Below are 72089 nucleotides of genomic sequence, written 5' to 3'. Positions count from 1 at the left end.
TGGAGGGAGAACGATCAAGAAAGTATAAGACCAGAAAAGCCATGGCAGGAGGAACGTTTCAAGGAGAGAGAGGTCAGTCAGTTACTGCTCAGAGGTATGAAAAGGATTGAAGGGCAATCACAGGATTTAGCAACGAGAAAGTTGTGGTGACCAAGACCAAAGCATATTCAGTGAAGAGGCAGCGGTTAAAGCTACACTGCAGTGTACTGAGGAGTGAATAGACAACGTAAATTCAATGGGACTGACTGATGTAGGGGGAGCTAGCAGTACCCCATCAGAAGGCAGGGTGGGAAGACTTTAGTACGGGAGAAACTCACATATGTTTGACATGCTGATGGGGCCAAATCAGCAGAGACTTGAAGACTGAGGAGAAAATGTGGAACATTGGGTGTATTGGTGTAAGTGACATACTTGAGAAAACAAGAGAGGAGTTCCCGCTGTGTTGCAACAGGACCAGTGGCATCTCTGGAGTGCTGGGATGCAGGTTCCATCCCCGGCCTGGCATGGTGGATTAAGGATCTGGCATGCTGCAGCCACAGCACAGGTTGCAACTGCAGCTTGGATCTGACCCCTGGCCTGCAAATTCCACAGGCCCTGCAACAGGGAGGGAAGGAAGGAGGGACAGAGGGAAGGAGGGAGGAAACAAGAGAGAGAGAATAGGGTACAGAGTCCAGCTGGAAGAATTAGCTTTAGACAAGTGTAGAAGCAGGGAAGGGTTGGTTTATCTTTCCAACATAGAGAAATAAGTAAAGTTAGGTAAGACTGTAGAGATGGTAGATGATGAGAAGTTAAAGAAATTGTTAAGGAAAAAATGTTCAATGACACTTGTTAAGGCCTGGTAAGAAAGAGTTTATTCAAGGGGGAAAACTATCTTGATAAATATAGAGATCACTGTGATGGAATTTTATAGTGAGGGAGAGAGATTGGGCTAAGCTCTGAATACAACATGGTGACTGGGAATTTTTTTTTTTTTTTTTTTGCTTTTTCTAGGGCTGCACCCACAGCATATAGAGGTTCCCAGGCCAGGGGTGTAATCAGAGCTGTATCCACCGGCCTACGCCACAGCCACAGCAACGCAGGATCTGAGCCACGTCTGCAACCTACACCACAGCTCATGGCAACACCGGATCCTTAACCCATTGAGCGAGGCCAGGGATCGAACCCAAAACCTCATGGTTCCTAGTCAGATTCGTTAACCACTGAGCCACGACGGGAACTCTACAACATGGCAAATGGGAATTTATAACCAAGGATCAGGGTAGGGGTCAGTGGATGGAAAATTACTGAGAAGAAACAATCCCAAACTCCTAGGGGTAGGGGTAAGGGGATACTGGCAAAACCAACCTAAAGTGATTTTTGTTGCAGACAGGTCAGGGTGATCGGACATCACCTGGGAGGTGGGAGAGGCTGAGGAACCCGATTAGGTATGGAGGGTGATCAGGTGGGCGTTCTTGCCCAAAGATTTTACAAGGAAGTATACAGATGGGCCCAGGAGAAGTTCAGGAGCCTGACCAAAGTTTGGTCAAGCAAAGAATCTTTGTTAGACCTCCCATCTATTCCTTTTTTTTTTTTTCACAGCTCCACCAGCGGCATATGGAAATCCCCAGGCTAGGGGTCAAATCAGAGCCACAGTCGCCGGCCTATGCCACAGCCACAGCAACGCTGGATCCAAGCCACATCTGTGACCTACACTGCAGCTTGTGGCAATGCCTGATCCTTAACCCACTGAGCAAGGCCAGGGATCCAACCCACATCCTCACAGACACTATGTCTGGTTCTTAACCTGCTGAGCCACAATGGGAACTCCTACAGTCTCTTTTTTGAGTGAAATAAGAAGTTATTTGCTGGGAGCGTGCAGGGAGTGAGAAAAGACTTGAATTGGTAGGGCACTCCTCTCCAAGGATGTACAATATCCTCAAGGAGTGCTTAGCACCTGGGTGCAAGAGCCATGAATGTTGTCAAATAAAAACAAATTCAGACTTGACTAAGGAGAGACTATTCAAAGACTATTGCAATATAGAGAAGGCTGCAACCTCATTCTCAAGTGTCTCAAAGTCAAAGTGTCTCATCTTTTACAGGGAGGGCTAGTAGGAAATTTTAAGGGGAAAGTGGGGAAGTGAGGAGGTGAACAGGCAGCACCATCAAATTCATGGGACAGGAAACCTTTTTCCCTGTGGTTCAGCCCAAAGCTGATTCTCAGGAAGAACTGTTAGGGGATGATGTTCTGTATTTTAGTGCTTGTTCAGACCTGAGGTCTAGCTAAACTTCAGGGGCTTTCAGGGAGGGGCAAAGCCTGACCAAGACAAGGCAGAGGGGTGAAAATATGGGCAACTTTGAACACTTGGTCAATGTGGACAGCTGGACTGGTCTACAGTGGGAAGGTTTAAAAAAATTTTTTTTATTGAAGTACAGTTTATTTACATGTCGTGTCAGTTTCTGGTGTATAGCAAAGTGATTCAGTTATATATTTATATATTCTCTTTCAGATTTTTTTTTAAAATCTTTTTGTCTTTTTAGGGCCGAACCCGCAGCAGATGGAGGTTCCCAGGCCAGGGGTTGAATCAGAGCTGTAGCTGCCAGCCTATACCACAGCCACAGCAACACGGGATCCAAGCCGAGTCTGCAACCCACACCACAGCTCACAGCAATGCCAGATCCTCAACCCACTGAGCAAGGCCAGGGATTGAACCTACAACCTCATGATTCCTAGTGGGATTCGTTAACCACTGAGCCATGACAGCAACTCCTCAGATTGTTTTCCATTAGTTTATCACAAGATATTAAATATAGTTCCCTGTGCTATACAGTAGGAACTTGTTGCTTATCTATTTTATACATAATAGTTTGTATCTGCTAATCCCAAACTCCTAATTTATTTTTCCCCTTCCTTTACCCTTTGGTAAGTCTGTTTTCTATGTTTGTTTTCTATGTCTGTGTAAGTCTGTCTTATACATAAGTTCGATTGTACATTTATTTATTTATTTATTTTTGTCTTTTTGCCATTTCTTGGTCCGCTCCCGCTGCATATGGAGGTTCCCAGGCCAGGGGTCAAATCAGAGCTGTAGCCACCGGCCTACACCACAGCCACAGCAACCTGGGATCCGAGCTGCGTCTGCGACCTACACCACAGCTCACGACAACACCAGATCCTTAACCCACTGAGCAAGGCCAGGGATTGAACCCACAACCTCATGGTTCCTAGTTGGATTTGTTAACCACTGAGCCACGACAGGAACTCCAGATTGTATAATTTTTTAGATTCCACATATAAGTGATATCATGTTTGTCTTTCTCTGTTTGATTTACTTCATTTAGTATGATCATCTCTAGGTCCATTCGCGTTGCTGCAAATGGCACTATTTCATCTTTTTATGGCTGAGTAATATTCCATTGTATACATGTACTATACCTTCTTCATCCATTCATCTGTTGATGGACATTTAGGCTGCTTCCATGTCTTGGCTGTTGTAAACAGTGTTGCCATGAACATTGAGATGCACATATCTCTTCTCCAGATATATGCCCAGGAGTAAGATTGCTAGATCATATGGTAACTCTATTTTTAGTTTTTTAAGGAAACTCCAGAAGGTTTTCCATACTGGGTACACCAATTTACGTTGCCACCAACAGTGCAGGTGGGTTCCCTTTTCTCCACACACTCTTCAGCATTTATTATTTGTAGACTTTTTTGTTTTGTTTTGTCACAGCTGTGGCATGTGGAAGTTCCCAGGCCAGGAACTGAAACCACACTACGGGAATTCCCACTGTGGCTCAGCAGTAACAAACCCAACTAGTATCCATGAGGATGCAGGTTCAAACCCTGGCATCGCACAATGGGTTAAGGATCCAGCATTGCCATAAGTTGAGGTATAGGCCACAGACATGGCACAGATCTGTCATTACATAGCTGTGGCACAGGAAGGCAGCTACAGCTCTGATTTACTCCCTGGCCTGGGAACTTCCATATGTCACAGGTGTGGGCCCCCCCAAAAAAAAAGAAAGAAAGAAAGAAAAGAAACTATGCCACAGCATTGACCTGAGCCACTGCAGTGACAATGCCAGATCCTTAACCCACTGCGCCACAAGGGAATTCCTATTATTTATAGACTTTCTGACAATGATTGCTCTGAGTGTGAGGTGGTACTTCATTGCAGTTTTGACCTGTATTTCTCCAATAATCAGCAATGTTGAATATCTTTTCATTTGCCTGGTGTCCTTCTGTATGTCTTCTTTGGAGGAATGTCTGCGTTTTCTGCCCATTTTTCTGATCAGGTCATTTTGTTGTTGTTGTTATTGAGCTGTATAAGCTGTGTGCATATTTTAGAAATTAAACCCCTGTTGGTGATATCATTTGCAAATATTGTCTCCTAGTCCACAGGCTTTTTGTCTCAATTATGTTTTCCTTTGCTGTGCAAAAGCTTTTAAGTCCCATTTGTTTATTTTGGGTTTTATTTCCATTGCCTCAGGAGACACAGTGGGAGTTTTGCTAAGCATGAGGAAAGAAGAGGCAATGGGGATTTACGTGTACTGGAGTGTATATATCAAATGCACATGGTATGTAGGCTAGCTCGAGAAGGATATAGAGTCAGCAGGGAAGTTGATCAATAGGGAGGAAAAGTCAGTCATGGGAAACCCGGATGCAGCTGAATAGAGCAAACAAAAGGAGGCACTATTCCTCTGGCTTACTTAGCCCAGGGCCAGCTGCCAGGCAAGTAGGGAGCACCCTTGCTGAAATTATTCAAACTAATCCTAAAGTGTTCACCCTGCCCTGCCCTGCCTTTCCTGCAGAAGCCTGTGACCTAATGCTTCCCCTCACTCCTGTCTTCTGCCTCCTAACCACACTGGTATCTTTCTCATGCGGCCTGTATGGTGCACCATGCCTCCTGTCTCTAGGACCTGTGAGTCTAACAAGCTGATTTCCTGAACCTCTTCTCTATCTCCTCTTATGGCTGTACCTGACTAACCATCTCATAGATAATGCAAAACACAAAGTAACAAAAAAGTCACAATTCCTGTGAACTCTTGGAATTCAGACCACTTGCTCAAAGTTATTGGGGGATTTGGAGGCCAAATACAAAGATATCAACATGGGTCTGGCAGCATGTGCAGCCTCCAGTAAGATGTAGTTGAAAAGAAACATGTATTAATCTAGTAGTACTTTTAAAAACAGGATGGGGTCTGGAGTCAGATTACTTGGATTTAAGTCCCAGCTTTGCCACTTAGGGCAAGTTTCTGTATCTATCTGCAGGATGGGATATTAATAAAACCTACATGTATCAGTTAGGGAATGGAAGCAGAGAGGTGGATGAGGAGGAAAGATGATAGTTTAAACCAGGGAGAAGGCAGCAGCATAAGTCAAGAGTGGAGTTTCCCGTGGCTCAGTGGGTTAAGGATCCAGCATTGTCACTGCAGTGGCAGGATATATATTTTCTAAGAGTTTTATTAGAAACTAGTTTTATTATGGGGCAGTAGTGGATGAGAGAAGGGAAATAAAGAAAAGCTCTGTGTATGTCGTTTTTTTTCAAGGTGAGAGAATTGCTGGAGTTAAGAACTAGATAAACAAAAGAGGGTGAGAGCGAGTGGCCAAGTAGAGGGACTAGCTTTAGATAAGGACATGGTTGTTCTTATCCACATTCTTATCCAGTTGTGGGATGAACGCTAAAGCAGTGTACATACACTGGCACAGATGCACGTTGGTAGGTAGGTGGGTGAGTCTGGAGAGTCTCTCCTGACAGCTTCCCTCTTCTCCGTGAAGTGAGAAGCAGGGTTATTTGCTGAGGAAAAGGCAATAGGAGTATGTGTTGTAGGTTGAAAAGTTGTGTACGCAGTGAATGGACTTAGAAAAACAAAAGACATAGTGTTTGCTGGGAAGCATGAAGAACCTTTTGAGGTTTGGGGCCAGATCCATTTGGGCTACTTAAGGAGAAGTGACCACACATTGCCTGCTGGGAAAGCTTCCTCTCTCCTCAGGATTTCCTGAGAGCTGTAATCCACCTGCCTATGCTACCTTTTCTCCTGAGAGTTGCTGAGGAGGTGGGCGAGATGAAATATAAGGAGCTACCGAGGAAGTAAACACTGGGGAACTAGAACTCTCGCAACATCAGGTATGGGAAGGGCTATAGTTCCAGTCCACTCCCCAAGGCTATCCACTTGGCACAGGCAACACTGGGGAAGTGGATTGGAAGGGAAGGTAAACCCCCACGAGCATAATGGGAATTGAAGTCCCCAAGGAGTGGGTATGGGGAGCGTCAGTCCACTCCCATATCCCCACCCCGCCACCCCATCCTCTCCCTCCTCTACCATGGTCTGAGGACGCTGGGGAACAGGCTTGACTTAAGGGGAAGGCGGAACTTACGAATTTAGGAGGAATGGTATTGGAAACTGAAGTTTCCCCAACGCAGGATTGAGCTGCACACTGGAAAATCCAATCCTCTAGATGTCATGACCCAGGGTAGAAAGGCCTGGCCAAGGGAGCACTGCCTGGACGCTGGGAAATGTAGTCCCGCCACTGCGGCCCAAACTAGGAGTCGAGGGCCTCTTGCCGTCGTGGGCGTTGTTCTGAGCCCCCTGCCCGGAGGGACGAAGTCTCCCCCTCCCGTGGGAGCTCCCGCATTACTAGCCACCCTTTCAGGCCCTTCTCCTTGTTCCATCCTTTTGGTGTCTCCGAACTGGAGAGGGGGAAAGCGCCGAGACCCGTCGAGAAAGAAGGCAGAAGGGAACGTGAGAAATCAAGGCCAGGGAAGGCCGCTGTCAAGCGGGAGGGGGCGGACCGAGACCTGCGGGGCTTCCCGCGTGAGGAACGGGAGGTGTGGGGTGGGGAAAGGCCCTCGAGGGAGGCAGGGCGCTTGGACGGACGCCCCTGGTGGCCCGTGTGCACAGGCGGGTCTGTGCGACCCTCTCCCGGGGTCTCGGAGCTCATCCTAGACACGCCCCCGTGCCTGCACGCAGGCGTGCTCAGTACGTCTCGGGCGCTTTCCCGCCAAAATGTAGCGTTGGCGCTTCCGAGCCCAAGCAAGGCGGGAGAAGGGCTCTGGGCGCCGAATGGAGCGATGCTTTCGTCTCCGACGCACGTCCCTCTTCCCAGCCCGTACCCGACCTCGCTTTCCTCAGGTCCTCTATACCGAAGGCGGGAAGAAGAGGGAAGGGGCCGGGCGCACACTCTCAGGTTTGCCTTCTGGTGGCCGCCCTGCCCGCCAGTTTGCCTCTGTGAGGGGTGGTGCAGAAAGAAGCCGGAGAAATATTTGGGTACTGTCTACTGTTTCTATAAAAGATTTTTCTTTGTGGCTTCATGGCGCCTGGTGGGGCCCGGGCATTGGCCTTGTACCGGGTGCAAGGAGACCCTCTGTAACCACAAATTGGCAGCTTCGCACAGGCCGCTGATGCACGGCCTCTGTCATAAAGGCAGAGGCCTCACACGCATATGCGCGCAGATCTGGTGACAGTGGCATAATGACTAAGAACATGCCTGGACTCTGACTGGCCCTGGCACATTCTAGCTGTGTGGCTGAAGAAGGGCATCATAGTACCTTAAAGTTGGGCTGCCACGTTCAGTAAATGAAAATGAAGGCCCTCTCTTGAAGTTTGAATTTTAGTTAAAAGACAGATAATTTTTAGCATAGGATGTCTCAAATATTGCTTAACTGAAATTCAAATTTCACTGAGAATCAAATTCAGATTGTATTGTATTTTATCTGGCATTCCTAATTTAAGGCAGTATAGGACCAGTGCAGGAACAGTCCTTAGAATAGTGCCTGGCATGTGTAAACAGGCAATAAAATGTATATGAAAGGGCCAAACTCCTCCAGCCACACCTCATCCCAACACATAAATGTCAGTAGTCATCTGGCTGTAATCGAAATGACCAGCCCTCAGAAAGCCACTCTGTCACACAAGGTCAGTTTACATGCCCACACCATCCCACTCTGTTATGATAAAGAGCCAGATTCTCCCTGCCTTCCAGCAACCCATAGATTCAGGTGGGAATTTTGAGTTTCTTGATGATGTTGGTGCTGTGTCACTGGACACAAGTGGTAGGGAGGGGTGGAGTTGGGAGAGTCTGAACCATTATGATGTTGGAGCTAGTGACACTCTATAGAAAGCTAGGACTAGAGTCTGTCTCTTCTAGAATTAGGAGCGGGTTATCTTCTGTGGAGGATAAAGGTGTGTGAGCTGGGAGGGGCTAGGGAAGGAATGGGAAGCCTGCAATTTCTATGATGTTTGTAACAGGTTCCCAGCCTGGAGAATATGTATTGAGTGGCATTGGTCCCACTGTGCTCATTAAGACATCTGACATATATGAGATAAGAGTTTGTTCAGTCTGAGAAGTCTAAAGGAATAAAGAAAACATCAAAGTGGCAGAACCTAGGATTATAAATGTAAGTCTATTTGAGTCTCAGATTTCTTTTTTCATCTCTCCTCTTCTTCCTCAGTCTCTTCAGGCCCCGAGACTTGTCTCCAAATAATAGCACCCTGAATTTATGCTGTAGTGTTTCTTTGTAAAATCTTTTGAGTTTCATTATCTCTCTTTATTTTTAAAGCTTTCATAAGGAAAAAGAGAGGGGAGTCCTCTCTGAGGCTAAGGGGGGTTAAAATGAAATGCCTGACTCACTGCAAACCTGGTGAAATGGAGTGTTAGCAGGATTTAAACAGAAGTGTCAGGCATATTCCATTTTCCCAGCCAGAGCTCCAAGTTTTAAATTAAGAGGAGATTTTAGGGAGTCTGAGATTGTGGAATCATTTCTCTTCACATCAGCTTGGTGTAGCAGTCCATTCTCTCGTCCACTCTCCCTCCTTTATGGTGTCTTCCTCCTGATATTTAAACATGTTTAATTAACTCATTAAAAAAAATCCTTCTCTCCAGGGGCCAGTCATTTGGTCCTCCCATGCACGTCCTCGAGAATCATATGTAGTATCTGGAAGGTTTAAAGTTTACTTGTGGTACAAATTGAAATAAGGGAGTTCCCGTCGTGGCACAGCGGAAACAAATCCGACTAGGAACCATGAGGTTGTGGGTTCAATCCCTGGCCTTGCTCAGTGGGTTAAGGATCCGGCGTTGCTGTGAGCTGTGGTGTGGGTTGCAGACACGGCTCGGATCCCACGTTGCTGTGGCTCTGGCGTAGGCCGGCGGCTATAGCTCCCATTCGACCCCTAGCCTGGGAACCTCCATGTGCCACGGGAGCAGCCCTAGAAAAAGGCCAAAAGACCAAAAAAAAAAAAAAAAAAAAAAAATTTGAACTCCTTGGAGTTCCCGTAGTGGCTCTGTGATTAACGAACCCGACTGGTATTCATGAGGATGTGGTTTTGATCCCTGGCCTTGCTCAGTGGGTTAAGGATCCCATGTTGCTGTGAGCTGTGGTGTAGGTCACAGAGGCAGCTCAGATCCCGCATTGCTCTGGCTGTGGCCTACAGCTGTAGCTCTGTAGCTCTGATTAGACCCTTAGCCTGGAACCTCCATATGCTGCGGGTATGGCCCTAAAAAAAAAAAAAAAAAAAACAAAAAACCAAGAAACACCTTGGTATGGCACTTAATACTGATTCCCACATATCTAACCATTTATCTAACCATTTTTCTTTCTTTCTTTTTTTTCTTTCTTTTCTTTTCTTTTTTTTTTTTTTTTTTTTTTGTCTTTTGAGGACCGCACTTGAAGCATATGGAGGTTCCCAGGCTAGGGGTCCAATCAGAGCTGTAGCCTCCGGCCTACACCAGAGCCACAGCAACGCCAGATCAGAGCCACATCTGTGACCTATACCACATCTCACGGCAACACCGGATCCTTAACCCACTGAGCAAGGCCAGGGATCAAACCCACAACCTTGTGGTTCCTAGTTGGATTTATTTCCCCTGTGCCACAACGGGAACTCCTCTAGCCATTTTTCTCCTACTGCCCTCTAGAACTTTGTGAATTTGTGCTGTAAGAATATTTAACTCCTTTGTAGTTTTGGGCACAAATCATATTTTTAAGTGTGCCATTCCATCTAGAATGCCTTGGTAATCCTTTAATGCCTGCAGCCCCTCGTGCTTGGTGCCTTCTTAGTACCTGTGTTTCCTCCCTAGAGTCTTCCACAGGGTCCCTAGAGTCTTCCACAGGGTCCTGGGCAACTTCAGGTGCTCTGTTACAGCAATTACCTAGTTTTAACAATTGAAGTTTCTTGAGGACTTTTGCTTTTAGTATATCCAGTGAATAGCAAAATACATGTTATAAAGTAGAATGTCAACAAATATTTGTTGGCTATTATGGAGTTAACATTTTTGGGTTATTTTCAGCTTTTTTTAAAAAAATGTTATTGCAGTTGATTTACATTGTTCTATAAATTTCTGCTGTACAGCAAAGTGACCTAGTCATACATCTATACACATTCTCCTCATATTATCTTTCATCATGTTCCATTGCAAGTGATTGGAGGTAGTTCCCTGTGCCACACAGCAGGACCTCATTGTCTATCCATTCTAAGTGTAACAGTTTGTAGCTATTAACCTGGAACTCCCCCTCCCTCCTCTCCCCCTTGGCAACCACAAGTCTGCTGTCCAGGTCTGTGAGTCTGTTTCTGTTTTGTTTGGTTTTGTTTTTTTCTCTTTTGTCTTTTTAGGGCTGCACCTGCTGCATATGGAGGTTCCCAGGCTAGGGGTCTAATTAGAGCTATAACTGCTGGCCTACACCACAGCCACGGCAATGCCAGATCTGATATTCGTCTGCGACCTACACCACAGCTCACGGCAATGCCAGATCCTCAACCCATTGAGCAAGACAAGGGACTGAACCCTCAACTTCATGGTTCCTAGTCACATTCGTTTCCACTGTGCCATGATGGGAACTCCCTGTTTCTGTTCTTTTGATAGGTTCATTTGTGCTGCATTTTAGATTTAAGTCATGAGCATCTTTGTGGGGTCATTCTCATAAGTTAGGTATTAAATGAAGATGGATAGATGATTGATAGATAATGGATAGATAAGTGATAGATAGGGCAGATATAGATAAATGTGTAACATGTGGTAGGCCCTTAGTTATATGTAGGTTCCCCTTACTCCTAGAGAAACTTTTTTCACCCCAGCCCTTTTAATCACATGTATCTGTGATCTCACAGGTTCCTCCCTGTGAAAAAACAAAAACACGCCACCACCACCACCCCTGATCCAGGAAACCTGAATGCACTCCGAAGTTTCCCATCTTAATGTGTAAAGCATACATCTCTCTCTCCAGGGCCTCGGAGTCAGGTCTCATTGTTACATATCCTAATATATATTATCCTTAACATTTATTATAGCTGTAATTTGTTTTCAATTTAGAGAAATTGCAAAAAAGTAAAAATAATAGAGCAAATACTCATGTCCCCATAGCTCAGAATTTCACATCTGAAATTCGTTGTAATTAGTGTTTTGTATAGTTATCCAGTGTCTGAATGCTTTTCTACAGATAGAATATTTTAGCATAATACAATATTTTCAAGGTTCATCCATGTTGTAGCATGTACCAGTACTCTCTCTCTTTTATGGGTGAATGTTCATTTATCAGTTGATGGACATTTAGATTGTTTATACTTTCGGGCTTATAAATAAAGCTACTGCGAACATTCATATACAAGTTTTTGAGTGAAGGTATTTTAAAAAACACTTTAGGAGTTCCCGTTGTGGCGCAGTGGTTAACGAATCCGACTAGGAACCATGAGGTTTTGGGTTTGATCCCTGGCCTTGCTCAGTGGGTTAAGGATCTGGCGTTGCTGTGAGCTAGGGTGTAGGTTGCAGACGCAGCTAGGATCCTGCGTTGCTGTGGCTCTGGCACAGGCCAGTGGCTACTGCTCCAATTAGAGCCCTAGCCTGGGAAACTCCATATGCCGCGGGAGCGGCCCTAGAAAAGGCAAAAAACAAAAACAAAAACAAAACAACTTTATTTTTAAGAGCACTTTCAGTTTTATAAGAATTTTGGGAGGAAAGCACAGACATTTCACATATATTCCCTGTTCCCATATATGCATTGCCTCCCCTTCCGTACCATCACTTGCCAGAATGGTACATTTAAAAAAATTTATACTACAGTTGATTTACAGTGTTCTCTCATTTTCTGCTGTATGGCAAAGTAACTCAGTTATACATATATATACATTATTTTTCTCGTATTATCCATCGTGTTCCATCACAAGTGATTAAATATTGTTCCCTGTGCTATACAGCGGGACCTCATTGCTCATACACTCCAAATGCAAGAGTTTGCATCTACTAACCCCAAACTCCCAGTCCATCTCGCTCCCTTCTCCTCCCCCTCCCCCTTGGCAACCACAAGTCTGTTCTCCAGGACCATGAGTTTGTTTCTTTTCTGTAGTTAGGTTCATTTGTGCCATATATTAGATTCCAGATATAAGTGATATCCTATGGTATTTGTCTTTCTCCTTCTGACTTACTTTGCTTAGTAAGAGAATCTCTAGTTCCATCCATGTTGCTGCAGATGGCATCATTTTGTTCTTTATATGGCTGAGTAGTATTCCATTGTGTATATGTACCACATCTTAATCCATTCATCTATCAATGGACATTTATGTTGTTTCCATGTCTTGGCTATTGTGAATAGTGCTGCAGTGAACATATGGGTGCGTCTTTTTCAAGGAAAGTTTTGTCCGGATATATGCCTAGGAGTGGGATTGCTGGGTCATATGGTAGTTCTATATTTAGTTTTCTGAGGTACCTGCATACTGTTTTGCATAGTGGTTGTACCAATTTACATTCCCACCAACCGTCCCTTTTCTCCACACCCTCTCCAGCATTTGTTATTTGTGGACTTATTAATGATGGCCATTCTGACTGGTATGAAGTGGTACTTCATAATAGTTTTAATTTACATTTCTCTAAATGATGTTGAACATTTTTTCATGTGCCTGTTGGCCATCTATATGTCTTCTTTGGAAAAATATCTATTTAGGTCTTTTGCCCATTATTTAACTGGGTTGTTTTTTTTTTTTTTCCTGTTGAGTTGTATGAGTTGTTTGTATATTTTGGATATTAAATCCTTATAGGTTGCATTGTTTGCAACTATTTTCTCCCATTCTGTAGGTTGTCTTTTTTTTTTTTTTTTTTTTTTTTTAGATGGTTTCCTTTGCTGCGCAAAACCTTGCCAGTTTGATTAGGTCCCATTTGCCCATTTGTTTATTTTTGTTTTCATTTCTTTTTTTTTGTCTTTTTGCCATTTCTTGGGCTGCTCCTGTGGCATATGGAGGTTCCCAGGCTAGGGGTCCAATCGGAGCTGTAGCCACCAGCCTACGCCAGAGCCATAGCAACGTGGGATCCAAGCCATGTCTGCAACCTACACCACAGCTCACGGCAACGCTGGATCCTTAACCCACTGAGCAAGGCCAGGGATCGAACCCGCAACCTCATGGTTCCTAGTCAGATTCGTTAACCACTGAGCCATGACGGGAACTCCTATTTTTGTTTTCATTTCCATTTCTTGGGAGACCAACCTACGAAAACATTTGTACAGATGCTGTCAGAGAATGTTTTGCCTCTCTTCTCTTTGTTTAATGGTGTCTTGTCTTATGTTTAAGTCTTGCAGCCATTTTGAGTTTATTTTTGTGCATGGTGTGAGGGTGTGTTCCAATTTAATTGATTTATATGCGGCTGTCCAGTTTTCCCAGCACCACTTGCTGAAGAGAGTGTCTTTTTCCCATTTTATATTCTTGCCTCCTCTGTTGAAGATTAATTGACCGTAGGTGTCTGGTTTTATTTCTGGGTTCTCTCTTCTGCCCCATTGGTCTGTTTTGGTACCAGTACCATCCTGTCTTGATTACTGTGGCTTTGTAATATTGCCTGAAATCTGAGAGAGAGATGCCTCCTGCTTGGTTTTTGTTCCTCAGGATTGCTTCGGCAATTCTGGGTCTTTTGTGGTTCCATATAAATTTTTGGATTGTTTGTTCTAGTTCTGTGAAAAATGTCATGGGTAATTTGATAGGGATTGCATTAAATCTGTAGATTGCTTTGGGTAGTATGGCCATTTTGACAATATTAATTTGTCCAACCCAGGAGCATGGATTATCTTTCCATTTCTTTACGTCTTCTTTAATTTCCTTGATTAATGTTTTATAGTTCTTGGCATATAAGTCCTTTACCTCCTTGGTCAGGTGTATTCCCAGGTATTTGATTTTTTGAGGTGCAATTTTAAAAGGTATTGTACTTCTGTATTACTTTTCTAATATTTCATTATTTGTATACAAAAATGCAACTGATTTCTGAATGTTAATCTTATATCCTGTTACTTTGCGGAATTTGTTGATCAGTTTGAGTAGTTTTTGGGTTGAGTCCTTAGGGTTTTCTATATATAGTATCATGTCATCTGCATACAGTGACAGTTTTACCTCTTCTCTTCGTATTTGGATGCCTTTCATTACTTTTGTTTGTCTGATTGCTATGGCTAGGACTTCCAATACTATGTTGAATAAAAGTGGTGAGAGTGGGTATCCTTGTCTTGTTCCAGATTTTAGTGGGAAGGCTTTCAACTTTTCTCCATTGAGTATTATATTTGCTGTGGGTTTGTCATAAATGGCTTTTATTATGTTAAAGTATGTTCCCTCAATACACACTTTGGTAAGAGTTTTTATCATGAATGAATGTTGGATTTTGTCAAATGCTTTTTCTGCATCTTTTGAGATGATCATGTGGCTTTTGACTTTTCTTTTGTTAATGTGGTGTATGACGATTGATTTATGTATGTTGAACCATTGTGAACCTGGGATGAATCCCACCTGGTCGTGGTATACAGTCTTTTTGATGTATTGTTGGATTAGGTTGGCTAAAATTTTGTTGAGAATTTTTGTGTCTAAATTCATCAAAGATATTCGTCAATAGTTTTCTTTTTTGGTGGTATCTTTGTCTGGTTTTGGAATTAGGGTGATGGTGGCATCATAGAATGCCTGTATTATTTTAGCTATGCTACAACTGACTCACCTAAGCTCACTTAACAGTTTGCTTTTACTGCAGTTTTTCTTATTTTCTACTTCATAAAACAACTTCACTCTTTTCAAAATCATGTTTATTTTTATTCTATGATAACTTTTATGGGAAAAGAACCTGGAAAAAGAATGGATACATATATATGTATAACTGAATCACTTTGTTGTACAGCAGAAGCTATCACATTGTAAACCAACTGTACTTCAGTAAAACTTTGAATACTGAAAAAATACTTATTTAGGTATATTTACATGTACTAGATATACCCATTTTACGTGCATGTTTCAATGAGTTTTGACAAGTATATATACCCATGTAACAGCTACCAAAGTCAAGATATAGAATATTTCCAACTACAAGATGTTCCCTTTACCCCTTCCTAGGCAGTCCCCCAAACTCTAAGCCCCAGGTAACCTCTGATCTGCTCTCTGTATCTATAGGTTCAGTTATGTTTTCTAGAATTTCATATAGTAAATGGAATCAAATAGTATGTGCTCTTTGGTGTTTGGCTTCTGCTAACTCTAATGTTTTCAGATTCACCCATGTTCTTGCAAGTATCAGTAGTTTATGCCGAGCTCTAGCTTTTCAAAATAAGAGTTTCTCCTATTTCTAAAGGAATATTTTGCTTCTCCCTTTCTCTAACTTTCCCTGTTGCCCTTCCCTCTCTCAATTCTCTTAATTTCCAGTCAAACATCAGATGTTGTGATTAAGTTACTTTTGCCTTCCACAGGTTCTGTAATCCAAGCTGTCTTTTGAGTGCTGGACTATCACAAGGATGTCATCTTCACCCAGACTTATTCCTGAATGGAAGGACTTGACACTCCTCATAAATCATCTCTTGAAGGACATAAAGGTGATGTGTATGATATGCACATGGTGGACTTGGATTAATTATCTGTCCCTACCAAGGCAGCTTGTGGCACGAACAGTATGTGAGCCACTTTGAAGGGGCCCTCCCATACCATAGCTAAACAACTCCCACTTTGAGATTAAGATGGTAACATTAGTTATAATTAGAACATATTCTGGGGAAAAATAAACAAACAAACCAAAAAAACAAAAAAAAATAAACAAACAAACCAAAAACAAACCAGAAAATGGCTTTAAATAGATTAAATAAGCAGAAGGCATCTCTGTTTTATATAGTGTCAAGGAATCATGTTCTTTTTCTCTCCTTTCTACCTCCCTAATATTTAGCTTATTATCCTAAGATTACAAGACAGTTGCTACACGTGCAGGTGTCAGCTTTAAATTGCAGGCAAGTAGAAGAGCAAAGGTCAGAGAGCACAGAGGTGCGTCAGCTTTGGAGGACCATGGTATTGCCAGAATTTCTGGGTCCATGGTTACCCTAAACAAGATCCAAGTTTTACTGGGATGGAAGGAGGGGGAAGAGGAAGGAATGGGACACGATATAGAGTAAGTGACAGTAGCGCCAGGCACAGACACACTGCTTGGGTTGAAGATCGCCTTATTTATTTTGAGCGTGTGTGTGTGTATGTGTGTGTGTTGTCCTTTTAGGGCTGCACCCAAGTCATATGGAGGTTCCCAGGCTAGAGGTCTAATTGGAGCTGTAGCTGCTGGCCTACACCACAGCCACAGCAACGCCAGATCCTTAACCCACTGATTGAGGCCAGGGATCGAACCCACAACCTCATGGTTCCTAGTCGGATTCGTTTCTGCTGCGCCATGAACTCCATTGCCTTATTTTAACGAGTCCTCTGTACACAAGCATTGACAGTGCTGAATGAGTGAATTAATTATTTGTACATGAAGTCTGGAAAATCTGGTGCTTAGCTAATGGAATAAGGAATATGTACATGAGCTTTCTGGTTCAGTGAAGAGGGGTGGGTGATTAGGAGCTCAGACACCAGGATTCTCTAAACTCTGCTGCTGTCACTGAATGTGCAATGACAGCAGGTGCTAGAAGTTCTCCAGCTGTCTGAATTCTGTATTCTCTCAGAACACATAAATATCTGAAAATGAGAAATATAGGGAGAAGAGAGATGCTGAGTTGTGGCTAATGGTCTCAGTACAGTCTCAAATCTCCTATGAAAAAAAAGGAAGAAAGAAAAAAAAAAAGGGAGTTCCCATCATGGTGCAATGGAAACAAATCTGACTAGGAACCATGAGGTTGCCGGTTCAATCCCTGGCCTTGCTCAGTGGGTTAAGGATCCGGCATTGCTGTGAGCTGTGGTGTGGGTCGCAGATGTGTGGGTCGCAGATGTGGCGTGGATCTGATGTTGCTGGGGCTGTGCTGTAGGCTGGCAGCTGTAGCTCCAATTGGACCCCTAGCCTGGGAACCTCCATATGCCATGGGTTTGGCCCTAAAAATAAAAAAAAAAAATCCTCTATGGCTGCAAGAAGCAGGCATGATGGACATTTTGAGTAAAGAGGTATTAATACATCAGTTTAATTGAGCATTTCATTTTCCAGCTTCAGTGGTCATAGTGCACATTCTATTGCAGAGAACTTGGAGAGTTAGATTCATGGAGTGTTATTCAAGAGGCACAAGTATCTACTGAGAGGAGGGACTCAAAAGTAAACTTCACCAGCCTCAGTTTTGGCGGGTCAGAATGAGGAGTTTGTGTACTTATAGCCTAGGTACATGGTACAGTCACTAGAAGGTAGTATATATATGGTACACATTCTACTATGTAACAAGTTAAAAGGTAACATATCTGGAGTTCCCTGATGGCTCATCAGGTTAAGGATCGGTGTTGTCACTGCTGTGGCACTGGTTGGATCCCTGGTCTAGGTACTTCCACGTGCCGTGGTCATGATCAAAAAAAAAAAAAAAGGTGACATATCTCCCTTGATAGATGTGTGTGCACACACACGTGTGCACACACACACACACACACACACACACACACACACACAGGATTCAGACTGTTAGAACTGGAGCACAGCTAACTCCACATTGTGAATAGTCTAGCTCATGCTTCCCTTGGGTGCACATAAGAAAAGGGAAGGAGATGCATGCTGCACATGATGGGCGTTCCATGTCTGTGAAGTTTGAGAGTCCCACAGGCTGTATATCATGACTGTGATTGTGACAGGAGTGGCCCTTAGGGTGTAGAGAGGAACTTTTGAAGTGCTGTTCTGTGACATGTAGAGATATTTGCCAAGGTTGGGTTCCTTTGTCATACTCATATAGATACATATTTCTTGCTTTTGAAGATTTTTTTTGTTTTATATAGTCATTTGTTAGTTGTTTGTTTAATGTCTGTTCCTCTGGACTCATTTCTGGAGAGCTAAGGCCATATCTCTTCTGCTTGGCATTGTATCCCCAGTGTCTGTCATGGAACATACTAGCCCTTTTCAAATGTGGTCTCTCATCTGACACATAGAACACAGAAAATGATTTGGGGGGCTGTTTGTGTTTTCTCTTAAGGATGGTACATAACTAGCAGCATTCTAGATGCATAGGGAAGAATTAATTTTGTATGTAGAATGGATACTTTGGTATATTAGGGCTTACTTCTTTTATGGAACTTTGGCTAGAAGGTACTTCGATAAATTAGGATGCATTCTGGGGGTGAGGGAGGGATGACTCCCTCAATAGTGCTTTCTAATAGGAGGGTGAATAAATGTTAGTTAGCTAAAGAACAACACATTTCCACTAATCCCGCAATAAATATTCATTAAATGAATGAAGTGTGTGGGGACTCAGTCCTCTTAGCTCAGGCCACTCTTCTCTCTCAGGTTGATAAAAAAACAAAGAATGATGTGGTCGTACTGAGTGACTGGCCTGAGACTTTATACAAAGAGCCTTACTATCCAGAGAGCAAGCCTTTCATCTGCTTCTACTCCACTGATGACAACTATTTTGTCTCCTTAAACTGGGTGGAAGATCATTCAAAACAAATGCAGGTAAAGCTACCTCGTCTTTTTCCCCTTTGTTCTTAAACCACTTTACACATAGCATCATATCTAAACTGCCCTCATCACCGAACGATGAGGGAGATTCTAAGTTAGCTCATTGTAACACCCATGTCCATATCCCAGTTTGACCTGGACGCAGTGATCCTTCTTCCCCTCTAGTCATCGGGTTCACAGAATTCATATTCCCCGTAAAGTAGGCTAAAGGCCTTAAGCATGATGCTTCTATCATATACTTGACACCCAGCACCAAGAAACTGCTAAAATTGAGCTTCCAAGTCTTGTCTTAAACCCATAAGAGGGAACAGGGATCTAAAGCTTCAACCCTGGAGTTCCACTGTGGTGCAGTGGGTTAAGAATCTGTCTCAGGTCACTGCTGTGGCACAGGTTCAGTCCCTGGCCCAGGACCTTCCACATGCCATGGGCATGGCCAAAAAGACCCCCAGAAACATAAACATTCAACCCTTCCCTACCCTCCCTTTTGGGAAGTAACCTGCCTCCCTGGTCAGACTTTCATCTCTCATCCTCTTCTAGGCAGTACTTTGGATACAGAAAAAAGATACAGAAGTGGAAGGAATAATAGAGAAGATAAAGTTTCGTGTGATGGATCAAGTGCCACCCATCCAAGCGATGGTCCACACGGGTTCCTACCACTTGTTAATTGCTGATTGTGGTAACATGCACCTGTGGCTCTTCGGCGATCATCATCGAGCCTTCATATTTCTGGGTACTGTACCCTGTCGTTTCTCCATCACCAGCCTCTGCTATGACTCAGAAACTGAGATGCTGCTTTCTGGTACTTTGGGGGCCGTGGTTACCTGGTTTATCTTGCCAGGTGGCAAGGGCCTCCAGATGGCACAAACTGTGCTTCTCCCTGGTGGTGAGCTTGTACAGGGCTTTTCCCTGAATGGCCCCCAGGGCTCCCTTCTGGCTCTTTGTGAGAATAAGGTGAGAGTCTTCACCCACCAGGGTCAGGGCCAGCTGAAGGAGGTAAAGAAGTTCATGTCTATGACCAGTGGCTCCACCATCACCTGCTCTTTCACTTGTGTCTCTCAGGGCTATTTCTATGCTGGAAACACGGATGGAGAAATCCATGCTTGGGGTCTAGACCGAGGTAATTTCCTCCACAGCTTCCAGGCTCATTCCTCATCAGTGATATGTATCCAAAGCCGGCCAGAGACCCATACCTTACTAACAGCAGGCAGTGAAGGCATAGTGAAGGAATGGGACCTTGCCGTTGGGAACTTGCTACGGCAGCTGGACATTGATAAGGATCTGCAGAAATTGCAGTTTATTGATAACACCACTTTTTTCTACCAGACTAGCTGCACTTTCTCATTGCACCACCTCCCCTACTTTTATAGCCTCTTCAACGTCTGTGGTTCTGCTCCCCAGCAGGTGCGGCGGGTCTGGTGTGGCCCTAATTGGACTCGGATCCTATGTGCCACTAAAGATGGTTTGTTGCGCTTCTTGTCTCCAGTAACAGGAGACCTCCTGCTTATCACCTGGCCTCTAGTTGTCATGGATAAGGCTGTGGCCTGGGCCTATGACTCCGAAAGAGAAGAGCTCTTTGTGGCAACCATCAGTTCAGGGGTGCTGGTGTTTGATGCAACACGCTCTCCTTGCACAGCCAAGTATCTTGTGTGCACTTCAGTAAACCCTGAGGATACAGTAAGATGCCTGGCCTATGGGCAGTCCCATTTGGGTAAGGGCCTAGTAGGATTGATGTTCTGTGGGCATGAGAGTGGCATTGTGAGAATCCTCTCTCACTACAGCTGTGCCCGAATAGAGAGGACTGTTCACTCTGGGGCAGTATTGGCGTTATCTACCCTAGAAGGTCCCCAGGAATTCTCCTTGCTCTGTTCCTATGGCATGGATAATACTGTACACGTGACAGAAGCTGTGCTTCAGAAGAACAAGGTAATCCTGCAGCCTGTCAGTAAAATTATCTGTGGTTGCCGCCTAAAACACGTGATACTCTTGCCAGATTCTGTGGGTGCCATCACTGAGAACCACTGCTGGCGTCTCTGGCACTATGAAGATTTTCTGACATCTTCAGAATCAAAACAAAGTCCTGTGGTTCAAGAGACTAAATGCTTGCACCAGTGTGCCATCACTTCATTTGATGTCTGCCTTTCCCTGAAACTTTTTGTCACAGGAGGCATTGATGGCTCCGTCCGGATCTGGGACTTCCATGGTAGTCTCATAACTGAGTTGGACTCAGGATTACATTTTGGCCCACTCTGCTTTGCCAATAATCGGGGTGACCTGCTTTTGACTTTCAACGAAAGTCTTTACCTGGTGTCCTGCTTAAAATTGCTCCCTCCCGCTCAGCTGATTCACTTAGCTGTCTTAAACAATGCAGATGAAATACAAGAATCCCCTAAACCCTTCCTGCCTAGCTTCTTCTTTTCATTTGAAATAGTATTTGTACCCAAGTTTGTCTACTTTGGTCAAGGGCTGCAGGGGCTAGAGGCCCTTGTTAACAAACGGGTCATTGCCTTTGACAATACTGTGCCCCATGTGGTAGAGGAAGAGAGACATATGTCCTCTGTGGGATTTCAAGAGGGACCCAAATTGCACTTTTTGGAGGATAAGCATATTGACTCTTCTACTCTCAATCCCAAGCATCATTGTCGCCCGCACGTGGTTCCTGCTCAGTTACGGCTGGCCGGCTGGGATGGATTGAAACCCTACCATGTGCTACGGCACTTCTTTGGTCAAGGGCGGCAGTGGCCCTTTCCTCCTGATGGCTACATCCCCAATTCAGTGATCCGTGCCCGCCTTTGGCCTGAGGGTAGCCCAGTCTTCCTACACTGTGACCTGTACTCATCCTACCAAGATAAGGATTGGGACACAACTGAACTCAGCAGACGCCAGGCACAGTCACCTATGACCCCAGTAAAAGAGAAACTCTCAAAGAGTAAACAGGGCCATAAACCCAAACAGGGGAAACAACTTTTCTATGATATTCTCGTAAAGTTGGCCAGCCAAAATTGGATGGGAAGAAAACATGATGAAAGACTTATAAATATTTTAATTGAGGCCATCCTCAACCTCACAGTTTACTGTTCTATAGAGCAATACAAGACATATATTAGTGTCCTGGCACAAATTTTTGCCTTCTATCAAATTCCTTCAAGGTGGCGCTCCGAGGCTGCCAGTCGCCTCCTAGAAGATACAGCACATTCTAATCCACGGATCCGTGAAATAGCCTGGGAGGGGTTAGAGAAGCTAGGCCTCATGAGCCATCTCTTTGCTGTTCCACTGGCTGTGGGATTGATGGACAGTGATGAAAATGTGCGGGCTAAGGCCTTATACCTCATGGTAAGAGTCACAGGCATCCAAACTAAGAGTATGCTGGTAGGTCTGCTGAAGAGACAAGAAACTCTCCAGGAAATGCAGTAAGTTAAGTGGTGGCCTTCTTCCCTCCTATTCATTCTAGCTCCTAACCTCCAAAATCTGACTCTTTTTCTCCTTCTTTTTTTTTTTTGCTTTTTAGGGCCACACCTGCAGCATATGGAAGTTCCCAGGCTAGGGGTCAAATCAGAGCTGGAGCTGCCGGCCACAGCCACAGCAGTGCAGGATCCAAGCTGTGTCTTCAATCTACACCGCAGTTCATGGCAACGCCGGATCCTTGACCTGCTGAACAAGGCTAGGGATCGAACCTGCATCCTCACAGATACTAACTGGGTTCATTAACACTATGTCACGACAGGAGTTCCCCAACTCTCAGTTCTTTTCCTCTGCCTATGTTCTTTGTTTCTATTTGTGTCCCCCCAACCCCCCAGTGTCTAGCCCTCTTCTTTTGTCCACTGGATAGCCTGTTCTTTCATCATTTCCTCACTTCCTTAAGATTCCTCAAAGAGTTCCTGTTGTGGCTCTGACATTGTTTAGAACCTGACATTGTTTTTTGTTTCTGTGAGGATGCGGGTTCAATCCCTGGCCTCGCTCAGTGGATTAAGGATCCAGCATTGCTGCAAGCTGCAGTGGAGGTCACAGATGCAGCTTGGATCTGGTGTTGCTATGGCTGTGGCTGCCGGCTACAGCTCCCATTCGACCCCTAGCCTGGGAACTTCCATAGGCCCCAAGTGTGGCCCTAAAAAGAAAAAGATTCTTCAAGACTCAAGTTCCAGGGTTCCCATTGTGGTTTAGTGGTTAACGAACCTGACTAGGATCCGTGAGGATGAGGGTTCAATTGCTGGCCTTTCTCAGTGGGTTAAGGATCCGGCATTGCCATGAGCCGTGGTGTAGTTCACAGATGAGGCTCAGATCCCGAGTGGCTGTGGCTGTGACTGTAGTGTAGCCTGGTAGCTATAGCTCCAATTCAGTCCCTAGCCCAGGAACCTCCATATGCCACAAGTGCGGCCCTAAAAAGCAAAAAAAAAAAAAAAAAAAGGCTTAAGTCCCTACCCAAGTCTTCCAGCCAAAGAAGCATCTTGGATCACCCCAGCTACTCTATTCCTTGCTATTGTAGGTTCTTTCTTCTTTATCCATTCTTTACTTTGGAGTACTCTGTCTTAGCTACTTTATCCCTGCCTTTTCCATTGTTCTTTAACCTCCTCCTCCTCTTTCCCCTCCCCCCACTTCTCCTCCCCTGCTCCTCCTCTTCTTCTAATTTTGTTTTATTACTGGCTCAGATTATCCTCCTTTCCCCTTGACTTTTGTAGGCAGGACTTTATTGGAGAAGTCTCTCTGGACCAGCTGCTGGGAATTCAAGGTAGTGCTATCCGTGACCTGCTTACTCAGGTGGAGGAGCGGCTAAATGAGAACCTGACCTTGTTACATAGAGATGAGCAACTTCCTTCTTCTTTAGATAGATCAAGGGCTGGTGAACCTGAGGCCCTTGCTGAGCAAACACACATACGTCTGTCAGAACCAGTAAAGATCACCAAACTGGAGCAAAGAATGACAAGTGCTACAGCAAAGAGCCAAAATCTTAGTATGTATGGGGTGACATATGGGGCATATTTGGGGTCCACTGGCACCAAAAAGCAGAATCAATAAGGCCAAGGTATATAAAAAGATACCAGTGGTAACAGTGGTAAGGAGAATCTTTTTCACAGAAAGTAATCTTCCTGGTAAAGATCTATCCCACAACAAATACTAAGGTCTTATTTCTCTGGGATATGGAAATTGGGATAAAACAGCAGGCATTTTTGTATCATAAAGCTTCAGTTTCCTTTGTTTTGTACCTCTTATATCAGTTCATTGAACTAGATTTTACAAAGGATCTCATTCAGGATCTCTGGGCTTTTCTTAATTACTTTTCTCCCAATATCTCTGCAGTTAAAAAAGACCTGAGAGTTACTGAGAAGCAGAGATGGAAAGCATTGTTCAAAATCAGCCCTTCAGAGCATGAAGGCAAGCAAAGAGAAGCCAAGGAAGCAGGGCAAATTGACACCCAGGATGTTGCTTTAGAGCCGGAGCTGCCACCATTAAGTACTTTCAGCCCAGTCACATCCCAGAAGGATGTTGAAGAATCAAAGGAGGTCATGTTGGAGGCCACAAAAGCCATGGAAGCCACAGAAGCTTTGGAGATCACAGAGGAAGTGGAGGCCACAGGAGCTGTAAAGGCCATAGATCAACATGGCATGAACGATTATGGAGACTTGATCCATAAGCTGGAAAGAAAAGAACACTTGAAAAGACTTTGGAAAAGAGCATTGGAAAAAAGCCGTGAAAAAGTAGGTACACAGTTAAAGGAGAAAAAACAATTGAAGGACATTCCAGAGATAACTGAAGAAGAGTCCAAGAAAGAAGTCGTACAGGTTACTGAGCAAGAAAATGTGAAGAAACTTGGAATGAGTGGTCGTGGTTTGTCTGGGTCCCCTGGACGCACAAATAGATCAGACACCAGATCTTGGCGGGATGATATTTGCTACCTTGTCACTTCAAGGATAGCAAGTTCCAGTTCAGAAATATTAAGGGATCTGGGTCAAGAATTGGTGGAACTGGCTCAGGAGATGCTTGGTCCTCAAGAGCCCAGCTGGGATCTCTTCCAAGAGATCTGTCCTCTTTTAAAGGACTCATCAGAATTGAATGACAGAGTGACAGAAGAAACACCTGTTACAACAGAAAAAGTGGTTACAGACGTTGTTGAGGAAGACGAGGTAGCAAGATCAAAAGAACAAGGAAGTAAAAAAGCATTAAAGAAAGACAGGATGCTTTCTCAAGTCAAGAGAAAGAATATTACTTTGTTAGAAGATGACCTAGTATTAGAGAAAAGGAAATTTAAAGTAAAGAAACTAACCACACGCAAAGGGAAAATAACTAGGGAAGAAAGGAAACTGAGTAAGCAACAGAAGAAATTAATACATGGAAAGGAGAAACTGACCAAAGATGATAAACTGATCCATCAAAAAGAAAAAATAGTTTTGGAAGAAGAAATACTGGCTTCCTCACAAAAATTAGCCAAGGAAGAGCAGAAGTTAAGCCTGGGCGAAAAGAAGGGGACTGAAAAAGAGGAGAAACTACTAGGGGACAAAAAGATGGTAAACTGGAAAGAAGGGAAGGTAACCCCAGAAGGGAGGACGTGGGACTGGGAGAAGGTAATCCTGGCCCATACAGAAGGCAGGTGGGCCCAGGAAGAGGGGTTGCCTGCCTGGAGCAAGAGGAAGTTGTCCCATGTAGAGGAGGTACTGGGTGAGGAAGAGGGGGAGCGAAGCAAGGAAAGGGAGGAAGAAAAGCTGGGAGAGGAAGAGCTGAGTGAGGAAGAGGATGAAGAAGAGCTGGAGGAGGAAGAGGAAGAGCTGGGAGAGGAAAAGGAGGAGCTGAGCAAGGAAGAGGAGGAAGAAGACCTGGGGGAGGAGCTGAGCAAGGAAGAAGAAGAGAAGCTGGTAGAAGAAGGCAAAGAACTGAGTGAGGAAGAGGAAGAAGAAGAGGAGCTGGGGGAGGAGCTGAGCAAGGAAGAAGAAGAGAAGCTGGTAGAAGAAGGCAAAGAACTGAGTGAGGAAGAGGAAGAAGAAGAGGAGCTGGGGGAGGAGCTGAGCAAGGAAGAAGAAGAGAAGCTGGTAGAAGAAGGCAAAGAACTGAGTGAGGAAGAGGAAGAAGAAGAGGAGCTGGGGGAGGAAGGGGAGGAGCTGGGGAAGGAAGGGGAGGAGCTGAGCAAGGAAGAAAAAGAGAAGCTGGTAGAGGAAAGCAAAGAACTGAGTGAGGAAGAGGAAGAAGAAGAGGAGCTGGGGGAGGAAGAGGAGGAGCTGGAGGAGGAAGGGGAGGAGCTGAGCAAGGAAGAAAAAGAGAAGCTGGTAGAGGAAGGCAAAGAACTGAGTGAGGAAGAGGAAGAAGAAGTGGAGCTGGGGGAGGAAGAGGAGGAGCTGGAGGAGGAAGGGGAGGAGCTGAGCAAGGAAGAAAAAGAGAAGCTGGTAGAGGAAGGCAAAGAACTGAGTGAGGAAGAGGAAGAAGAAGAGGAGCTGGGGGAGGAAGAGGAGGAACTGGGGGAGGAAGGGGAGGAGCTGTGCAAGGAAGAGGAGGCACTAATCCTAGACCTAAAGAAACAAGTGGAAAAAATGATGAAAAAGTACCACAAAAAGAAGAAACACATCCGGGGTATGGAGAAACATGTTGAGGAAGAGGCCCAGAAAAGGGAGATACTGGCTCAGGAAGAAGAACGTTTGTCTAAAGAAGAGGAAGGACTGTCTGGGAAAAAGGGAAAACAGGCATTAGAAAGAGGCATCCAGGCAGGGCAAGAGATTAAATTGACTGGAGAAGAAAAGAAATCATTAGTAAAGGAGAAAAAAGAAGCCCACAAAAAGAAACAAATCCAAGAAAAGAAAAAAAAAGTTGAGAAAGAAGACCAGAAGGAGAGGCAGGTTAAAAGAGAGGAGAAAGAGGCCAAGGACAAACAATTAGCCTGGAAAGGAAAGAAACTGGGCCTAGAAGGGGAGGAAAAATTTGAAGAAATGGGGAAATTGTCACACCGAGAAGATAAACTGACCCAGAAAAAGGCTAAAAAAACTTGGGAAAAGGAGAAAAGGGAGAAAGAAAAAGAAAAAAAAGAGAGAGAGGAGAAAATAACCAAGAAAAAGAGACAACTAGCCTTGGTAGCCTCGGTTAAAAAAATGGACGTAGGAGAGAAGGAGCAGGCTGGGGAAATGGAGACATGGTCACTGAGAGGAAAGGCCTTGGAAGGAAGGAGAAAGGATTGGAAAAAGGAGAAATTGGCTGAAAAAGTGGAGAGAGAAGCTGAGGGAAAAAAAACAGCCAGTGAAAAAATGAAACTGGCTCCAAAAGAGGAGAAAAAGATAGAGAAAATTGAGAAAGTGCCCCAAAGAGAAGAGAAACAGGTCATGGAAAAAGAGAAGTATAAGAAAGAGGAGAAATGGCTTGGGAAGGATAAGAAAGCCCCTGAGGAAAAAAAACAGTGGACCCGAGAAAAGGAACAACTAGCCCTACAAGAGGAGAAAAAGACCCAGAAAGAGAGCATATGGGGTCAGAAAGAGGAGAAAGAGAGTGATGGAAAAAAACAATTGACTTGCGGAGGAAAGAAATTGTCCCTAACAGAGAAGGAACAAGCTGGTGAAATGGAGAAAAGATGGACTCAGGAAGGCAGTAAATGGGCTGAGGAAGAGAGGCATGTTGCTGAGAAGGAAGAGGCAATAACCAGGGAAGGAATCAGCATAACTAAGAGAAAAGAAAAAATAACCCAAGAAGAGAAAGAAATTCTAGAAGAAGGCAAATTTTCTGTGGAAAAAAGGAAACTTGCCTATGACATTAGGACCAGGGAGAAAGGTGTTGCCAAGGAAGAAAAGAAAAGACTCAAAGAGGAGAGCATACAGGCAATGAGGAAATTGGATATGGGAGTGGGGATTAGTTCTGAAGAAAAAGAGGCTAGTTTCAGGGAAAAAGATACAAGGAAGAAAGAGAGTCACCTGTTGAGGATTACGGGGAAAACAATTAGAGAAAGCAGTACAATGCCACGGAAAGAAGTAAAAATACTCGAGGAAGAGCAGTCCCTCACTATGGGAAGGCGTGAAATTGATGGCCAGAGGTGCGGATTTTTTAAGAAACAGGAGGAAATAACCAAAGAGACAACACTGACTGGTGAAGAGAGGTTGGAGGAGGACCCAAGGTTGTTAGAGACGGTCCAAGAAAAAATGCTGTTAGATAAAATCCAGGTAAAGAGTATGTTAAAGGAGGTCCAGAAGCAAAATCTATTAGGAAAGAAACAGCTGAAGAAGCTTCTGACGATAACTGAAGAGAAGAAACCAGAACAGACTCGGGTAAAGTGGTTATTGGAGAATATCAGAGACATACTCTCCGAAGGATTATCTGAGAGTTTGATTGAGAAGGAAATGAAAGTTCCAACTAAGAAGAGGATAGAGAAGGAGCGCCTCACAGAGGAAGGAGAAGAGGAGGAGATTCTGCCTAAGAAAAAGAAAGCAAAATACCCGATTAAGAAGGAGAAAAAGAAAGTAAGCCTGGGTGAAGAGGAATTGGAGGCTCAGAAGCATAAGAAAAAGGGTTCAACCCAAATAAAGAAAGAAGAGAGACTGACTCAGGAAAAAGAGAAGCTGAGTAAAAAGAAAAAAGAAGGCCCACATGAGGCAGGGAAGGAGCTTCTCAGCAAGGAGGAGTGGGAGAACCTGAGTGTGGCGGAGAAAGAGGTGGAGGAGGAGGAAGAAAGCCTGAGTGAGCAGCAGGAGAAAGAGGACAAGGAAGCAGAGGAAAGGCAGGCAAAGCAGAAGGATGAGGAAAGCATGAGTAAAGAGAAAAAACAGGGGAGCAAACTTTGGGGGGTGATGCTCTCGAAAAAGGAGAGAGTACTGAAAACCAAGCTCCTAAAGGAAGAAGTGCTAGAAGGTGAGGTTCTTGCTGAGGAAAGGAAAGGTACATCTAGAAAGGAAATGGCTCCTGAGAAAGAGAGACTGCTTTATGGAAAGAGAGGTCCCACAATTACAGATAAGTCTACGTGGCCAACAATTAGGAAGAGCCCCTTCGAAACACAACACCTGGAAGCCCTGGAAAAAGACAAGCAAATACCCCTGAAAGTGTCAGGGGATCATTTGGATTTGGAAGGACAGAAAAGTCAGCTTCTTAGAGCACATGACATGAAACATTCATGGAGAAGACAAGATGTGCTCCTGGAGAAAGCCAGGGGCATGTTTTTACAAATCATGGAAACAGGCTTAGAGACCCAGATCCCAGAAGGCCTCCACAGGCCAAAGTCCCACTTACTTGATACTATCATAGAACCACAGAAACCTAAACAGAGGCCCAAGGGGGACAGGCGGAAGTGGTTCTTGAAGTATCAGGATTCTCCAGTGCACAAAATTGAAGGCCAGTCCCCAGCCCCAGCCCCAGCCCCATCCTTTACCTCTATGCCAGATAAAAGGCCATGCCACTCAGAAGTAAGATTCTCAGATGAGGACTGGGTTAATAATGCCTTAATAAGGCTGGAAGCAGGAGAACAGCTTTCAAGGGACAGTTTCCATAGACTGAGCCAACTGCTCAAACACTTCACCTCGAAGAGATATCTGAAATGGACGCATCTGTCTAATCTTAAAACCATTGCTAAACACCTCCAGCAGAACCTTCAGAAAGGTCACACAGATATATCACAGCACTATAAAGATGTTTTGAGTCCATTACACTTAAAAGTGATCCCTCCGATTAGACAAAAAGAAATGAAGAGCTGGCTAGAACCATTCCCTATCCCTGAACCAGTGTTACTATCAGCTGCTAAGAGGACTCAAGCCCCACAAGTTCCCAATTGGCCTCTCTTAGCTGAGTCCTATATGAAGAAGCAAGTACAACAGTTATCTACTTCTATCACGGAATTAAGGCACCTTCATCCAGTCAGAAAGGATGTTCCTACAGCTGTCTATCCCTCTGTGGATAAAGAATCCCTGTCCTTGGACTTCCAAGCCTTGAGGGGAAGGGATGAGCTCTCCAAATTTAGCAAGGCAAAGAAGAAAGCCCTGCGCATCCCTACACCAGTGTTACCATCAACTACCAAAAGGATTCAAGACCAAAAGGCTATAACTTGGCATCTTTTAGGAGAACCTTACAGGAGTGCACGGGCCCAGCAGTTATCCAATGTTCACAAAGAGATGGAAATGCGGCATTTTTGTCCTGCCACAAGAGACGTTCTCACAGGCGCCCATACCTCTGTGGAAAAACAAACTCTAGCACTGATGTTTCAGAAGGATCTCAAGACTCTTAAGGGTAAAGGCAGGCTCCTAAAGTTGCCCCAGCTGGGGAAGAAGGCACAGCCCATCTCTAAAGAAAAGGAAGAGGTGCCTCAGTGGGAGACATTTGTGGCATTGTACCATGTTTTGAAGATGTTGCAGGAGCGATATGCGAAAGACAGTGCTGCTTGGATGGAACGGTTCTCCCGCCTCATGGACCTGTACCAACTCCAGTCCCCTGGCATCCAGAGGCTGCTACTAGAGTTGCTGCAGAGAAAGAAACTCCCACCTCAAGAGACCATCGACAAAAAGGCCCTGAAAACCAAGGAGCTGATGCTTGGTGAACGGTTATTCTGTGGCCTGTGTTGTGGTAGCGCTCATCCCACTTCAGATCCCCTTGAGTTCCAGGATGTTCTACCCTTGCCTGGGAAAAACAAAGTGCATACTCTCCAACCTGTGGGCGTTGCCAAGTATGGGTTCTTAGAACTTGCCTGGAAAAGCCTACCACAAGTCAATCCTTACCATTGTGAAAGGCTACCCAACATCCCTACTCCCACTCTCTGATTTGGCCTAATAATAAAACTTTGGGGTCTTATTGGTAAACAGGCCTGGGCCACAGATGTTAAGCCTTATTGCCGGTTTCCCGCTTCAAGGTGGGGCTAGACAAAGACTTGTTTTCATTCATCTCCAGAAACCTATTACTATGTACTGAATAAAATGACTCTTCTCATCTGTAACAAATATTCTGGCTTATTTCTCTTCCTCCCCAAGCCTAGAATCTTCTAGAAAGAAGCCAGAAAAAGCATACAATCTTTGTCCTAAGAGGGACAAGTTTTCATTCAGTAGGCTATATTATATATCCTTTGGAGGGCAAGGGCCAGTGTTTAATCGCCTTTTGATAGAAAAGTCTGTCCTGGCACGCAAATTCTTTGGCTACTATTTTTTTCCTCAAAGGATCTTGAAGGGACAGCGTCTGGACAGGTGAACTTCTGATTATTTAGCATGAATAAGAGAGGAAGCAAATAAGACCCATCACAATTTTGCCCATTTATAAACTTTGTTCTTCACTCGACCTCTCTAAGCTTTTCAGTGTTTTCATCTATGTCGTGGGAATATAAAGTGAAATCATGGGTAAGGGTGCCAACTTTGAATTCAGAAGGTTGTTTTTGTTTTGGCCATGGGCCATGGCATGCAGTGACTTGATGTGGGATCTCAATTCCCAGACTAGGGATTGAACCCAGGCCGCAGTGGTGAAAAGTGCTGAGTCCTAAATTATCAATTTTTTTGTATGGCACTGTGCTTTTTATATTCTATTTATGAAATTACTACCTACTCTCAATATTCTATTTTCCCCCCTAGAGCTTTATTGTTTATTTCCCAGATTTAGTTCAATTCATATGAATAAGGGGTGTGTTTATATGTGTTATGGGGGTGGGGGGGTATAAAGTATGCATCAGGATTTTTTTCCATACATAAATTCAATTCACCCAGCAAAACCTATTTTGTCTTACATACGTGAGCCTGTTTCTGGACTCTGCATTTCCATTGGTCTGTCTATCCTTGGCCAAGGCCATATGGATAGTTCTCAGGCCATAAGGGACAGTTAGTCTCAATGCCTGCCAGTACAAGTCCTCCAGTTTTGTTGTTGTTGCTCTTGTTCCTCCCCTCTTCCTCCTCCTGCTTCTTGAAATTTGTCTTATCTGTTCTTGGTCCCTTCCAATTTCAAATATACATATATGAGAGCTTGTTTGGAGGTTCTAGCAGGGGAGCGCAGCTACTCATATACCCTTGACTGAAGAAGAGTCCTTCTCTATCGGGGATGGTCGTCCTCTTCTTCTGAGCCTGCAGCTTCGGGAGAGATGCTCGTGGAGCGGTGAGGGAGGAAGGGGACGCCTGCCTAGTCAGCTAGATCAGCCGAATCAACCCTGGCGATCAATGGGGTGACAGATGTCGCAGCCAGATCACCCTCACATCCATATATATATATTTGAAAAAATATATATATATACACACACACACATTATTTTTATGGCAACACCTGCAGCATATGGATGTTCCTGGGCCAGGAATAAAACCTGAGCCACAGATGCAGCCTGTGCCACACCTGTGGCAAAGCCAGATCCTTAACCCACTGCACTATGCAGGAACCTCTGGGGTCAGGGATCAGATCAGAGCTGCAGTTGGCAACCTATGCCTCACTGCAGCAATGCTGGATCCTTTAACCCACTGGGCTGTGCCAGGAATCAAACTTGCATCCTAGCGTTTCAGAGACACCCCAGCAGGAACTCACCAAGTATATTTTAGAATCGGCTTGACAATTTTACACACACACACACACACACACACACACACACACATCCTGATGGGTTTTGTGGGGGTGAGGGGGTAGGAACGTGCAATAAATATACAGCTTTGTGGAGTTCCCATCGTGGCACAGTGGAAACGAATCCGACTAGGAACCATGAAGTTGTTGGTTCAATCCCTGGCCTTACTCAGTGGGTTAAGGATCCGGCGTTGCCATGAGCTGTGGTATAGGTCGCAGACGCAGCTCAGATCCCAAGTTGCTGTGGCTCTGCTGTAGGCCAGCAGCTACAGCTCTGATTAGACCCCTAGCCTGGGAACCTCCATATGCCATTGGTGTGGCCCTAAAAAGAAAAAGACTATATATATACTGCTCTGGTTGAAAGAAATGAAATTATTTCAACAGTCTGCCAATTTACAAACACAGTATACATTCTTTCATTTATTTAGTTATTATTTCATCTCAATACAGTTCATAATTTTCTTTGTAGAAATTTTTGCATGTCTTTTGTTAGATTTACTGCTAGGTATTTGATGTTTTTTAATACTATTGCAAATGATAATTAAAAATAACATTTAAAAGTGTTGATGGTACATATATATACAATTTTTTAAATGTTGAATATTTAAAATATAGCCAGCAACCTTAATTTCATATATTAATTCTAAGTGCCTGATTTTTTTTTTTCCTTTTTTTGCTGCACCCCACCCATGGCACATGGAAGTTCCTGGGCCAGGGGTTGAATCCAAGCCAAACCTGGGACCTATGCCACAGCTGCAGCAACACCCGATCCTGAACCCACTGCACCAGGCCAGGGATTGAACCCGCAATGCCAAAGAGGCAAGCCAGATCATTAACTCACCGTGCCACAGCAGGAACTCCTGAAATTCTTTTATATATTCTGTGTAAGCATAATAATTTCATTATTTCATTTCCAGCTTTTTTTTTTTTTTTTTTTGCCACACCCACAGCATGCAGAAGTTCCCAGGCTAGGGATTCAACCCAAACCACAGCAACAACCCGAGCCACAGCAGTGACAACACCAGATCCTTAACCTGCTAGCCAGGAACATCCATCCTTTCCAACCTTTAAGTCTTTTTCTACTTGCCTTTTGCACTTGCTAAGCTCTCCAAAACAGTGCTGAGTAGTAGTGGTGACTGTGGATATTCTGTCTTACTCCAAACCTCAGGGGAAAAGTATTCAATATTTCACCAAGAAAAATTTTTTGTAGGTAAAATACTTTAAGATATAAGATCCCTTCTACTCCTAGGACATGACCTGAACAATTCTAATCTTTTAAAATGCATTGAAACCTATGGCTCAACCGTATGATTAATTTTTCTATTGTTCCATATGCATGGGAAAAGAGCATATTCAGTCATTACAGGGTATTGTATTCTTTACTCCTCATGTTACTCAGATATTCTCTTTACTGACTTTTTCCTCTGCTTGTTCTTTATTAAGGGAGGTGGGTTAAAAGCCCTTCACTGTAATCGCCAGCTTTTCTATTTTACCTTTGTGTTGTCATTTCTTACTTCAAATATTTTATTTCCTTTTCTGGCAGCCAAGTGGCATATAGAGTTCCTGGGTCAGGGATCAGATCTGAGCCAGTTGCAACCTATGCTGCAGCTATGGTAATGCTGGATCCTTTAATCCACTGTGCCAGGCTGGGGATTGAACCTGCATTCTTGGTGCTGCAGAGACCAAGTTCTGATCCAGTTGTGCCACAGCAAGAACTCTTCAAATATTTTATTTTATTTTTTTTCTTTTTATGGCCACACCTGCAGCAAGTGGCAGTTCCTGGGCCAAAGGTCAAATGAGAACTATAGCTGCAGGCCTACACCACAGTCACAGCGGATCACATCTGTGATCTATGCCTGTGGCGAAGCCGGGTCTTTAACTCACTGAACAAGGCCAGGAATCAAACACGCATCCTCACAGAGACAACACTGGGTTCTTAACCCTCTGAGCCACAACAGGAAACCCTCAAATACTTAAATGAAGTCACTTTTTATCATCATATTCCTCTTTATCTCTAGCTATTCTTATTTTCTTGATTAGCTTTCTTAGGTTTAGTGCTTGTATGGTGTGTAGTCAACTGATAACACATCAGCCTTGGTTTGCCCAAATTCTACACATTGCCCAAATTCCCCTTACCAGCTTCTGGGAAATAATTTCTGACCTCTTGGAATATCTTGTCTAAAAATGGTTTTTTTGAATGCCTGAAGCTTTGGACCATGCTTTATCAAATTGACCCGTTATGAACTTAAATGTGCCTGCCCAAAATTCATATATTGAAATCCTAACCCCCAGTACCTGAGAAGACAACTGTATTTGGATATAGGGTTCAAGAGGCAATTAAGTTTAAATGAGTTCTATGATTTTTGACTATTCTAAGTACCTCATATAAGCAGAATTATACAGTCTTTGCCTTTCATGACAGTTTATGAAAATGTCTTCAAGGTTTATCTTTGTTTAGTATATTGCTAAATTTCCTTTTTAAAGACTGAATAACCGTCCATTTTATGTATGAACATTTGACTTATACAAGTTGGTTTTCCTCTACGTTTTAGCTAATGTGAAAAATCCTGCTGTGAACGTGAATGTAGACTAGCTCTTAGAGACTGTGACCTCAGTTATTTTAAGGATATACCCCAAAGTGGAATTGCTGGATCACATGTAATTCTAGTTTTAATTTTTTGAGGAATGTACACAGTTTCTCACAATAGTTGTACCATATTACATTCCCACCAATAAAGCAGAAGGGTTCCACCTTTTCAACATCCTTTCCAAAACTTACTCTTTTCTCTTTTCGAATAGTAGCCATCTTAATAGAGTGAGGTGGTATCTTGTAGTTTTGATTTGCATTTCTTTGATTAGTGATGTTAAGCATATTTTCATGTGCTTAACCCCCAGGCATATATCTTCTTTGGAGAAATGTCTATTCAAGTCCTTTGCTCATTTATGAATTCTTTTCTGTTGTTGGTTGAGTTTTAGAAGTTTCTCCATATTCTGGATGTTATTTCTTATCAGATATATGATTTGCAAGTATTTCCCCCCATTCTGCGGATTGCTTTTTTACTCTGTGGATAGTGTCTTTTTCTTTTTTTTCTTCCAGGTAACCACAACCTACATATTCTCATCTACTGAAGGAGATACATAATTACAGGCAAGTATTTTTCAAAAATAATTTATTGAGAATCATATTCCATTAGCTTTAATTAGAGTATCTGAAATGGATAGTGTCTTTTTTCTTTTTTTTTTTTTGTCTTTTTGCCATTCCTAGGGCCGCTCCCGCAGCATATGAAAGTTCCCATGATAGGGATCAAATCAGAGCTGTAGCCACCGGCCTACGCCAGAGCCACAGCAACGCGGGATCCGAGCCACATCTGCGACCTACACCACAACTCATGGCAACGCCGGATCCTTAACCCACTGAGCAAGGCCAGGTATCAAACCTGCAACCTCATGGTTCCTAGTCAGATTTGTTAACCACTGCACCAAGACAGGAACTCCTGGATAGTGTCTTTTGATATAAAAATTTTTTAATTTTTCATTAAGTCCAATTTGTCTTATTTTCTTTTGCTACCTGTATCTTTGGTGTCATATCCAAGAAAACACTGCCCAATCCAATGTCCTGAAGCTTTTGTCTTGTTTTATTCTAAGAATGCTACTGTTTTAGGTCCTCAGTCTATTTTGAGATAATTTCTGTACATGGTGTTAGGCAAGGGTCCACATTCTTTTGCATGTAGATGTCCAGTTTTCCCAGCACCAATGATGCTGTCTTCATAGAATGGTCTTGGCAGCATTGTCAAAAATCACTTGACCATATAGCAAGGGCTTATTTCTGGGCTTTCTAGTCTATCCCATTTGTTGTTATGTCTGTCTTCATGTGACTACCCCAGTGTTTTGAGTACTGCAGCTTTATAGTAAATTTTGAAGGGAAGTGTGTCCTCCAGTTTTGTTCAAGATTGTTTTGGCTTTTGGAAGTCCTTTTAGATTCCATAGGAATTTTAGGGTGGGTTTTTAAAATGCCTGTAAAAAATGTCATTGGTAGATTGCTTTGGGTAGTACTGGCATTTTAATAACATTAAGTCTTCTAATCCATGAACATGAGGTGTACTTCCACTTCTGTCTTCCATAATTTGTTTCCACAATGTTTTGTAGCTTTCACTGTACACTTATTTCAGGAACTCCTGAAATGGGTTTTTTTCCCTTCATGTTGCTGATGTGACATGGTACCTTGGTGAACTTCCATATGCTGAACCACCCTTGCATTACATGAATAAATCCCATCTGGTCATTGTGTATAATCCTTTTAATATGCTACTGAATTCTGTTTGCTACTATTTTGTTGAGGTTTGTTTGGATCAATGATCATAGTGACATTGTTCTGTAGTTTTCTTTCTTAAAGTGTTTTTGACTAACTTTGGTAATAGGGTTGTGCTGGTCTCAAAGAATCAGTTAGGAAGTATTCCCTCTTCTTCAACATTTTCGAAGTTTGAGAAAGACTGGTATTGGTTCTTGTTTAAATTCACCAGTGAAGCCACCAGGTCCAGGACTTGACATTGTTGGGAGATTTTTCATATACTGTTACTTCCTTACTAGTTATAGAGTAGTTACCAATCTATTCAGGTTTTCTATTTCTTCATGATTAAGTTTTGGTAGGTTTTATGGTTCTAGGAATTTGTCCACTTCATGTAGGTTATCCAATTAATTAGCATACACTTGTTCATTTCTATGTATTAAAATCCTTTCATTTCTATAGAATCGGTAAGGAGTTCCCATTGGGGCTCAGCAGTAATGACTAGTATCCATGAGGATGCAGATTCAGTCCCTGGCCTTGCTTAGTGGATTAAGGATCTGGCACTGCCATGAGTTCTGGTGTAGGCTGCAGACGCAGCTCAGTTCCCATGTTGCTGGGGTTGTGGCACAGGCTGGCAGCTGCAGCTCTGACTTGACTCCTAGCCAGGGAACTTACATATACTGCAGGTTTGGCTCTTAAAAAAAAAAAAAGTAAAATACCCATCTATAGAATCAGCAATAATGTCCCCCAACTTTCACTTTTGATTTTTTTTTTTAGGGCCACACCCAAGGCATATGGGAGTTCCCAGGCTAGGGGGGCAATTTGGAGCTACAGCTGCTGGCCTATACCAGACACAGCAATGCAGGATCTGAGCTGCGTCTGCAACCTACACCACATCTCACAGCAATGCTGGATCCGAAACCCACTAAGCAAGGCCAGGGATCAAACCCACACCCTCATGCACAGCAGAAATTTCCTACTTTTGATTTTATAATTGAATCTCCTCCCTTTTTTCATAATGCATCTAGCTAAAGTTTTGCCAATTTTGTTACCTTCTTGAAGAACTTTTGTTTCATGATTTTCTGTTTTTACTCTATTCTCTCATTTATCACTGCTCTAATCTTTATTATTTCCTTCCTTCTGCTAGCTTTGTGTTGTTCGTTCTTTTTCTAGTTCCTTAAGCTATAAAGTTAGGTTGTTATTTTGAGACATTTCTTGCTTTTTATTTTTTATATTTTATTATTATTTTTGCTGTACCCACAGCATGTGGAAGTTCCCCAAGCCAGGGATCAAACCCGTGCCATACTTGAAGCTTGTACCACAGCTGTGGCAGCAACACTGGATCCTTAACCCACTGCACAAGGGAACTTCTCCTTTCTTGTTTTTTAATTTAAATGTTTATAGCTATAAATTTCCCCTTTAGCACCACTTGTATGCCTTAAATTTAGAGGGCTTTTCATTGTTGTTGTTGTTTTTGTTGCCAATTATACTTCAGTAAAGCTGGTGGAAAAAAGAGTGGAACTTCTTGGGGCTGCGATATTCCTTTACCAAAATAATAAAGAGCTCTCATAGATTGCTAGGCTTACTGGATGAATAGCTATCTCTGTGTCAGACTCCTTTGATCTGCTTAATCACAGGTGTCAGTGGCACTCAGACAAGCCCCCAGTTTTCTGGATGTCAGACTTCATGTGGAAGAAGTGGTATTCTGGGAGTTCCTGTCGTGGCGCAGTGGTTAACGAATCGGACTAGGAACCATGAGGTTGTGGGTTCGGTCCCTGCCCTTGCTCAGTGGGTTAACGACCCGGCGCTGCCGTGAGCTGTGGTGTAGGTTGCAGACGCGGCTCGGATCCAGTGTTGCTGTGGCTCTGGCATAGGCCAGTGGCTGCAGCTCCGATTCAACCCCTAGCCTGGGAACCTCCATATGCTGCGGGAGCGGCCCAAGAAATAGCAAAAAGACAAAAAAAAAAAAAAAAAAAAAAAAAAAAAAGAAGGTGGTATTCTGCCACTGCAGAACAAAGTGGGCTGTGAGCAGCTATACTGCCCATGTCAGATGTGGAGTTGATCTGCTGGCCATGGGTTACTAACACATTGCAAGGACCTTGACTTTGTGCCTCTACTTCCCCTCTTACTGTAAGTAAACACTGTGTATTTTTCCCAGGGTATATTTTTTGTTCTTCATGACCTCAAATCATGCACTGGTCTTTTCCTTGGTGGCACCCACTGCCTTGTACCCTTGGCCAAAGAGCCACCCAGTGAATAGTAAAACATAGTCCACTTATAAAATTCCATAGAAGATTTTCTAATATAAAGTACAATATAAATTCTCTGAAGGTGAGCAATATTTGGGTCATAACTGAAACACTTCAAATATTATTTAAATTCCAAGGAGTTCTTGCCAGCACAAATTAGTTGATGCTTTATAAGAACTGAAATGTGAAAAGCTTTCTCACATTCTCTTCATTTAAACTGCTTCTCCAGTGCTGCAATCCCACTGTCTACTATACATATATCCCGTAAGGTCTCTCTCCAGTATGAATTCTGTGATGTGCCTTAAGCATTGAACTAAGTCTAAAGGACTTCCCACATTTGTAGCACTCAAAGGGTTTTTCACCAGTATGAATACTCTGATGTACCTTAAGGCTTGAACTGAGCCTAAAGGACTTCCCACATTTGTTACATTCAAATGGTTTCTTACCACTATGTATACTTTCATGCCGAGTAAGTCGTCCATACACACTAAAGGCCTTCCCACATTCCTTACACTCATAGGGTTTCTCACCAGTGTGAAATCTATGGTGTATAGTGAGTTGATGGCTACTCCTAAAAGCCTTCCCACACTCCTTACATTCATAGGGTTTCTCACCAGTATGAATTCTCTCATGTCTAACAAGATGTGAAGCATGACTAAAAGCCTTTCCACAATCTTTACATTCATAGGGTTTTTCACCAGTATGAATCCTGTCATGTTGTATAAGATTTGAGGCTTGACTAAAGGCCTTCCCACATTCCTTACATTCATAGGGTTTCTCACCAGTATGAATTCTCTGATGTATTCTAAGTGTTCCAATGTCACTGAAGGCCTTCCCACATTCCTTACATCCATAGGATTTCTCACCAGTATGAACTCTTCCATGTTGAGCAAGGTTTGAGGCACGACTAAAGGCCTTCCCACATTCTTCACATTCGTAGGGTTTCTCACCAGTATGAATTCTCTTATGTACTTTAAAGTCTGTAAGACGACTAAAGGCTTTGCCACATTCCCTACATTCATACGGTTTCTCACCAGTATGAATTATTTGGTGTACTCTAAGGTCTGTATGACGACTAAAGGCTTTCCCACATTCCTTACATCTGTACGGTTTCTCACCAGTATGAATTATTTGATGTACTCTAAGGTCTGTATGACGACTAAAGGCCTTCCCACATTCCTTACATCCGTATGGTTTCTCTCCATTATTGATTCTGTGATGCAGAGTAAGAGATGAAGGTTTTGTAGAAATGTACATATTTCCATAGCTGATTATATCATATCTTGATTCAAAATCTAGAACAAATAAGAAAAGTTTCTTTCACCACAAAACATTTTATAAAAGAGAAAAATGAAAATTTCACCCATTAGAGGATGGTTTAAAGAACTTTAAAATATGGAGTTCCCGTCGTGGCGCAGTGGTTAACGGATCCGACTAGGAACCATGAGGTTGCGGGTTCGATCCCTGCCCTTGCTCAGTGGGTTAACGATCCGGCGTTGCCGTGAGCTGTGGTGTAGGTTGCAGACGCGGCTCGGATCCAGTGTTGCTGTGGCTCTGGCATAGGCCGATGGCTACAGCTCCGATTCAACCCCTAGCCTGGGAACCTCCATATGCCGCAGGAGCGGCCCAAGAAATAGCAACAATAACAACAACAACAACAACAAAAAAGACAAAAAGACAAAAAGACAAAAAAAAAAAAAAAAAGAACTTTAAAATATGGTTATAAAACTTGAAAATGTAAAGGTGGGCTCAGAAATAATTCATGCAGTAGAGCACTGGTGAATGTTTAACAACCAGCTCTACAAGGCACATACAGAACAAAGAGAAGCGTAAAAGTCATTGCGACAGATATTAAGCATGCAATAAAAAGCCGTGAATCAGCAATGAAACAAGAGAAGGAAAACATTTCTCATCATTAAATGACTCCAGGATGGGGGAGTTCCCGTCGTGGCGCAGTGGTTAAGGAATCCAACTAGGAACCACAAGGTTGCAGGTTCGATCCCTGGCCTTGCTCAGTGGGTTAAGGATCCGGCGTTGCTCTGAGTTGTGGTGTAGGTTGCAGATGCGGCTCAGATCCCGGGTTGCTGTGGCTGTGGTGTAGGCCAGTGGCTATAGCTCCGATTCGACCCCTAGCCTGGGAACCTCCATATGCCTAAGGAGCGGCCCTAGAAAAGGCAAAAAAAGACAAAAAAAAAAAAGACTCCAGGATGGTGTCATGAAGTGCCTACAGTCCATCCCCCTCTTTGACTGATTTCAACTATAAACACTTGACAGAATACAAAAATTAACTACAGAAGGACTGCCAATAAAAGAAGGAGGGTATTGAAAAGGAGCCAGACTTTACAAAGCACCCAGACTGAACTGAGTTTCTTGCTTAACTCACGTTCAGGCACTTGCTTCAAGCGCAGGTCCCAGTTATTGTGGGGCAAGCATGGGCTACAAAAATTCCAACAGAAACTCCACACTATTTCTGGCTATAAGAACAATGAGAGGGAGGAGTTCCCATCATGGCTCAGTGATTAACGAATCTGACTAGGAACCATGAGGTTTCAGGTTTGATCCCTGGCCTTGCTCAGTGGGTTAAGGATCTGGCGTTGCCAAGAGCTATGGCATAGGTCACAGACGTGGCTCAGATCTGGCATTGCTGTGGCTCTGGCGTAGGCCGGTGGCTACAGCTCTGATTAGACCCCTAGCCTGGGAACCTCCATATGCTGCAGGAGCAGCCCTAGAAAAGGCAAAAAGACAAAAAAATAAAAAATAATAATAATAATAAAAAGAACAATGAGAGGGAGTACTACCAAACTGGAAAGTAATGGGGGAATGCTGGTACAAAAACAGCCAGAGAAGGAAATTTCTTAATTTGGTGTTTGGGTATAGATCAGTACAACATTCACCATTACCAACAATGACAACATGCATGAGAAAGATATAAATTAAATATAATTACTATATCTAGTAAACAATTTGAAAACCTTCCCACAAAGGAAATTCCAAGCACAGGAGGTATCACTGGTGAATTGTTTCAAATACTTAATGAAGAAGTAGTACTGACTCTAAACAAACTCTCCCAGAAAATTGAGTCGTGAATCACTATGCAGCTAGTTAATCTGCCACCAAATAGAGGAAAAACAACATAAGGAGTGAAAGTTACACACTATACAACCTTGTAAACATATATGCAAAATACTAAACACTGTCCTAACAAACAGAATCCACCAATATATAAAAAAGATCATGCCTGTCTTAGCTCTTTTGCGCCATAGACTGGGTAGCTTATAAACAACAGAAATTTATTTCTCGTGCTTCCAGAGAAGTCCAAAATCAAGACACCAGTATGGTGATGTTCTGGTGATGTCCTTTTTCCTGGTTCATAGCTAGTGCCTTCTCAACATGTCCTCACAAGATGAGAGGAATTAGGGACTGCCATGGGAACTCTTTATAAGAACACTAATTCCACTCATGAGGGCTCCTCCACTTTCATGACCTAAACCCCTCCCAAAGGCCCTTCCTCCTAATGCCATCATCTTGTGAGGTTAGGATTTCAAGGTATGAATGCTAGGGGACAGAAACATGCAGACCACAGTGATAGCTAAAAATTCTATCAATATAATTCACTATATTGACAAAATAAAATTGATAATTTTTTTTCATGTCTAAAAAATTTTTTTTTTTTATGGCCACATCTGTGGGATATGGCATTTCCTGGGCCAGGGATTAAATCCTTGTTGCAGCTGCAAACTTTGACACAGCTGCAGCAACACTGGATCCTTTAGGCCAATGTGCCCGGGTAGGGATCAAACTTGCACCTTCACAGCAACCCGAGCCACTGCAGTTGGATTCTTAACCCATTATGCTACAGTAGGAACTCCTAAAAAAATTTTTTTAAAGCATTTAACAAAAGCCACATCCATCCCATATAAAAACTCACAGCAAACCAGGAAAAAATAACTTAACCTAGTAAAGCTCACCTGCAAAAACTCCACAGCTAACATCATAGCCAATGGTGAATTATGCTTACTACATATGCTAAGGAACAGTAGAAAGTTATGCCCTCACCACTTCTACTCAACACTGGACTAGAGATTCAAGGCAGTGCAATAAAGCAAGAAAATAAAGGCATGCAGGAGAAAAATTAAAAAACAAAAATGTCTTTAATCACAGATTACTCAATCACATGTGTAGAAACTCAGCTATAATCTACAAAACAGCTACTAGAAAATAATAATTGAGTTTAGCAAGGCTGAAGCATATATGACCATCATGTAAATATCAGAGAATACTTGAAGTCAAATTTTATAAATACAATTTAAAGTAGCATTGGGGAGTTCCTGTCGTGGTTCAGCAGAAACGAATCTGACTAGCATCTAGGAGGACACAGGTTGGATCCCTGGCCTTGCTCAGTAGGTTAAGGATCCAGCATTGCTATGAGCTGTGGTGTAGATTGCACACACGGCTTGGATCTGACATGGTTGTAGCTGTGGCGTAGGCCAGTGGCTACCGCTCCAATTCGACCCCTAGCCTACTGAGGGTGCAGCCCTAAAAAAACAAACAAACAAAAAAAAACAAACAAAAAAAAAAAAGAAAAGAAAAGAAAAAAGGAAAAAAAAAGGAAAGTAGCATCGGAGTTCCTGCTGTGATGCAGTGGGTTAAGAATCTGACTGCAGCAGCTCGGGTCACTGCAGAGGTGCAAGTCTGATCCTCAGCCTGGTGCAGTTGGTTTAAGGATCTAGCATTGATGCAGCTGTAGGTCAATCCCTGGCCTGGGAATTTTCATATAGCATGCAGCTTATGAAATAAATAAAGTAGCATTAAAAGTAGGACATACTGGGAGTTCCCTGGTGGCCTAGATGTTAAAGATTTGTCATTGTCACTGTGGTGGCTCAGGTTCAGTCCCTGGCCCTGGACCTTCCCCATGCTGTGGGCGTGGCCAAAAAAGTTCATGTAATGAAAACTTGATAAATAATGATTGATGAAATTGATTCATAGATTCGATGTATGCCCAGTAAAAATCCCAGCACACTTTTTTGTTGTCTATGCTGAAATTGACAATCTGATCCTAAAATTTTTTTTTTTTTTTTTTTTGTCTTTTTGCCTTTTCTTGGGCCACTCCTGCGGCATATGGAGGTTCCCAGGCTAGGGGTCGAATCGCAGCTATAGCCGCTGGTCTACACCAGAGCCACAGCAGCGCAGGATCAGAGCCGCGTCTGCGACCTACACTACAGCTCAGGGCAACGCCAGATCCTTAACCCACTGAGCAAGGGCAGGGATCGAACCTGCAACCTCATGGTTCCCAGTCAGATTCGTTAACCACTGCGCCACCACGGGAACTCCTGATCCTAAAATTTATAGGGAACTGCAAAGAACCTAGAAGAGTCAAAACAACTTGGAAAAGACTACAGGAGAAGGACTAAAACACTACTTAATTATAATATAAGACTTATGAAGACACGGTAAACAACAAATTTAATACTGACATCGAGACACAACAATCAAAGGAACAGATTATCAGAAATCCATGCATACACATATGGAAAACTTCCTTTCATTATTTCAAAGGCAACAGAGTGAAGAAAGGATAGTCTTTTTAAGAAATGATGCGGGAACAACTGTAATAGTCATATGCCAAAAAAAGAATCAATATTTTGATGAACAAAAATAAATCACAAATGGATCACAGGCTATAAAACATAAAACTATAAAAATTTTGAGAAAAAAAAGGAAAAATTGTGTGACCTTGAGCTAGACAAAAAAATTCTTTGATACAACATCAAAAACCATGATTCATAATGAATAAATTGATAAATTCCACTTTGTCAAAATTGAAAGCTTCTATTCTCCAAAGTCACTGCTATAAGAATGAAAGGAATAGTCACAGTAAACAAGAGAATAATAAGAAGGATATCTTTTAAGGTAAAATACGAAAACTAAAGTTCAATAAGAAAACAAACAACCTAACAGAACAGACAAAAGATTTTAAAAAATAATAAACCAAAGAAGACAGCAAATAAGATACTCAGCATCATTAGTCATTACGGAAAAACAAAACCACAACAAAATGCCACTATATACTTATTCAAAGATGAAAAGTAAAGACTGACCATATGAATTGTTCAGCTAGTGGAAATGTGAAATGATATAACAACACTGTAAAACAGTTTGTTACAATTTTAAATTTATAATCTTATTTATCTAAATTTAAATTTAAAATCTTACAAATTTAAATGTACACCTACCATACATTTCAGACATTCAACTCCTAGGTATTTGGCCAAAAAAAAAAAAAAAAAAAATGAAAGCATATGTCCATTCAAAAGCTTATAAACAAATTGTGGTACAACCAAATACTGGTGTAGTATTGAGCAATAAAAAGTAAAATATATAGGAGTTCCCATCGTGGCTCAGTGGTTAACAAATCCAACTAGGAACCATGAGGTTGCAAGTTTGATCCCTGGCCTTGATCAGTGGGTTAAGGATCCGGCGTTGCCGTGAGCTGTGGTGTAGGTCTCAGACACAGCTAGGATCCCACATTGCTGTGGCTGTGGTGTAGGCCGGTGGCTATAGCTCCAATTCGACCCCTAGCCTGGGAACCTCCATATGTCGAGGAAGCGGCCCAAGAAATGGCAAAAATACAAAAAAAAAAAAAAAAAAGTAAAATATATATAACAACATGGATTATCTATGACATAATTATGCTGACTAAAGGAAGCAAGATGAAAAACTCACACTATCATTCTGTTTATATAAAACGGTAGATATGCAATCAACTCTGTTGTGACAGAAAGTAGATGAGTGCTTACCTAAGAAGTTGGAAAGCTGGGAGTTCCTGTCATGGCTCAGCAGAAACAAATTTGACTAGCATCCATGAGGACGCATGTTTGATCTCTGGCCTTGCTCAGTGGGTTAAGGATCTGGCATTGCCATGAGCTGTGGCGTGGGTCGAAGGTGCAGCTGGGATCTGGCATTGCTATGACTGTGGTGTAGGCCAGCGGCTACAGCTCCAATTCGACCCCTAGCTTGGGATCCTCCATAAGCCATGGGTGAGGCCCTAAAAAGACAAGACCAAAAAAAAAAAAAAAAAAAAAAAAGGAAAGTTGGAGGGAGATAGAGCAGGAAGGATTATGGAGGGATACAAGGAATACAAAGTTTTGAAAAATAATCACTTTAATAGATTCAGATAAAGTACTTCACAAAATTGAATACCCATTCAGGTAACAGATATATAGGCAGATAGATAAACTCAGAAACTAGGAAGCAAAGAAAACTATTTCAATTCAACAAAAGTCACAAATGAAAAAACCTACTGTAAGACTTTATTTTCTATGCCAACACGAAAAACACAATAGAGACTAGAAACAGACATACATATGTACAATGATTTTACTTTTGACAAAGGTAGTCAAAGCAATTCAATGGGGAAAGAAAATTCTTTTTTTTTTTTTCTTTCTTTTTAAGGGCACCTGTGGCATATGGAAGTTCTCAGGCTAGGCAACAGCTATCCCACAGCAATAGCCATACCAGATCCAAGCTCCATCTGCGACCTACAATGCACCTTGTGGCAATGCCAGATCCTTAACCCACTGAGCGAGGCCGGGGATGGAACCCACATCCGCATGGATACTAGTCGGGTTCTTAACCTGCTAAACCACACAGAAACTCCAGGAAATTCCTTTTTTAAAAATGCTAATCAGGAGTTCCTGTTGTGGCACAATGGAAACGAACCCGACTAGTATCCATGCAGATGTGGGTTCCATCCCTGGCCTCGCTCAGTGGGTTAAGGATCCAGTGTTGCCGTGAGCTGTGGTGTAGGTTGCAGATGTGGCTTGGATCCTGCATTGCTATGGCTGTGTAGGCTGTCAGCTGTAGCTCTGATTTGACCCCTAGCTGGGGAACTTCCATGTTGCGGATGTGGCCCCAAAAAGCAAAAAATAAAAATGAAAAATAAATTTAAAATTCTGCTTGAATAACTGGACATCCATAGGGAATACACGAGTCCTGGCCCCTACTCACACCATAATAAAAAACTAACTCAAAATGGATACAGACCTAAACATAAAAGTAAAAATTATAAAAGGTCAAGAAAAAAATAGGCAAAATACTTTGCAACCTTGGAGTAGGCAAAGATTTCCTGGATAATATACCCCTCCAAAAAATCATAAAAGAGCAATTTGATAATTGGGAATACATAAAAATTTAAAAACTCCTTGTAAGATATTGTTAATAAAATTAATAGGTAAGTCACATTGTGAGAAAAATATTTTTAATATTTCAAAAGGACTTTGTATCCAAAATAAAGAATAGTTAACCCTCAAATACAAGAAAATAATGACTTCAAATGAGTAAACACCAAAAAATATGAATGATCAGTAAATGAAAAAAAACTCAAGATCATAGTCATTATGAAAATGTAAATTAAAACCACATACCAACTATAATATCTAAAATTTAAAGGACTGACAATACCTAGTGTTGGAAGGGATATGGAGTAAATGGAATTAAGCAATGTGAAATTTCTAAAATTGTTAAACATGCAGCTACTACTCAACAATTCCACTTGTAGGTATTCACCCTATAAAATATTTGTACACAAACATTCCTAACAGCTCTACTCGTAACTGGTCCCAAACTGAACTCAGACTATTCAAATATTTACCAGACATAGGAATGAATGCTATTTTTAAGACACAGAGTCACACTGAAAAAGAATCTGGGCCCAAATTAGAGGTAAATAGCTCTGCTGTGAAAGGAGAGTGAACAGCATGAAATATAATACGGTGAATAATTAATGAGGTTAAGATGAAGCTGAGTATTTCTTTTTCACATCACCAGCCTTCCTTCACCAAGAAGGGAGCCTTCCAACCAATGCTTCAACAATGTGTTTACCAACTGATCTATCACCAGGGCTCTCACTTACACAAAGGACTTCTACCTGACTTGTTCTTACTCACCTGTTCTCCAGCTTCCCGTTTCCTCCCTCACAACCATCCAGGGCTCTTTTCCTTGCTCCAGTAAGGTGATTACATCTGGCTTAGAAATGTAATGGTCTGCTTAAAGAAAAAAGAATGCCACAGGATGGAAAATTAACTTGCAACTAGTCAAGATTAAAATTATAATAAAAGGACATAATGATGTCAACTATTTTAGAGAAGAATAAGAGAATTAAAGAACAAGATATCAGTCAGGAGAGGGAAAGTGTTTGTTCTGCTGTTCATTTATTAAACTCGCATCTTCCCTAACTCTTAGAGTAAGCCTAATGTGGTTAAAAACATACTCAGAAGCCTGGGATCAATTCCTGCCTTTGTTACTTTCCAGCTGGGTATAACCTTGGACAATTCATTTAAATCCACTATACCTCAGGATTCTCATTTATAAAATGAGGGAAATAACAGCACCATTGGAGGAATTAAATCAGTTAATATTCTCAGTTATTTTAATCAGTTAATTCCATAATGTGATTAGAATAATAACTAGTACACAATAATTAAAATGTTAGCTATTAACATTATTCTTAGGCTTTTATGTCACTAGAGGGCATAAGAAAAGATGGCTAGAAGATATTCATTCCTTTTTTTTTTGCTTTTTTTTTTTTACTTTTTATTTTTTTATTTTTTATTTTTATTTTTATTTTTTACTTTTTAAACTTAAAGTATAGTTAATTTATAATGATGTACCATTTCTGCTATACAGCAAAGTGACTCAGTTATACACATATATACAATCTTTTTATTATTATTTTCCAATTATTATTATATTCCAATTATTTATTATTATTTTCCAATATATCCAAGAGATTGGATATATTTCCCTGTGCTATATAATAGGATCCTGTTGTTTATCATTATTATTCCACTTCGAATGTAATTTTCATGAATTATAACTTTCAACCACAAATCAGATAAACTTTGTTTTTGGAGATGAAATGCTTTTGATACAGTTTTAAATAAATTCCAATTATCTAATCCATCACCATATAAGTTGTAGAGGCTCTTTCGATATTGAGAGCAATTCTGGATCCTCTGTCAAGCCAATACCCCTGAAACTACTTTAGATCATAAAATGGAGTATTATAGCAATTTGGGGCACGAATGAATAAAAAACTTGGATCCCTTGACAATGGTTATAATATATGCCGCAAATTTCTTTTTCTTTTTTTTTTGGGGGGGGGCGCACTTGCAGCATATGGAAGTTCCCAGGCTAGGGGTCGAATCAGAGCTACAGCTGCCAGCTTATACCACAGCCACAGCAACACAGGATCTGAGCCGCGTCTGCGACCTATACTACAGCTCACAGCAACGCCAGATCCTTAACCCACTGAGCCAGGCCAGGGATCAAACTCCCAGCCTCATGGTTCCTAGTTGGATTTGTTTCCCCTGTGCCTCAACAGGAACTCCTATGCCACAAATTTCTAATTTAGCTGCTTGGTCATTATGGGAGAGAAGCACATGCAAAAAAAAAAAAAAAAAAAAAGAACACAAGGAGATGTGAATATTATTGAAGGAAGAGAAGAGGAGCGTGTTTAATGGAGCTGCCATTTCTTTGTCATTGTTGTTGTTGTTTTTGGTGGTGTTGTTTTTGGCCAAGGCCTCAGCATGCGTAAGTTCCTAGGCCAGAGATCAAACCCACACCACAGCAGCCACACCAGACCTTTAACCCGATGTGCTTCAAGGGAACTTCTGGAGCTGCCATTTCTAACCTGACAAAGCTCAAACCACTTTTTGGGGAAGAGAGAAAACAAATTTAACTAGTTTCTTGAAAGGTGGCCCTGAAAATTGCTATGGAAAAAAATGTATAGCCTATAGAGCAGAGTCTACATAAATCTAAGTTACTTGCAGCTGATGGACATACCCAGTGAAACCAAGTTACCATAGTTCTCCATCATCACATCCCGGTACAAAGTCTTCTGAACAAGATCAAGACATTCCCACTCCTGCTGAGAGAAGCCTATGGCCACATCACTGAATGTCAGGGATCCCTGAAACAGAAAATACATGTATTAGTGGGGAAATTAAAGAAAATATGTTGAAAGTAGAAGCAGAGGAGATGACGGACTTCTCTTTAGGAAAAGAGAAAATGAAAGCATGTAGGCAGTCAATCTGTGATATGGAAAGAGACTAAAGCACAATGTATACTTTTTTTTTTTTTTTTTTTTTTTTACAAAGGCTGCAGACATGAATCAGATGTCTTTCAAACTCTGAGATACTTATAAATATCTGAACCATTTGGAAATTGACAAAATAACATTTTCCTCCTTAGTTAAAAAACGTATATAAGAATAATGTCTAGGAGGATCTCCCATCGTGGCTCAGTGGTTAACGAATCTGACTAGGAACCATGGGGTTGTGGGTTCAATCCCTGGCCTTGCTCAGTGGGTTAAGGATCCGGCGTTGCCGTGAGCTGTGGTGTAGGTTGCAGACGCGGCTCGGATCTGGCATTGCTGTGGCTGTGGCGTAGGCCGGCAGCTATAGCTCTGATTAGACCCCTAGCCTGGGAACCTCCATATGCCGAGGCTGCGGCCCTGGAAAGACAAAAAAACAAAGAATAATGTCTAAATGGTATCTACCTCATAAATTCTTGATTAATGAATATTTCTCCCAATTTTAGAAAATTGAATTGGATAATTAAGCCTTTCTTCGAGCATCAAGTACTTCACTATGTCTGATCTTACCATAAGCACTTCTGCTTGTTTCAACAAATACATGTATTATTTTGGCATATAACACTGTATTTTATAAATAAATTAGATTTAATCATTTATTCAATTAGGTTGCACAACATTTGGAAGGTTTTCCATGATTCTAAGGTTCTATTTTATCAACTATATATAATGCTATGCACTTTTGTTGCCATCTACCATTTCTCACTGAATACTTCCCTTATTTTGAGCAGAGCAGGTAACTTCATTGATTACCAATGATCTCTATCTCCTGGAATTTATATCCTCAGGCAATCCCCTCCCTTTGAATGTGAGCTGAATCCAGTGAGAGTGAATTATTTCTAACCAATAGAATATAGAAAAGTGATGGAATGTCACTTCCAACATTAGGTTCTAAGAAGCTATGATTTTGGAGTTCCCTGGTGGCCTAGCAGTTCAGGACTTGGCATTGTCTCTCCTGTGGCTTGGGTTACTGCTGTGGCTCAGCTTCAATCTCTGGCCTGGGAATTTCTGCATCCTGTGTGTGTGGCTGGAAAAAAAAACTGATTTCCTCATTGGTTATTCTCTATTGCTGTCTCCACTTGCTCACTTCAATGAAGCCAGCTACCATGCTGTGAGCTGCCCTAAGGAGAGGCCCACATAACAATAAACCAAGGGCAGTTGCCAGCCAAAGGCCCTCAGGCCAACAGCCATGAAGAACTGGATCCTGTCAACAAATGCTTCAGTATGTGCAGATGCAAATCCATTCAAAGTTTCACTTTAAGATGACTGCAACCCTGACCAACACATAACCCCTAAGAGACCCAGAGCAGAACATCCAGATAAGCCACATCCAGATACCTGACTCAATGAAACTGTGAGATATGCTGCTTTAAGATACTATGTTTCAGAGTAAATAATTATGCACTAGGCTCAGCCGTTAATGGATGTGAATAGTATCCATGAGGACAGAGGTTCGATCCCTGGCCTTGCTCAATGGGTTAAGGATCCGGCACTGCAGTGAGCTGTGGTGTAGGTTGCAGATGCGGCTCAGATCCTGCATTGCTGCAGCTGTGCTGTAGGCCAGCAGTTACAGCTTCAATTTGACCCCTAGCCTGGGAACCTTCATATGCCATAAGCACGGCCCTAAAATGCAAAAAAAATAATATATATATATGTGTGTGTGTATATATATATATATATATGCACTAAAAGATAATATACTGGTTTAAATGATACTGAAGAAGGCTGGTCAATTATATAGATGTTACATATACTTAGCATGTCTCATTTAATAACAAAATAGCGTACTATTTATGTTTCATGGTTTTGTGAGCAAATCCATGACCTCCATGTTAAAAGCCCAATGATACACTAATCCATACAAAGCATTAAATTTCACACTACACATTAAGATTCACATCATTTAATGATAAATTCAACCTCATCTACCTGGAAACCTCAGGTCTGTGGAAAACTTCAAAGTCTTGCCATGGATAGTTAAACAGAACCATCGTCTCCATCCCCAAACTAACCTGCATGGCATAAAACTCCACTATCCCATCATTGCCCTTCATGGCAGAATCGGCATTTAAAATACGTTGAATAATTTGGTAAACAATTACATCAACACTAGTTAGTTTAGAATGGGCCACACAGAGACAGTGCTAGGTAATTTGGCCATATATTTCCCTGGCAATAGGTTATTTGATGGAATTTTCTCTTAGGGAACTTGTGGAAAATTAATGAAAATACTTACATGACCTAAAAACACACATTTCAACAAGAAGAGAAACATCAACTTACACGGGCCATGGTTTTAGACCTGCAAGAGCTGGTCAGTCCTCTGGGTTCCTCTACCAGAAAAGCATAGTCCAGAAAACGCAGACCTGGGAGAAGAGGAAAAACCTTGAGGCCAGTTTGCTTTAGTGTTTCCCCACTTGACTAAGCCAGTATTACTATTTTCGCTCTTCTAGTCCGGATTTCAAATCACATTGCACTGCACACAACTTGAGTAAGTTAGAACTGTGGACAAGTCCATTCCCTCACTCAGTTCCCAGGGTCTCGGGTACAGAGTCAATTCTCCACTGAAACTAGAGCCAGATACTTCGGGAGAAAAATTTCTGGCCAATGTACCACTGTGATAAGATTGCTATGAACCCGAGATTGGGCAGCTTGGTCCTGCTCTGAGCAGATCTTCCTCTTTCCATTCCCAACTTTAAGAGAGAAAAGAGGCCATGAAAGTGGGTGAAGTTGATAAAAATATCAGAGATGGATGAGGAATGTTCAGCATCTGAGCCCCATAAAGCTTACTAGTTAAATATGTGACAGACCAACATTATGCTAGAAGACAAAATAGTCATTAAATATTAAATTGGGAAGAATAGTTAAGCATGTGGAAAATACTCCAGGGAGATCCTGTTGTGGCTCAACAGTAATGAATTCGACTAGTATCCAAGAGGATGCAGGTTCGATCCCTGGCCTTGCTCAGTGGGTTAAAGGATTCAGCGTTCCCAAGGTATAGGTCAGCAGCTACAGCTCTGATTCAACCCCTAGGCTGAGAACTTCTATATGCCGCACACATGCATAAAAAGACCCTAAAATGACCAAGAAAAAAAAAAAAGAATGTCCCATATGTAATATCCCATATTCATATCCCATATGAATATGCAACAGAAAAATCAGGTTGACTAACATATTTATATTTAGGAAATAAAAGAATACATTAATCAATAAAGAGAGGAGAATGGCAGACAATCATAAAAACAGAAGATAGAAAAACCTGGAAATTTATATGGTTATATATTAACAGCCCATATATTTGGCTATATTTTGCATTTTGCTTTGGGGTGGAGGTGTCTTTAGAAATGAGTCATTGTGTACTTAGTGGGTTTTAGTCCATACATGAAACAATGAAATACAACCAAGAAGTTCTCTTGTGGCCTGGTGGGTTAAGGATCCTGCATTGTCACTGCTGTGGCATGGGTTAGATCCCTGGCCTGGAGATTTCAACATGCCACAGGAGAGGCAAAAAACAAACAAATGAAAAACAAAAACAAAAAACAAGAAAAAAATAACGAAGATATAAAAGATACCTTGCCATGATCAGAATTCATCAGCGATCCCTATCTTTTCACTTAGATCTTGGTTTTTCGTTTGTTTTTAAAGTTTACTTTATAATCATTTTACAATTGACTAGAAACATGAAATATGTATGTGATGTTTATTTATTTGTTTGTTTGTCTTTTTAGGGCCAAACTTGTGGCATATGGAAGTTTCCAGGCTAGGGGTCCAATTGAAGCTACAGCTGCCAGCCTACACCACAGCCACAGCAAGGCTGGATCGGAGCCCCATCTGAGACCTACACCACAGCTCATGGCAACTCTGAATCCTTAACCCACTGAGCAAGACCAGGGATGGAACCCACACCTCCATGGGTACTAGTTGGGTTTGTTTCCACTGAGCCATGACAGGAACTCCTTTACATGATTTTTAATTTGTTAAGGCGAAGACTTCTCCAAAAAAAAAAAAAAAAAAAAATTATGGGCGTTTCCAGGTGGTCTAGTGGTTAGGACTCAGTGCTTTCACTGCTATGGCTTTGGTTCAGTCCCTGATCTGGGAGCTGAGATCCCCTTAGACCCCTAGCCTGGGAACCTCCATATGCCAAGGGTGTAGCCCTAAAAAGACAAAAAAAATATGGAGATTCCCAGGGTAGGGGCTGAATCCAAGCTGCAGCCTGGGCCTACGCCACAGCCACAGCCACACCAGATCCTAGCTGTGTCTGAGACCTACACAACAGCTCACGACAACACAGGATCCTTAACCCACTGCACCAGGCCAGGAATCAAACCTGAAACCTCATGGTTCCTAGTCGGATTCATTTCCACTGCGCCATGACGGGAACTCCAGCTTAATAAAATCATTAACTAAAAAAAGAGAGAGGAAATTCCTGCTGTGGCACAACAGGATTGGCAGTGTCTCTGCAGAGCCAGGATGCAGGTTCGATCCTGGCCTGGCGCAGTGGGTTAAGGATCCTGTGTTGCCACAGCATAGGCTGCAATTGTGGCTCAGATCTGACCCATGGCCCAGAAACTCCATATGCCTCGGGGCAGCCAAAAACAACAAAAGAGAGAGAAAGATTATATGACAGGAAAAGAGAAAATGTCCCCTTCATCAGTCCCCAGCAGCTATAAAGAACAAGAAAAACTGTTCAGAATCATAAACCTGTTCAAAGAACAGTATGATAAAATTAAGAATACCAGCTGGAGAATGAATCTTATTGTTCTGCATAATATAGACATTTAAGCAAGTATTTATAAATATAATATTTATTTTCTGGTATAACAACTATGTTTGGAAATGTTGTTTGTACTTGCAAGTCACCTTGGAAATCAGAGATGAGTGTTATTTTTTGTGAAAGTAATTTTTTTTTTCTTTTTAAGGCTACACCGCAGTACATGAAAGTTTCCAGGCTAGGAGTTGAATCAGAGCTACAGCTGCCAGACTACACCACAGCCACAGCAACATGGGATCTGAGTGGTGACTGCAACCTACACCACAGCTCACAGCAACTCTGGATTCCTAACCCACTGAACAAGGCCAGAGATCAAACCCGGATCCTCACGGATCCTAGTTGGGTTGGTGACTGCTGAGCCACAATGGGAACTCCCTGAAAGTCATCTTATATCTCTAAGTCATTAACTATGAAAAGGTGTCTTACTGAGTAATATGTGTCCTGGTAATTAAGTTTCAAATAACATTTGTAATAACTGTTATTACTTGTAATGCTCTTCAAACAAGATTCTCTGCCCTTCCCTCTTCTCCCTACACATACAGAGGTATAAAGAAACCTATCAGTTGATTACATTTCTTTTTTGAACTGTGAGTTAGACTCCTTGTCTCCTTTACTGGATCAATTTTATTCTGCCAAAACAAAACCACATAAAAAAAGAAAAAGAAAAATTGGAAAAATATACACCAAATGTTAACGATATTTAACAGAGATTTAGAGATATTATGGGTTACTCTTGCTTTCTTCTCAATAAATTCCTTAAGGAAACGAATTTTTTTTGGAATAGGCCTGTATTAATTCCATCACCATAAATAAAACATTAAGATATTTCAAAGTATTATAAATATTTATGGATATCACTTTGGGAAGAGGCTATGTTTTCCTCATTAAAAAAAAAATCAAGGAGTTCCCGTCATGGCACAGTGGTTAACAAATCTGACTAGGAACCATGAGGTTGTGGGTTCGATCCCTGCCCTTGCTCAGTGGGTTAAGGATCTGGCGTTGCTGTGAGCTGTGGTGTAGGTCGCAGAAGCGGCTCGGATCCTGCATTGCTGTGGCGCTGGCGTAGACTGGCAGCTACAGCTCCGATTAGACCCCTAGCCTGGGAACCTCCATATGCTTCAGGAAGCAGCCCTAGAAAAGGCAAAAAGACCAAAAAAAAAAAAAAAAAAACGATAAATACTAGGAGTTCCCATCATGGCTCAGTGGTTAACAAACCCAACTAGGATCCATGAGGATGCGGGTTCGATTTCTGACCTTGCTCAGTGTGTTAAGATTTGGTGTTGCCCTGAGCTGTGGTGCAGGCCAGCAGCTGCAGCTCCGATTTGACCCCTAGCTTGGGAACCTCCATAGGCCGCAGGTGAGTCCCTAAAAAGAAAAAAGACAAAAAAAACAAAACAACAAAAGACTAAATACTAGACCTACAATGAAAAAAATCAATGTGATTAAAATAAATACCACTTATCTCTTCTTTAGCATCCTTTAGCTGTACTTCACTGATATAATTAAAGACATTTCGCTATAAATACTCTAATGGAAAGGAAAATTGCCTTCACATATAAATGTGAATATGTATACCAAATAGGTAGAAAAGTTCACAGAAAATGCTCAATAAATGTGACTAAACACCTTCGTTCTTCTATGAGAAACCAATTAAACTATCCTTCTGGATATAATCCTTGCAAAACTTTGTACAAAATTCCCATTTTAAATGAGCTGCATATATAATTTCAAATTTTCTTCACTACTAATTATCTACAATACTAAGATTCCTTAACATTAGATCACAGCCATTTTCTTCTTATAAGGATTAATTCTTATAAACATAAATTATATTATCTACATAATATTCTGTCTCGTGGATGTCATATGATTTTCATAACCAGTCCCATTAGCATAATCATTAATTTTGTGCAAATGCATCCCAGGGTATAACAAGATTGCAGATCAGTTACCCAGGTCTAATCTTTTGGGTTATGTACACCTTTGAAAAATGCATTTTTACAAATATATGCAGTAATTCTATACAATTACAAAGGGTCTGTGGCCCCTTGTAAGCCCCAAAATACAAAGGACCTCTGGATCAGAACTCTTCTTCTGGAAGACTAGTGTACAGGTGTCCCTCTGACATTCAAGTGCTCATCACATTTACTTCGTATTTTGTTACTGACTTATAGAAATCTGAATGACATAAAATAAAAACAATGTTAGGCATTTTTTAATGTTCCACCCTTCAAGACTACTATACCCGCCGTGACCTCACACATAGAACCAAAATCAAGTAAGACTATACAATCTGCATCAGAGCTCAAGAAATGGTATCATACTCAAATATATGGGAACCCAAGAGAACTATCTGGGAGCCGTAATCTGCGTAAAGAATCCTATTCTTGGAGTCTTTTTAGAAATACGTTCCCAGGAGCCTGTCTCAGGGCAATTCTTGATTTAAAATTCGGATCTCAGCAGCTGGAATGTGTCCCGCAGGACTCAAAACCAGATTTCTCAATTGTGCTCACATCTCTTCGGTAGACGAGTACGTTTGAGAAGCCTAGAAGCAGCAGCGGGACAAACAGCTATATGTTACACGACACCACAGAGACACCGAAATCCACGTTCACAAAAAAGGACATGCACCTTGTGTCTCCGCTGTGCCAGATCGAACACATACCTCTCAGTCTCACAATCGCACTCACTCTAAGACAGAGATGAAACCACTCTCCCGGCTGCAATTCCTGATCTCACTGCCTACCCTAACGACGACTCTTTCTTTTTACTGGCAACCTTCATCTAGGTCCAGTCTCAAAAGGGCACCCACCGCCGTGGAACCATCACGTGGCACGGAGCGCGGCCTCTCACAAACAAGCACCCTTCCGATTTTCTCACAGGGTTCCTCCAACTACCTCCCCGCTGCTCCAGCACCCACAGGCCCGAGGGGGCGGGCAGACTCGCGCGGCGGCTCTGGGCTTCCAGGCTCTGAGCGCCCCCCGCAATCCCATTCTCACTGCCACTCATCGTCCCTAGTGGGCTGGAGCTACTTCTGCACATTTTTTTCCGCGGCCACTCACGCCAGTTTCTTGCCCCGACGAGTGCCACACACGTGCAGTGCGCAACAGGGAAAAAGGTCCAGAGTGGAAGTCACCTACTGGACTGTGGTGCCTGGTTCCGAGTCGTAAAAGTCTTAACGCAAAGCAGCCACCGGGGCGGGGCCTGGAGACTTCTGGGCGTGGCGGCTGGACTGCGCGTGCGCACTGCTATCTCCGCCAGGTTGGCACCCTGACCTGAGGGCGAGGTCTGTAGTTCCCAAGGCTGGAGAAAGCCAGTCCCGGCAAGACCGCACCAGGGGATTCTGAGGAGACTTCAGAGCCCTTTTTTTCCGAGACCTCAGGCCTGTGTGTGAGGGGTCTGCCCGGTTGAAATCAGTAGTGAGACCCCAAGGGCCATCGAGTGCCATCTCCTGAAGGTGGGTTCATAATCCAACCAAAATGTTTGTGTGTGTGGGTGTGTGAGCCAGAGATGAGTAGGTGAAGGTATCTCTTTCCTAAAACGCTCATTCCACCCGGAAAGCCGCAGGTACTGACTCTTGCCGTTTTAGAGCTGAAACCTCTGAGGTGACCTAAGTGTGTAACAGTATACTGTTTATCAGCAAAGCTGTTTCCAGGTGAGAAAAGCTGGGTGCAGTGAGACTTTACTGTATAATATATTCTCTTTGCAGAAAAGGGCAGAATGAATTTTAGGCCCTTTTTCGAGAATACTGATTGCAAGGAGTTCTTTGAAACTAGAACAAAAAGCAATACCTTATTTACATTTTACAGTATTATGTCCACTAGAAATTGACTGTTTTCTTTTCATCCTTCTCTGCTCTATTATGAACTGGTGAGTTTAACTGCATTGAAGAGCCCGCAGATTGAGAAACATCTTTTTATTTATTTGTTTGTTTGTTTATTTATTTTATTTTGTTGTTGTTGTTGTTGCTATTTCTTGGGCCGCTCCCGCGGCATATGGAGGTTCCCAGGCTAGGGGTCGAATCAGAGCTGTAGCCACCGGCCTACGCCAGAGCCACAGCAACGCGGGATCCGAGCCGCGTCTGCAACCTACACCACAGCTCACGGCAACGCCGGATCGTTAACCCACTGAGCGAGGGCAGGGACCGAACCCGCAACCTCATGGTTCCTAGTCGGATTCGTTAACCACTGTGCCACGACGGGAACTCCGAGAAACATCTTTTAATTTATAATGCCTGGTCATGACATATCATTGAAAAATATGGAGTTCCCGTTGTGGCTCAGCAGTAACAAACCCGACTAGTATCCATCAGTACGTGGGTTCCGTCTCTGGCCTTGCTCAGTGGGTTAAGGACCCACTGTTGCTGCAAGCTGTGATGTAGGTCGCAGATTCTGCTCAGATTCAGTGCTGCTGTGGCTGGGCATAGGCCAGCCGCTGCAGCTCTGATTGGACCCCTCGCCTGGGAACTTCCATATGCCACAGGTGCAGCCCTAAAAAAAGAAAGAAAAAAGAAAAGTATTTTGTTTCTCACTTGTCTGGATAATGAAGATAAATTTTGGCCTGATGCTCAAAATTTCAGATTCTTCTGGGCCATCAGAAAAATCAACTTTGTGATCATATCTATTTAGATTCACGATGAAGTTCAGCAAATGGGAAATGTAAAGCTCTCATCCCAGGATGCCCATATTTCAGTTATCAGCATTACAGCATATTTCAAATATGCAAAGCATGCATAGATTAGCATTTTAGAAGGATTTTTTTCTTTTTCTATGGCCATACCTGCATCATATGGAATTTCTGAGGCCAGGGGTCCAATCTGAAACTGCAGCTGCAGGCCTACACCACAGCAACTGCAAGGCTGGATCTGAGCTGTATCTGTGACCTATGCCATACTTTGTGGCAATGCTGGATCCTTACCCCACAGAGCAAGGCCAGGGATCAAACCTACATCCTTACGGAGGCAAGTTGGGTTCTTAACCGGCTGAGCCACAACAGGAACGCCTAGAAAAATATAAACTTTAACTTAAAATGTGATCAACTCCTTCTGCCATATATTTAAGACATAGAGTAGCTAAAGTTAGCTTGCACAACATTTTGAGGTGCCTTCCAGCTAGGTTATTTTAAAATGAAATATACAGGGAAGTCCCCTGTGGTGCAGGTGGTTAAGGATCTGGTGTTGCTGCAGCTATGGTTTAGGTTGAAACTGCAGCCTGGGTTGGATTCCTGGCCCAGGAACTTCCACATGCTCTGTGTGTGGCCAAAAAATAAATAAAATAAAATATACATGTTACACACATATGCATCTGAATACACACATAAATGCACATATAAATTTCCAACATTATGTATGTCATATGTGTATGAAAATATATTATTTCTTTTTCTTAAACACAAATGTACTTCCAAATCAGTACATTAGGAGTGTTATCATGCAAGTAGGACAAAGCATGTGCAGCTGGACCCTTTTCTAAGAAACAGAACTCCACAAATAGATACTATGAATTTTCCTTTTTTTTTCTTACAAAGAGTGCTCAATTAATATCCCTCCATAAACTTAAGTTTGCACATATGTAGGCTTATTTGTAAGTTAACTTCTCAAGAGTGTACTTGCCTTTTGCATGTTAACTTGTGATATTGAGAAATTTCTCATTGTGATTATACCATTTGACATTATCACAGCAGTTAAGAATGTTTCTGCTACCAACATTTTCCCATTGTAACTCTCACTTCTTACTCTAGTGCTCCACTTTCACCCACCCTGAAGAAATAATGCATTTGTTTGTTTGTTTGTTTTTGCTTTTCAGGGTCACACCGTGGCATATGGAGGTTCCCAAGCTAGGGATCAAATTGTAGCTGTAGCTGCTGCTACACCACAGCCACAGCAACGCAGGATCTGAGCCACATCTGCAACCTACATCACGGTTCACAGCCAGATCCCCAACCCACTGAGCAAGGCCAGGGATCGAACCTGTGTCCTCATGGATGCTAGTCAGATTTGTTAACCACTGGGCCACGTGGGGAACTCCCTGAAGCAATAATGTAAAAGAGTCCTTTTCCATTTAAGTCCAAGCTTGATGAGGGTTTCTTACCTATAATACCTATGATTTTAGCCTTACCTGTCTTACAAAGAAGGCAAAAGTGTAATATTAGTTTGTAGGCTTAGCAAAATAAAATTTCAATCACAGAAGTATTTCTAAGATTATCTTTAATAGCTGAGCCGCTAACAATTCCTAAAAACTAGGCTGACAACATGATCTAGCACTTCTGCTTGAAGATTCAGCTTTATAAATATCTTTTTCATTGTAGATGCTGAAAACTCATGGAATAGCAGTAAAAATGTGTAGGCAGGTTTTTTTCAGCCAGTGGTGATGGAGGGAATCCTGCTTTTGGGTTCTGGAGATATGTGAACACACACCTCATACTAGACAGATGAGACTGACAACGGTCTACAGTCAGGTATCCCCGAGGGCCAGGGGAGGTGGATACACGATGTCAGAAGGTGGTGGTGCCACTCTGGGGCAGAGTAAAACAACAGGAGCTGTAGAAGTAGGATTTCTACTGACAGGAAGATGAGGTGCCCCCTCGTCACTGTGGGAAGATGGGATTGGCTTCTTCTTCTTTTTTTTTTTTTTTTGCCTTTTTGCCTTTTTGCCTTTTCTAGGGCCGCTCCTGCGGCATATGGAGATTCCCAGGCCAGGGGTTTGATCAGAGCTATAGCCACCCGCCTACGCCAGAGCAACAGCAACGAAGGATCAGAGCCGTGTCTGCAACCTACACCACAGCTCGTGGCAACACCAGATCGTTAACCCACTGAGCAAGGGCGGGGACCGAACCCGCAACCTCATGGTTCCTAGTCCGATTCGTTAACCACTGAGCCACCACGGGAACATCAGGATTGGCTTCTTTGAATAACTTTGTGCCTCACAGGGAGATGAACCCCAAGAGGTTGACCAAGTGAGATGCAGGTGGTTTGGCTGATATGAGAACTAACCAGTTGAAAGCCTTTCCCATTGGATGGTGGCAATAGCTGGTGAGAAAAGGTTAGGCTTTTGGGCCCTGTGAGGTTCAAAGATATCAAGACCAGCCTGTGGACTTTTAGGCCTTACTATACAAGAGGAAGAAGGAAGCATATGAAATGTTTGCTCTCTCGTGATTTTATTCCAAAAATTAATAAAATTATGTAAGAAATTTTGGGAAAAAATATAAAGGAGGATCAAATCATTCATAATACAGTTGTTGTATAAAAGCCAATGTGAACATTTCAAAATGTTTGTCACAAAGTTTTGTTTGTTTGTTTGTTTTTGTCCTTTTAGGGCCATACCCACAGCTAGGAGTCTAATGGGAGCTGTAGCCACCGACCTACGCCAGAGCCATAGCCACGCCAGGTCTGAGCCTCGTCCGTGACCTACACCACAGCTCACAGCAACACTGGATCCTGAACCCACTGAGGCCAAGGACTGAACCTGCAACCTCATGGTTCCTAGTCAGATTTGTTTCTGCTGTGCCACGACAGTAATTCCTGTCACAAAGATTTTTTTTGATGTGCATTTTAAAGCACTACTACTTTTTATCTTATATGTCCTGCTTTTTGGCACCAAGTATCATAATAAAACAATTTCCAGGAACTCTCATTGTGGCTCAGCAGATTGGGAACCCAACTAGTATCCATGAGGATGCACATTCCCTGGCCTGGCTCAGTGGGTTAAGGATATAGCATTGCTGCCAAGCTGAGGTGTAGTTTGCAGATGCAGCTCAGAGCTGGCATTGCTGTGGCTGTGGCATAGGCTGGCAGCTGCAGCTCTGATTCGACCCCTGTCTGGGAACTTCCATATGCCGCAGGTGTGGCCCTTAAAAAAAAAAGGTGGCCTATTTACAATCAAATATTATTCAGCTATAAAAAAGAAGGGAATCCTGCCATTGGTGACAACATGGATATATCTCAAGGGCATTATACTAGGTGAAGTCAGACAAAGAAAGACAAATACCAATAACTATGATCTCACTTATATGTATATATGAAATCTAAATAAAACCCAAAAAACAAAACAAAAACCAGAAAAATAAAAAACAAAACAATTAGGAGTTCCTTTGGTGGCTCAGCAGATTAAGGTTCCAACATTATCACTACTGTGACTTGGGTCACTGCTGCGGCTTGGGTTCAGTCCCTGGCCTGGGAACTTCCACACGCCTCAGGTGTGGCCATAGATACAGAGAAGAGATTGATAGTTGCGGGGGGCTATGGGTGAAATTGGTGAAGATGGTCAAAAGCTACAAATTTCCAATTATAAAATAAGTAAGTCATTAGCACATGATCCAGCCATCCCACTCCTGGGCATCTATCCAGAGAAAAATGTGACTCAAAAAGATAAGTGTACCCCAGTATTCATTGCAGCACTATTTACAATAGCCAAGACATGGAAGCAACCTAAATGTCCATCAGCAGAGGAGTGGATCAAGAAGATGTGGTACATATACACAATGGAATATTACTCAGCCATAAAAACGAATGAAATAATGGCATTTGCAGCAACATGGGTGGACCTAGAAATTATCATGCTAAGTGAAGTTAAGCAGGAAGACACAGGCATCATACGCTATCACTTATATATGGAATCTGAAAAAAGGATACAATGAACTTATTTGCAGAACAGAAAGAAAAACAGGCTCACAGACTTTGCAAAAGGTATGGAGACGAGTTGGAGGGGGTGGGATGGACTGGGGTTTAGGATGGAAATGCTGTAAAATCAGGTTGTGATGATGGTTGTACAACTATAAATATTTTTTAAAAGGAAAATACTAAGTCATGGCGATGTAATGTACAGCACGGTGAGTGTAGTTAATGGTACTGTACTACATCGTTGAAAGTTGCTCGGAGTTCCTGTTGTGGCAAGGTGCTCATGAACCCAACCAGGATCCATGAGGACGTGGGTTCCATCCCTGGCCTCGCTCAGCGGGTTAAAGATCTGGTGTTGCCACGGACTGTGGTGTAGGTTGAAGGTGTGGCTTGGATCTAGCATTGCTGTGGCTGGAGCGTAGGCCGGCAACTGTAGCTCTGATTGGACCCCTAGCCTGGGAACTTTCATATGCTGTGGGTGTGGCCCTAAAAAAAAAAAGTTGCTAAGAGGCATTTTTTTTTTTCAAACTGGTCATCTTTTGTTGGGTGTTAATTCTCCATGAGGATATGAAAGGATTCAGGGCGGCTGGGCAAAGGTCATGGTCGGGAATGCAGAGTGAACCCTCTTCAGTGGTTCTCACTTGGCTCCTCAGGGTTCTGAAGTTAGAAAGGCAACATGGTGGAGTTCCCGTCGTGGCGCAGTGGTTAACGAATCCGACTAGGAACCATGAGGTTGCGGGTTCGATCCCTGCCCTCGCTCAGTGGGTTAACGATCCGGCGTTGCGGTGAGCTGTGGTGTAGGTTGCAGACGCGGCTCGGATCCCGCGTTGCTGTGGCTCTGGCGTAGGCCCGTGGCTACAGCTCCGATTCAACCCCTAGCCTGGGAACCTCCATGTGCCGCGGGAGCGGCCCAAGAAATAGCAACAATAACAACAACAACAACAACAAAAAAGACAAAAGACAAAAAAAAAAAAAAAAAAAAGGCAACATGGTGAGTTTCTTCAAAGGTATGGTGAGAGCACAGGATGGCAGGGAAGGCAGCAGGCTAAGATCATGTGAACCCATCCTGAGAGTTCCTTTTAGGAGATGACCCAGAACCTGCTTGCTAGTCTGCCCTCTGACCAGCCTCTTCCTTCCCCGAAGGAACACCCACTCTGAAAAAAAGCACCCAAGAGCCCATCCTTCAGGGCCAGCAGTGCTTTAGATGCCACAGATTGGCAGGGGGCTGGATACTGTCAGGAAAGTCCCGTGAAACCCAATCAGTGGCCACCACTGAAACCGTTCCTGGCATCTCGCACCGGACACACTCCCCTTAGGTCTCAGAACCAGGAACAGCTGTGCTTTTCCGGAACACTACACAGACACTGATTGTAGCACTCAACCTGTTCCCCTCTTCGCATTGGCTGCTAGGAAGATAAATGCCTAAGTATTACCTTTATCCCAGCTTTATCTTATTTTTCCTCTTTCTCTTTGCCATGATTTTCTCACATACAATTCTATATTCTTTTTTTTTTTTTTTTTTTTTTTGCCTTTTCTAGGGCTGCTCCTGTGGCATATGGAGGTTCCCAGGCTAGGGGTCAAATCGGAGCTGTTACTGCCAGCCTACACCACAGTCATGGCAATGCAGGATCCAAGTGGTGTCCGCCACCTGCACCACAACTCGGGGCAACGCCAGATGTTCAACCCACTGAGTGAGGCCAGGGATCAAACCTGCAACCTCATGGATCCTAGTCAGATTCGTTACTGCTGAGTCACAACGGGAACTCCCACAGCTCTCATTCTTCAGCTGTCATAGTATGACGGACTTCTGAACCAGTACTGCTCTGTCATGGGAAACCCCACTGAAGGCAAAGCAACTAAGACTCACTAAGTTCGTTGTTAGATCGTCAGGGGTTGAAAAGCATATAAGCTGCCAGCATCATAGAAAGCCCAATGATACTTCCTTTCTTCTTGTTGACACACTTGTAATACCTGTGGTGACCTGGAAACAGGAGAGAGGGCCACTAGGAAGGCATGTTGTACACATTCTAATGTGAGGGCAAAGCTGAGGAAAGGCCTCAGGGTGGGAGGAAACAGTAGTCAAAAGCTAACCAGAGGGTGGCCAGAATTATAAAGAAAAACACAGAAGAGGGGCAGTCCTGAGGAGGCTGGCAACCGTGCAGGCCCCCAAAGCATGATGACTTGGGTTCCACCAAAAGATGGATCTGACTAGTTGTGCACTTTAAAATGCACAGACCTGGGAGATCCTGTCGTGGCACAGTGGAAACAAATCCAACTAGAAACCATGAGGTTGTGGGTTCAATCCCTGGCCTTACTCAGTGGGTTAAGGATCCGGCATTGCCGTGAGCTGTGGTGTAGGTTTCAGATACAGCTTAGATCCTGTGTTGCTGTGGCTGTGGTGTAGGTCGGCAACTACAGCTCCGTTTCGACCCCTAGCCTGGGAACCTCCATATGCTGCGGGTACGGCCCTAAAAAGACAAAAAGACAAAAAAAAAAAAAAAAAAGCACAGAACTGAAGGATAGACTACTTTAAATATTCATCTCGGAAGTTCTGCCTGGCAGGGAGATAAGTACTATAGATCAATATCTATGCTTCAAACTCATTTTCCTCAAGTCTTAGGACATTTCTTTAAGACAGAGGCAGGGGTACCAATTCTAAGCAACAGAAATATTTCCTTTCTGAAACATCTCAGAGCCAGCCTCTGATAGGACCCATCAAACGTGGAAATTCAGGGACTGACAATTTCACCTTGTCCTTCTCTATCTAATTTACTGGTCTGAGATAAGGTTTTTACTGGCCGAATTAATTCAGGGCAAAAAGAGACCGGAAGACTTGAAGACTGCTTTTATTTACATATGCGCATAAGACTCTGACCTCTTGGAAGGGCTCCAGCAATCCCTTTAGGGGTGAAATCCTGCCTTAGTATTCAGCTTGGCAGCTCCTCTAATTTGACATCCAGGGAGTTCCGTCGTGGCTCAGTGGTTAACGAATCTGACTAGGAACCATGAGGTTTTGGGTTCGATCCCTGGCCTGGCTCAGGGGATTAAGGATCCGGTGTTGCCATGAGTTGTGGTGTAGGTCGCAGACGTGGCTCAGATCCCCGCATTGCTGTGGCTCTGGCGTAGGCCAGTGGCTACAGCTCTGATTCGACCCCTAGCCTGGGAACCTCCATATGCCGCCGGAGCGGCCCTAGAAAAGGCAAAAAGACAAAAAGACAAAAAAAGAAAAGAAAAAAAAAAAGAAATTGTCATCCAGGAGCTTCTTCTCCTTCAGTGGTACAACCAACGCCGTCTTGGAGCCCTAGCTGTCCCCTCCTAGGAGAGATCTTAAAAGTTCTTCTCACAGGAAAAAAAAATTGTAGACATGAATGGTGACGCATGTTAACGACGCATTAAGGGTCGTGATTGTTTCACAGTGTATACATTTATTAAATCGTTATGCTGTACACTTGAAATAGTATAATGCTATATGTTAATTCTACCTGAATTATTAAAGGAAGAAAAAGAAAACATTTCTGGACTGTCCTTCTCAGCCTTCTTGGCACAGCGACCTCCTCTGGACCCAGAGGACACTACCGTCTCTGAAGAAAACTATCCTGGGAAGAAAGCATCAGGCAGTAAGCACCTTGACACAGGTCTTGGCAATGATTTTTTGAATCTGACACCAAAAACAAAAGCAAGGGATTTCACTGATGGTCTAGTGATTAGCACCCAGCGCCTATGTGGCTGCAGCCCAGGTTTAATCCCTGTTCTGGGAACTGAGATCCCACACTAAGCAGCTGCATTCTGGAGCCGAAAACAACAACAAAAACAAAATTGAACAAGTGGGACAACAGCAAAGTCAATAGCGTCTGCACAGCAAAGGAAATCTCAACAAAATGAAAAGTTAACCTATGGTTCCCATCTTAATTATGGTTCAAAAGGAGAAGCAGTACTTCACATTTTGAGTACTGATCTTTTCCCATGCACTAGCTTGGGAAACTGATGATGCTGAGCAGCAGGGCAATTTGCATTTCCCAGCCAGCCAGGACATCACAAAGGTAAACAATTCATACTCTACAGACAGCATACAGTGTTACTAGCTTTGTTTGGTTGTTGTGTTTTGTGTTTTTGGATCCCAGTATGTCCACAAGACATCTGTGTCCCTTGCTCCTGTTGAGAAGAAGGCAATTTGTCTTGAGATGACATCCACCATGAAGGGGCCAGGCCAGTAATGGTCATTTCCCCTAAGTTAAAACTTTCACAATCAATGGTCTTGATCACCTTAAAATAAATGAAGAAGTGATGCGCCTTGAACTTCCTAATTTTTAAAATTAATATGGCGCACCCAAGACACCGCTGATCCCACTGCACAGCAGCAGGAACTCCACAAACCTCCAGTTTTAAGTTGAATGACTTTGGGTATATATGGTACATTGGACTAAAATGTTCTCACCACAAAAAAGAAATAGTAATAATGACAGGTGATGAAGGTATTAACTAACCATATTGTGGTAATCATTTTGCAAAATTGAAGAGTATACTCCTGGGAGTTCCCCTTGTGGCTCAGCTGACCATGAACCCAACTAGTATCTGTGAGGATGCTGATTCGATCACTAGCCTTCCTCAGTTAAGGAGCCAGCGTTGCTCTGAGCTGTGGTGTAGATCCCGGACACGGCTTGGATCTGGTGATGCTGTGGCTGCAGCTCTGATTCGACCCCTAACCTGGGAACTTGCATATGCTGCAGGCGTGGCCCTAAAAAGCAAAAAAAAAAAAAAAAAAAAAGTGTACTGCTTAAGTTTACACAATATTATATGTCAGTTATATCTCAATAATGTGGGAAAATAAAAAAATTAAGTTGAATGGATCCATGACTTTAATGGAAGACCTAAAGCTAAAAAACTCTTCGAAGAAAACGTGGGGCAAAGATTCATGACATTGATTTTGGCAATGATTTCTTGGCAGTGACATAAAAGACACAAAAAAGAAACAAAAGAAAAAGACAAATTGGACTTCATGAACATTAAGAAATTTTGCACAGAAAAACACTTAACACACTAAAATGACAATCCACAAATAATTGTAAGTATTTATATTTGTAAATATTTCTCAAGGGGATTACTATTAAGAATGTATAGAAGAGTTCCCACTGTGGCTCAGTGGGTTAAAAACCTGACACTATAGCCATAGTGGATGACGTGGTTTCAATCCCTGGTCTCACTCAGTGTGCTAAGGATCCGGTGTTGCCATAAGGTGTGGCATAGGCTGCAGATGCAACTTGGATCCCTCACTGCTGTGGCTGTGGCCTAGGCCAGCAGCTGCAGCTCCTATTCAACCCCTGGCCTGGGAACTTCCCTACTATGCTACATGTATGGCCCTAAAAAGAAAAAATAGAGAGAAACCCATAAAGCCAACAATTAAAATTTAAAAACCCATTTAATAAATAAACAGGCAAAGGACTTCAGATTGATACACATATGGCCAGTAAGTACATGAAAATTTGTTTAACATCACTAATCAGTAAAGAAGTACAAATCAAAACTATGAGGTAAGAGTTCCCATTGTGGTGCAATGGAAACAAATCTGACTAGTATCTGTGAGGATGTGGGTTTGATCCCTGCCCCTACGTAGTGGGCTGGGGATCCAGCATTGCCGTGGACTGTGGTGCAGGTCGCAGACACGGCTCGGATTCTGTGCTACTGTGGCTGTGGCTCCGATTCCACCCCTAGGCTAGGAACTTCTGCATGCAGCAGGTATGGCCCTAAAGAAACAGAAAAAAAAAAACCACTATGAGGTACCCTTATACCCATTAGGATAGCTACTGTTAAGACAAAACAAAAACAAAATAACAAAAGTTGAGTAGGACGTGGAAAAACTATAACTCATCTGCACTGTTGGTGGGAATGAAAGAAGGTAGAGTCCCTATGGACAACAGTATGGTTTTCTTCTAAGAAGAAATGTTCCTCAAAAAAAAAATATATATATATATATTATAAAAAAATATATATATATATTTTTTGTCTTTTTGCCATTTGTTGGGCCGCTCTCGCAGCATATGGAGTTCCCAGGCTAGGGGTCTAATCGGAGCTGTAGCCACCAGCCTACACCAGAGCCACAGCAACGCAGGATCTGAGCCGAGTCTGCAACCTACAGGACAGCTCATGGCAATGCCGGATCTTTAACCCACTGAGCAAGGCCAGGGATCGAAGCCGCAACCTCATGGTTCCTAGTCGGATTCGTTAACCACTGCGCCACGACGGGAACTCCAAAAATATTTTTAAAAAAATATTAAAAATAGACTAAGATAGGAGTTCCCTGGTGGTGCAGTGGGTTAAGGATCTGGCATTGTCACTGCTTTGGCTCAGGTCACTGCTGTGGTGCAGCTTTGATCTCTGGCTCAGAATTTCTGTCTGCTTTGGGCATAGCCAGAAACAACAACAACAACAAACAAAATAAAAAAAAATAAGTTGGAGTTTCCATTGTGGTGCTGCGGAAACAAATCCAACTGGAAACCATGAGGTTGCTGGTTCGATCCCTGACCTCACTCAGTGGGTTAAGGATACGGCAATGCCGTGAGCTGTGGTGTAGGTCACAGACGCGGCTCAGATCCCATGTTGCTGTGGCTGTGGTATAGGCCGGTGGCTACAGCTCTGATTCGATACGACCCCTAGCCTGGGAACCTCCATATGCCACAAGTACAGGCCTAAAAAGACAAAAAAAAAAAAAAATTTTTACAAATCATGCCCAAAGGAGAGAGGTACCTTACTAAATGTCACATGGGGTGCAAGGAGCACAAAAGCAATTGTGATAGTTAAGATAAGTACAATGGCTAAAGGCTTTCCCACATTTGTTACATTAATAGATGTTACAGTTTTCTCAGATTTAATAATTGGTGCCAGAAAGGTTTTATACATAAACCATAAAGAAAAAGGGTTTCCTACAGTCAACTAAATTTTTCTCTGGTATGAATATTCTGATGAGCCAAATAGAGGAATGTCTCAAAAGACTTTTTTATGGTATATACACTATAAGTTCTCTAAATTGAGCAACATTTAGATCATAACAAAAAAGCATCAAACGTTGTTTTTACATTCCAAGCTGTTCACACCAGTGTAAATTGGTGCCTTATAGGAATGGAACCATAACTAAAAGCCTTCCTGGTGTCTTCCTTCAAACTGATTCTCAGTGGTATAAGTCCATCTATGTATGGAACATTATCTAGTATATACATGCCATAAAGTCCCACTTTAACTTCTCTGATGCACTTAAAGGATTGAACTAAGCCCGAAGGACCTCTTGCATATGTTACACTGAAAGGGTTTCTCACCAGTATGAAACCTGTAATGTATAGTAAGTTGGCAGCTATTACTAAAAACTTCCCTACAGTCTTACACATAGGATTTCTCAGCAGTATAAATTTTCCCATGCCTGAGAAGATGTGCAGCACAATGAAAGGCTTTCCGATATTCTTTACATTTATAAGGTTTATCACCAGGATGAATTTGCTCATGACTCACACGATGTGAGGCAGCACTAAAAACCTCTCTACAGGAGTTCCCATCATGGCTCAGCAGAAACAAATCTGACTAGCATCCATGAGGATGCAGATTTGATCCCTGGCCTTGCTCAGTGGGTTAAGGAACCGGTGTTGCCATGAGCTGTGGTATAGGTCGCAGGTGCGACTTGGATCTGGTGTTGCTGTGTGGCTCTGGTATAGGCCAGCAGCAACAGCTCCAATTGGACCCCTAGCCTGGGAAGCTCCATATGCCACAGGTGCATCCCTAAAAAGCCAAAAAAAAAAAAGGAAAGAAAAGCTTTCTCCACATTCCTTACGTTCATGGGGTTTCTCACCAGTATGAATTCTATGATATTCTTTAAGGTTTGCAATGCAAGTTAAAGCTTCTCACATTGGTTACATTCGAAGGGTTTCTTACCACTGTGAGTAGTTTGATGTCTGGTGAGTCTTCCGGGCAGACCAAAAGCCTTCCCACATTCCTTACATTTATAAGTTTTCTTACCACCATGAACTCTCTTATGTACCTTAAGTCGATAGCTGTACCTCAAATCTTTCTTTCACTCTTGACACAGAGGGTTTTTCCCAGTATGAATTCTCTCGTGTATGTATAAAGGCCTTACCGCATTCCTCATGTACACAGGGTTTCCCAATAATATGAACTCTTCCATCTTGAGCAAAGTTTGAGGCACAACTCAAAGCCTGCCAACATTCTTCATCTTTATAGGGTTTCTTACCACTATGAATCCTCTGATGCAGAAAAAGAGATGAATGTTTTGTGGATATGAACGTTTTTCTATCGCTGATTAATTTGTAACTTGAATCCAAATCTAAAATAAATGAGAAAACAAGAATATTATCGGAGTTCCCATCGTGGCTCAGTGGTTAATGAATCCAACTAGGAACCATGAGGTTGCAGGTTTGAACCCTGGCCTTGCTCAGTGGGTTAATGATCTGGCATTGCTGTGAGCTGTGGTGTAGGTCGAAGATGCAGCTCGGATCCCGTGTTGCTGTGGCTCTGGCGTAGGCCAGTGGCTACAGATCCAATTAGACCCCTAGCCTGGGAACCTCCATATGCCGCAGGAGCAGCCCAAGAAATGGCAAAAACAAAAAAACAACAACAAAAAAAAACCAATATTATCATTGCATATCAAGAAAAAGGAAAGTTCCATAGTACAATTAGTGTACATTTCAAAATCTCCAGTAGAGATGATTGAGAGAATGCGACATTACAGTTATGAAATCTGAAATATTGAAAG

At 42.6% G+C, this 72089-nt stretch overlaps 1 protein-coding gene across 1 annotated transcript; it reads right to left on the bottom strand.

Moving 5' to 3' along the window:
* Positions 38835-58071, bottom strand: LOC102165762 (zinc finger protein 607-like). The gene is given in 6 exon segments (XM_005664557.3): positions 38835-39098; positions 39101-40095; positions 47746-47844; positions 49643-49769; positions 52236-52318; positions 57864-58071. Coding segments are annotated over 5 exon segments (1320 nt in total). The 5' UTR covers positions 52245-52318; positions 57864-58071; the 3' UTR covers positions 38835-39008.

The sequence above is a fragment of the Sus scrofa genome, chromosome 6, assembly GCF_000003025.6.
Source record: "Sus scrofa isolate TJ Tabasco breed Duroc chromosome 6, Sscrofa11.1, whole genome shotgun sequence".
In the NCBI taxonomy this organism is placed as follows: Eukaryota; Metazoa; Chordata; class Mammalia; order Artiodactyla; family Suidae; genus Sus; species Sus scrofa.
This window is presented reverse-complemented; position numbering and strand designations above follow the sequence as displayed.